The sequence below is a fragment of the Protomyctophum parallelum genome, assembly GCF_964188405.1.
Source record: "Protomyctophum parallelum genome assembly, chromosome: 8".
Classification (NCBI taxonomy): domain Eukaryota; kingdom Metazoa; phylum Chordata; class Actinopteri; order Myctophiformes; family Myctophidae; genus Protomyctophum; species Protomyctophum parallelum.
The window spans coordinates 23,925,708-23,997,796 of NC_139703.1; the positions used below are offsets into that span (position 1 = coordinate 23,925,708).

The following is a 72,089-nucleotide window of genomic DNA, read 5'->3' on the forward strand; positions in this document are numbered from 1 at the left end:
CCTCGGGCACACACACAAACACACACACACACACACACACACACACACACACACACACACACACACACACACACACACACACACACACACACACACACACACACACACACACACACACACACACACGTCACACATACAAAGTGTATATTCTTTTAACACATATATAGACATGCGGCACACACACAGGATATTACAGTATATCATTTAAGTATTCACTATTATATTACAGTATATGATAACAATGTTAAGATAGAATATAATGTAATGTAATATGACAAACCACAGTCCACTAGAGAGACCTGGTCCGCAATCACAACCTTCTGAAATAAGTTCCTGCATGGTAAAAAAAAAACATTTCAGTAGCCTATCAATTTCAGATTTCATTGCATGTGTTAATTTGGGCTGTAGATTATAATGAAACAAAGCCTCAATCAACTTTCAGTGAATACCTAAATTGTACATCTAATTCCATGCCTTAGCCACATTGCCGGCTGACAAACAACAGAGGGCGCCATTTATCTTGTTAACATGCCCAAAGTTAACATGTTGGCGAGTGGAGTGAGTTTAAAGGTTATATAACGTGGAAGGACACATGCTGACAACAAAAATGTGAATACTACTATTTAAAAATGTCTTAATTTTAATTTTTCAAAGTAAATGTTAAATAGCTCTATTATGGAGAGATGGGGGAGTCTCCTGTTACTGAACAAACATGTGTAGAGGTCTGTAGTAGTAGTAGTAGTAGTGCTGTACACTACCCATTCTGAACGGGAACCCATTTTGGTGTTAGCATAATGTTATGCTTTGGCTATTGAAAAATAGCAGATCTACAGATCTACAAGCTCGTAGCGCGCTACGAGCTTGTAGATCTGCAAAAAAATAATAATCGAAGAACGACTGACATTTTTAGAATCTGATCTCAGGTCAGAATGGGTTAATCAGACCAGTGTGTGTCCAGTGGAAACCTCGTATGAATCTGATCTCAGGTCAGAATGGGTTAATTCCAATACTTTTATTCTACGTTTCAGGACAGGATTTATTTATTTATTTATTTATTTTTTCAGGAAATGAAGAAAGCCTTAATATATATATATTTTAAACCAAGCACAATATTGCCTGATCAAAGTTGGTATTGTGACTTCATATATTGTCAATTGCCCAAGGGGGAGAGATGAGGAGTTAGGTGCCTTATAGCAGACCGTTTGAGGGTGCACTTTGTAATACTTTAGTTCAACAAAAATAAATTAACACACAGACATAAAGGGGTTCAATAGCATTGATTTATGATTCAAAGAGTTGCATTTAGTGCTTCCTGAACCGATTTATTTGAAACTGTGGCTGTATGTTCAAATATAGTATCGCTTTATATTCAATAACAGTTAGTGCTAGTATTTATTATTTAATTTGGTTTAACATTGAATGATTGATTGATTGATTGATTGGTTCACTGAATCAACAACCCAGTTCCCGATCAAGGAACACAAGTTAACACTGGAGGCGAGCTATTATAGTGTAAACTGGTAACGTAAACAAACACATGGATGTGAACAAACCTCTGTTCTTTAAATTTGCAAGCAAGTTAATGCATCTTGAGATTGAGGCAGAACCAGGCGCGTATATCCACTTCTCGCCCATGTGCGAGAAGTGCTATGGGCCCCCCTACTCATAATGTTTGACGGCCCAGTTAGAGTTACTGGGGGTGTTACAACCTCTGCATCCTACCCCCCCCCCCCCCACCCCCCCCCACCCCCGGAAATTCCGTGCATAGCATGCTTTGCACTTAATTTCCCATCTCTCCGTTTCATCAATAGGCCACAATGACCTTTTGCTGACAGTAGAAGATTCTATGTGGGACAAAGATTGCATTTTGACCACTCAACTTGAAGTCCATATGATCAAAGTGAAGGTTGAAAAATTGGACAGCATAATCTGTGTTTTCATAATATAATTTGCATGTGATCAATAGCAAAGACAGGGAGGCCCGGACCGAGACCCGCCCCCACCTGCACATGATTTATGTGCGTTTTCTTTAAATACAATGTTGCAATGTTGCAAAGTACTGTGGATGCTTACCAGGTTTGATAAACGACTGAGAAGTCAACAGTAGCACACAGCATGCAAGGCAGCGATGCATGCATGCAAACAACATGTTTCTCCAGCTGAGATTTAGTGTCTCCATCTCTCTCTGGAAGAGATTGCACATGACCTCTACAGCCACAATGAGGCGCTCCAACACAAACACATGAAGCTTCAGCTGACACAAATCAAGCTGTTTGTCCAAAACACACAATAAGTCCTCTCCCACCGACGTCATGTGTTCATTTATCTTCAGCCATATCCACACTTTTCCTGGGCTGTGTGTGCTCCAGTTCCTGTTGATTTCATTGGATATCATTGGTCATCTGACCAGTTTCATTGGATCAAATCGACAGGAACTGGAGCACACACAGCCCAGGAAAAGTGTGGATAGACTCCATTTGACACAAATCAACACCAATGCTAGCCTGTTTGTCCAAAACACACTATCTGCTATCCACGTTTCTGCAAAGTACTGTGGACGCTTACCAGGTTTGATAAACGACTGAGAAATCTGAGAAAAGCTTAATTGGCTCAAGATCTGTCCCTAAAGCTGTGAAGAAATCTGGCAAAACACTTTAATTTATCTTGGAAATTCACCAAAAGCCACTCAGACTGCACCATTGTACGTACATACATTTCTTTATTTTTTATGAATATAATATGTATATATATATATTAAGAAAACAAAAAAAACTAACAAAAAACAATGTACATTATTACAACACTCTCCTTGCATGTTATATACATGACAATAATAAAAAATAAATCACTGCACTATGCAGTGTATAACTTATGATACATGGAAACATTCGATAACATTAAGTCATTATTCTGACCATTCTTGTTACTAGTTGTACATAACAGCTGGTGTTTTGGTCAGCAACTACTGTAATTGTCATAAATAGTATAGCTTAAATAGTTGCATAATATAGTTTGAGGTATTTCTGGCACAATTACATGAATGTTAGTTCTCGCATATCTTTTTTTCTTTTCTATGTACAGAGCAGCAATAAAGGGAGTTACAGACCCTCAGGGCCAAGATGGCAACAGAGGTATCATGTTTCTGTTCATCCATAGGAGAGTTGAATATGGAACCTGGATAGGAGACAGAAAACAGACAGAATGAAGACACATTTTGGATATGGTGTTTTTGTAGTAGCTGGTCTTGGATTGGGATTGAAGCATTTCCAATGAGTGTCTCTCTCAGAGCACAATGAATCACCTAGTCAGTGTATGTAGTTTGTCGACCATCAAATGTCGAGGTCTTTGTACTCGAGTATTTCCAATTTCCAATACTTTTACTTCTACTCCACTATTCATTATTTTGTCAATTTGGATTATTGTTGTTACAAAACAAACACACTTCAGCCCTACATTTCGGCCTTTTGAAAATAGCAGATCTACAAGAGTAGATCGGCTATTGTCAAAATATTGTTAGGCCTATACATTTGAAAACTTGAAATAAGACATTCAGTAGTTTCTACTTTTGGTACTTTAATTACATTTTGATAGCAATACTTTTATACTTTTACTCATGTAAATTATTTTATTTCGGAATTTCTACGCTGCAGTATTGATAGCCTACTTTTACATAAATGGAAAATGTGAGTACTTTTTTCCACCTAAAGAAAAAGTTATACCAACTAATTAGCTGAATAAAAGCAGAATCAAGGGAACACACCTTACTCATCTCCTGATGAAGGCTACTGGCACTTCCCTTTTGGGAACCAATAGTCCAGAATGGATCACGTCAAGTGGTTTATTGTCTGTTGCCACAATCTCGTAGTCTCTGACCAGCTGTCACAGGAAGAGGTCAAAAGAGAAACCAATTAGGTAGATGATAAAAAATAAATGCCAATTGATGGGGAAATGCCAGCTGTTGGTTAGCTTTAATCTATTACAATGAATTGTATTATTATACAATTCTTACATAAATCATCCATTTGTCCTCCGTACAACTTATGTTATTCATTTTAACACATCCTCTCAGGTTCTGTAAAATCTCAACCAACCAACGTAAAAGATACTGCATCGTTTGATGTCGGCTGACAGATTTCTTTTTGCCTTTGAGAGGTTGCTCTCGAGACAGAAGGCCAAATTGTCACATGTACTCCTCACAACAGAACGATAGGAGTTCAGATAAATAAAATAAATCTGAAACTGCACTTAAACCTATTCTGAACGGGAAACCATTTTGGTGTTAGCATCATGTTATGCTTTAGCTATTGAAAAATAGCAGATCTACAACCTCATAGCGCACCACCGAGTGGCGCGCTACGAGCTTGTAGGTCTGCTATTTTTGAAAAATCGAAGAACGACTGACATTTTTAGAATCTGATCTCAGGTCAGAATGGGTTAATCAGACCAGTGTGTGTCCAGTGGAAACCTCGTATGAATCTGATCTCAGGTCAGAATGGGTTAAACTATATGCCTATGAAGTCTGGTCTTACCCAGCACATCGCCAACTGCAGCTGTAGCTCTGCCAGTCTTCGGCCAATGCACATCCTCTTTCCTATGCCAAAGGGCACAAAGGCAAATGGGTTGATGGTGCCGCTCTCACGTAGCCAGCGCTCTGGTTTGAACTTCTTTGTGTCGTCAAAATACTCCTCGTTGGACCCCATTGCGTGACAGTTGATCATTAGAACTGTCTGTAAACAGGAAAAGAAAATTATATTTGTTATTTTTGAATAATATTATATTTGTACGGATTTGATCAGTATTTTCATGCATCCCACAAAGACCCAACCCACAACATCATCATCATCATCATCATCATAATAGATTATAATCATATTCTATTAATAATATAATAATAATAATAATAATAATAATAATAATAATAATAATAATATAATATAATATAATATAATATAATATAATATAATATAATATAATATAATATAATATAATATAATATAATATAATATAATATAATATAATATAATATATAATAATATTATTAATATAATATTATTAATCATAATAGATTATAGTAGGCTGCAAATGACCAAAATAGATACAGAATTAGTTACTGTAAATATGATCCCTTCCAGCAATGAACGGCGTAGCCAGTGTTATAAGAGTTTCCCCATTACAGACTATAGTACAGTTTCAATAAGAGTTTTTGTTTTCAATCATGCTTCACTTCAGTCATCTGTCATTTTGATATGAGGAGGTATAATCTGCTCTTATCATACTGTATGTAGGGAGCGAGGACTAAGCCACTTACTCCTTTGGGAATGGCGTAATCTCCTAACACAGTGTCTTTGTCCAGGGTCCGACTCGTGAATGGTACTGACGGTGATAACCTGTAAGAAAACAGAGAGAGAGAGAGAGAGGAAAGAAATAAGTAGGCCTACTTGGATATAATAGGCTATATATGGTCTAAGAAGAGAAAGTAAGACATGCATTATAAACGGTGCATTTATATATAGCGCCTTTATCCAAGGCGCTTTACATCGACTGTGCATTTACATTCAGGATCGGGAGGCCCCGTTCATGACGTCATCATTTTAATAATGAATATTTTTTCAGTGTGTATTATTGGACTTCAAAGCATGAACAGCATACAACAGCCAAGTAGAAAATACACAAAAGCAGCTTGCTTGATTAAGCAATTTTTTTACTTTAAGGTATAACTGGAAGGCAGCATTGGCTATACAATGATGCAATCGCAATTGTCAGCGCTGCTAGTGCAGTGAGTGCACACACTGGGAAGTGGGAACAATTACAACCAAACAACACACTATACTACATACTACTGTGTCTTTTTTCCAGGAGGCCCCTGGAAACTCGAGGCCCGTTTCAATTGAAACGATTGAAACATACTGTATATAAGGCTGCCACTGATTACATTCACCCATTCACACGCACATTCATACAACCACGGCGGAGGCAAGGCACCAAACTGCACATCGGGAGCAATCATGGCTTCAGCGTCTTGCTCAAGGACACTTCGACACTGACTCTGGGTGGAGCCCGGGATCGAACTGGGAACCTCACAGTTGCCATCCGGCCACTCTACCCCCTGAGCCACTGCCGCTCTCTAAGCTAATGGAGTTTTTTTTATTTTTTTCAAAAGGCAGTCTGTATAGCTAGATGTAATCTCCTGTCAGTGGTTATAAACATTCCCTGATGAACATGAAAAAAAAAACCACCTTGTGATTACACAAGGAAAATGGGGACTGTGATGCATGGGTGGGTGGAAAAACGGTTTTGAACTGCACTGGCTTCTATCACATGCCGTGAGTTGGGTTTTGAGAGACGTTCATGCACGGGAGGTTTGCTTCTTAATCTCATGTGATACAGGTAAACAATAACAGCGATGGCGCAACACGTACCCACATTGTAACTAACTGTATTATCTGATTTGTGTCCTCTGACTAATTTCTCCGACATCATCAAATAAACCGTCTTTAGGTTTCTTTACTTAACCCATTTTGGGGCGGGAACCCGTTTTGGTGTTAGCATTACGTTATGCTTTTAGCTATTTAAAAATAGCAGATCAACAAGCTCAGCGCGCTACGAGCTTGTAGGTCTGCTATTTTTTTTAAACTGTCTGGATTTATGACATTTTTAGAATCTGATCTCAGGTCAAAATGCATTAAAGAACCACCATTCATCTGTGCGTTATAGAATCTGATCTCAGGTCAGAAAGTTTGCTAAACATTTCCCTCGCCACTGTTCTGCGTGTACATATGGTACCTAACTGTTTGACCGACTTCCTGCAGTGCTTTTATTATCCCCCCCCACCCCCCCCCCACCCCCCTATTTCCCAGTACAGCTCAACCATGTAGTCAAGGGGCCCCACATAGGCCTGTTTTTCACCCAAAGATTTACTGTATCTACCTCATGGACTCCTTGAGGCATGCCTTGAGGTAGGGCATGCTCTTGAGGTGCTCGCCACACGGGTCCTGATCAGCGGGCACCACTTCTCTGATCTCCTGGAGCAGCTTCCTCTGGGCACTGGGGTTACGGGACAGGTTGAAAATAGCCCACAGCATGCTGTTGGCAGTCTAGAAATCATCAAGCATAGCGAAGCAAGAGGGAGAAAGAAAGAAAGAAAGAAAGAAAGAAAGAAAGATGAAAGAGGCAGAGAGAGAGAGAGAGCGAGAGAGAGAGAGAGAGAGAGGGGGGGGGGGGGGGGGGGTAGGAGGGAAGGAGGTGTCATTTAGTGAGGCAGCTACTAAGTGCATTCCAGAGTGGGGTCCTCCTGCAGGGAGCTTAAGAACAGTGTGTTGTTCCTCAAAGGTTTCTCAGTGAAATACACTCCACTTCATCCTCTGTATCCCAAGCACATACTGTATAAGAACAGTTGTTTTCCTTCCTGGAGTGTAGAGAGAGAGAGAGAGCCCCTACTACACTCCTCCCGTGTACAGGCAAAAGTTAAAATTATTCACTTATGTGAACTGGTTTGGAGTATTGTTACTAAGAAATGAAAACCCTGATAGGCTCAAAGCAAATTGAAAACAACCTGTGCTGGTATTAATCGTTCAAACCAAATCCTTATGAACACGTTCTGTATAGGCTAAACAACGTCGGTTCCCCCCCAGGGCAATGGTTAGAATAGTAGGGCAGCCAGCCTGAAACTGTACATAGCTAGATGCAGTACAGAGTGACTGTGTGTTAGAGGTGAGTATTGCCTGCAACCTCACGATAGGTTTCACGATACAGAGGCCGCGATATGATATATACTGTATACGTCAATTCTCAAATAATGACCAATTTAGGGATGGGTATTTCCAACATCCTCATGATCGATACGTACCACGATACAGAGTCCGACCTAGACCACAGATTGCCGATGTTTTGACAAACATATTGTCCGAAATGTTAAAGTTTCCAAACCAATTTGAAAAACTTCACGGATAACATTTAAACAAAAAAAAGCAAGGGGAAAACAAAACAAAATAAAAACAAATAGTGTTTGATGGACGAATGCAAAACGATCTAATACATACACCTGTCAGACGGAAAACTGATTCTAATGTTTGTTTATTTAAAAGCTGCATCACTCACACGCAACATTTCCTGCCCTATCGATATGGTACGATACGATACGATTATCGGCAAAGAACACGATAATCAAGATATATCGATGAAAGTATATATTGTGTGCTCACCGTCTCGACGCCTCCTATCTGTAGCTCGGTGACGGCTGCGTACAGCTCCTTCTTAGACAGGCAACTGTTGTGCAGGATGTCGCCGATCAGGTCATCGGGAGCCCCAGTGGCGCTTCTGTTTAGCCTCTTGTCTATGTAGACTTTGGCTATATGAACAAAAGATCCAAACACAAATTGTTATAGGCCGTCATTGTGCTGTATATATACTCTGTAAATGCTCGACAGGGAAAGTGTAGTAGTATATGTTAGTATGTGCACATTATTGTGATATGTTGAGTTTTTTTTTGCGTCTTAATATTTTCAGTTTAATTGAAGTATCACTTGAGATTCAGGAGGACTAGCGACTGGGGATATCTCTTGCCCCCGTGTCGACATGTCCAGGCTATCATATCTGTTTCCGCTCTTCAATCCCGTGACCCAACATTATAGTTATAGTTAGGCACAATAAATAAGCCATGGCAGTCTTTAAAGTGAAGACGTAAAGTAAGCCTTGCCGAGTCCCGAGGCCGATAGGGTTAGGGTCTCCTGTTTCCGTATATCGTGAGGCAGCTTGATGTACAGTGCCATACACCCCCTGGACATGCTATAGTATGTCACAGGGACTTGAGATGTGTCTAATCAAAAGTAGCAAAGGTGAGCCCTTTGATGCTTGGGGGGCGCCATTCCGCGTGGGCTTATCGTGGCAGTTAACAGAGAGAGACATTTCCATGTTTTGGTGTCTTTTAAAAGTTTCCTGATAATAGAAATTATTTTATTTAATATGTATACATGCAAGCTTTTGTTGGAAGGTCCACACTTGCTGCAGCTACAAACGAACCAACTATACTTGTCAACGTGTGCTCCCAAGTACTCTTCAGCAAACAAACTATAAAATGACCTCACTCACATGCACCACCAAACAAACTCTAAAATGACCTCACTCACATGCACCACCGACTATTGGTACTTGTTAAAGCCCTCGACCACTTTTATCTCGTGAACTCGTCCACTAGAACAACATGTGCATTGTGCACCCGGTGTTTATATGGCGGTGGGGTGTTTGTGTGTGCGTGTGTGCTAGAGAAGGAGATAGATAAAGAGTGGGGTCATAAAAGTCAGTGCCAAGTAAATAGCACAACAAACGGTTGGTAGCAAAGCCCTCTCATCTCCTCTCCTCCCCCCCCCCCCCCCCCCCCCCCCCACCTGCTACAACAAACATTTGGCAGCGTTCTCCCCTGAAGGTCATTCAGTTTACTACAACTCAGGCTCTGCCTGGTCGCCAGGAGAATGAGTATAGCCGAGGCACTCGGTTCAAATCTCTCTCTCTCTCTCTCTATACCTCTCACCCTCACTTTGCTCTCAGTCTCTCGTTCCTGAGAGACTCAACAACAAAACACACTCTCAGTGTTCATTTAACACTGAGAGTGTGAAAATGAAATATATAAGGGTCTCCAGTTGTCTTTCTTCCCCTCGCTCTCTCTATATACTGGAAATGAGCTCAGGCTATGGTTTGAGAGTCGCGGGTCATTTGGAGGAGCACGGTGTCTATGAGCGGGAAGGGGTGTGCACGCGTGTCTTTATATGTGCGCACATGCGCATGTGTGTGTGTGTGTGTGTGTGTGTGTGTGTGTGTGTGTGTGTGTGTGTGTGTGTGTGTGTGTGCGTGCGTGCGCATGCGGCACGTGTGTGTGTACATGTATTTATTTAGACGAAACTAAAGAGTGTGGTCGGGTGCATGCCGACTGTTGGCGTGTTGAGAACGCGGCGGTTCTATACCTGTGGCGAAGAGGCAGTCCCATGCTTCCGTGTGGTTCTGCCACGTCTTGGTGTTCAGTCTCTTGTGGAACTCGAACGGCGTCACCATCAGCGTCCCAAATGTACTCATCATCTAGGGAGAAAGAGACATTGATTGATTGATTGATTGATTGATTGAAATGTGTATTAACAGTTTGCAGAATGACAGCACATTTCAAGCACAAACTCAATACAGAGCATGTTAACTGTGAGTGGACGACCCAATTAAGCATTGCACTTGTTTACAAGAGGGGCCACCATGTCACGACAGAGAATTGTGTGTGTGTGTGTGTGTGTGTGTGTGTGTGTGTGTGTGATGTGAGTGCGCAAGGAGCCCGGAGAAATCTCCGATCCGTTATTTTCTACTGCCTGCAACCCTTCTTGACCTTTGTAAACACACCGTATATATATATATACACTACATCCTATATCTCCCGGTACAGTAGAGAGGCTATATTGGTTTGACCCAGTAAATCCTGCTGCACTGTACTCAAAGAGTGTGGAGATAGTGTGGGATTGCTGCAGTGTATAGCTGACCCCGGTTGAGGTGAACCTGTTGAACTATTTCAAGGCATACAAAGAAAGGCTTACTGAGAGAGAGAGAGAGAGAGAGAGAGAGAGAGAGAGAGAGAGAGAGAGAGAGAGAGAGAGAGAGATAGAGAGAGAGAGATCCCCTTTACATTAGCATGTGTCCTCTGCATGTGACACTCTGTGGACATGTTTTGGGATAGAGAGAGTGAACATAAAGCATGGAAGCCAGGCAGACAGCGATCTGGATAAACATCAGGTGTGATGATGAATGACAAAGCCCTCTATGACTATATGTATACGCAGACACAAAGCATTGACATTCATTAAAACATTAAGGACAGGTGGGTGCTGAAGTTGACAAGCATAATATACTTACGGTTTTAACAGCAGTGATAAAGTTCATGGCTTCCTCGTTGACATTTTCCTGTAGGAGTCCAAACCTCTTGTCGTAGAGGACTAAGCAAATGGCTGTAATAATATTGTATCGGAGATTAGAAAGAAGTCATGCTGAAACTTAAGGTTTAGCCTATAGAGCCCATGGAGAATGCAGGCTTGTAATCAATTTCCAATTAAATTCATGTGAGCTACTGTTTAATATGCATGGCTACATATACACGGTAATAATTATAGCCTATGAGTATGAGGTAACATGAATCAAGATAAATGCTTTTCGTTTTTATAGTAAATTGTTAAATATAAAGCAGGTAACTTACTTTCCATCGACCATTTTTTCAATTCGAAGTACAAATCTCCAATATTTCCATTGACATTCGTTTTTCCAATTCTGGCAACAAAATCGGCCAACACCTAATTATGAAGACAAAAGAAATGACAGTTTTGAATAATTATGTAATAGACTATAGGCCTATATGAACAAAATCATTAGGGCAGCATCGGATAGGCCATATCTTTCACATAAATATAGGAGACTTACCTCGTTTATTTTGCCATCTTGTTTGATCACTTCTGTGGGCTTCATAAGTTTCTGCTGAAAAGCGCTCCTCGCCCTCTGCCAGTCTTTCCCTTCCCTGCATGGAAACCAACGTTGTTTAGCCTCTTCATTTAATTGTATGAAAAGGCTATAGTCGTAAGCTATACTACTACTCCAATGGTAACGCAGACAAATAGCAACGACAGATGCGAAAGTGTATCAGCTTAACTTACAGAATGAGAAGCCCGTACGCCTCTCCTCTGAGGTCTCGGTAATCTTTCCATGGTTTGATCTCCAGCCTCTGGGGGTGGTTCCCCTCCTTTCTGTACAGCGCTTCGAGCAAACAAGGAGCGCCAATGTTGACCGATTCAAATGGGCCCAGTTTCATCCGGAAAATCTTTCCGAATTTCTTATGATAGTCAACCTGGAAGAAGTGCATATATTTGGTACAACTTCAATATAAATGGCACGACATTTGCGTTTAAAGAACTTGAAGAATTCAGCATGCGTGCTGTGCGTATATGCACATGCCTCGAGATAGATTAAAAACTTATATAATAACACTTTTCAAATCGCAATAATAAATACTATTGCCGTATAAATTGATTGACAATATATACCGTACCAGTGCCACGTGCTGCTTCTTCAGACCTCCTTTGAAAAAGAGCTGTATCAGGCTTCCTAACAGGGGCAAGTTGGTGGGACCGGGGAGCGCGTCTAGGCTGCGCGCTCTGCTGTGCGCAGCGGCGTGGTGCGGGCACGACTGCGCTGCTTCCAGCGCCTCCACCGCAGCATCCTTCTCCCCTCTCTTCAGACCTCCTTTGAACCAGAGTTCTATCAGGCTTTTGACCAGGGGCCAGTTGGTGGGACCGGGGAGCGCGTCCAGGCTGCGCGCTCTGCTGTGCGCAGCAGCGTGGTGCGGGCACGACTGCGCTGCTTCCGCAGCATCCTTCTCCCCCAGCACGCACACCGAGGACGTGGGCTTCAAGTGCTGCAGCAGCCCAATGGACTTCTTGTTCTTCCTCAGCAACTCCAGTATCTGCGGCACCTTTTGGATCTGCGACCTCATTCTCGATCTCGAATCAGTATACGCAACAAAAAAAAGTGACTGACGCAAATTCTCTGCGGTGCAGTGCAAATTGTTTTTTTTGCGTTGCCAATTATCTTTTGGGTGGGTTTCGGGTTTCTTGGAACTGTGACCTTGCGCCACGACATTATATACCCCGAGAGTGTTTATTCCTGACGTGAACTGAACCAATCAGGGATCGACCTTGAATGGTGTGGCCGTCGAGCCCACCATTCGGATCCACGCTGAGAGGGGATCGCATGACCCCAGATAGACCGAGGAAGTGCCCTTGCCCCCACCCCACCCCACCGTATATAAATAAACACGCTATAGGCCTCAGTGAGGTGACGCGGTTCGCTTGAACCATTGCGTATGATGGCGACCCGCGATTGGGAGAGAAGAGAACCGAAACTTTGGCAAAGCAAATACTATACTGCCACACTTCTGCACCGTGGACAAATATTTGAGAGGTTACGAGCTGCGCGCTTTGTTTGTGATTGACTGTCTCTCTCTCTCTATCTCTCTCTCTCTCTCTGTGTGTGTGTGTGTGTGTGTGTGTGTGTGTGTGTGTGTGTGTGTGTGTGTGTGTGCGTCCGTGCTTGCGCGCGTGCGTATGTGCATGTGTAAGAGTGTATCGTGTGCATGCGTGCGTGCGTCCGTCACGGTCCGTGCGTGTGTGCGTGCATGTGCGTGTGTGTGTGTGTGTGTGTGTGTATGTGTGTGTGTGCGCGTGTGTGTGTGTGTGTGTGTGTGTGTGTGTGTGTGTGTGTGTGTGTGTGTGTGTGTGTGTGTGTGTGTGTGTGCACTCCCACACATGCATGGGTGCGGGGCAAATAGGCCAGGTATAATTATCGGAGGTGTTATAATAACCCATGTTTACCCCCAACCCAATCCCCTGGAAATCCTGCACATGCATGGCTTTGTATTTCCATTTAAGACAAGCCCATGCATGGCACCATTGGGTCATGGGCTGCACCTTTAACGTAGGCCATAATAAGCAATTATTATAATCATAATTATAATAATATTATAATCATAATAGAGTAAGACATAGTTATACGACAACTCCACAAGTTCACTTCATGGGGCCAGTCCAATGGTGACTCTTCTATACATAGAGCATAATAGCGAACAGTGACAATGTCCTGGACCAGAAGTTGGCAGAACAATGCACTGGACTCGGGCAACAGATCTTAACCCATTCTGACCTGAGATCAGATTCATACGAGGTTTCCACTGGACATACACTGGTCTGATTAACCCATTCTGACCTGAGATCAGATTCTAAAAATGTCAGTTGTTCTTCGATTTTTCAAAAATAGCAGACCTACAAGCTCGTAGCGCGCCACTCGGTGGCGCGCTACGAGCTTGTAGATCTGCTATTTTTCAATAGCTAAAGCATAACATGATGCTAACACCAAAATGGGTTCCCGTTCAGAATGGGTTGAATCCCTTTATTTTAGATTGATTTTTTGTAATAGTATACATATACAGCATCATTTGCATAAACAATACAGAGACTTTAGTTGTCACTGTATAACAATACTTTAAAACAGTTGTCATGTTGCACACATGCCTAAAATAGCTCTTATTTGTGCCGCCCTCGTTGAAAACAATGCATTTCAAACTCCAGCTTGTCACCGTGTCCTCCAGGCTGCATGAACAGCGCTCGCTCGTGCTCAGCGCTCAGAAAACAGAAAACTGTAACAGTAAGAGAAAACAGAAAACTGTAACAGTAAGAGATTAGCACACACACGGCCCCTCAATGTCGTAACCCTGTCTTACTTCATGGCTCTGGTCCCAAGGAGTCCCTAGTACCGGTGTGTGGGCTTAAGAATGCATTATGCTTATACTGTATAATGGCTATACTTGAGGGAGTTGAAGCCAGTCAACAATGAACTGTCAGCCAGTCCGTGGTCATAGAGGGTATGCGCATGCTTAAAGTGAATGGCACATCGAGTGGCAAAGCAACATGCAAAGTGAGTTTAACATTGTTTAATGCAATCAGATAGGACTTTTCTGTTTGGATGCATGGGTTGTCAAGGCCAGAAAGTAGTTTTTTGCCACTCCGTAGTCCGTAAGCATTCCTCATGCATAACTTCCGGGTTTGATGATGATGTCACACGCATACCCTCTATAGACCGATTCCGTACCGGTTTCATGGTCGCAGCCTACGTATTTCCTGTAGGCGGACTCGACGTAGCTGCGGGGGTAAAACCCTCACCAGACGCACATCTTCCACTACAGTGAACGGCAGAGTGACTGATGTTAGTTTGCCTCAAACTTTACTCCTTTACCTGCTTTTTTACTAACACTAACATTACAAAGATGCCCAGAACATCGAGATGAACCTGTGTAGTTTATGGCTGCTCCAACAGTAGTGGCAACATAACAAACTAGAAAAAGTGCCCTTCTGGGCACAGGTCTCCACCAGGTTATCCACAGATCCGTGCAGTTAGAGGTAAAAACACTTTTCGGCCAGTTATAGCGCCACCTTGAGGTTGAGTTGAAATTGTTCATGTGGCATTTTGTCCTCGGCCTAGTGGGAATGTGGGTGCACAATTTCACGGAAATCACGCGATGTGTTCATGATTTGCAGCATTTTGTTTGAAACTGAGCACTCCTGTGAACTTTGGAAGCCAATCTTAACCAATCAGGATGGAGTGTGAGAAATCTGAAAGACCGGTTTGGTTGAATGGCTCTAGAGAGACTGTGTACCAATTTGCGTGATGTGTGGACAAAATCTGTAGGTGTGCTGTGCAAAAACTTGTTTTGCACAAAGCGGCCTCCTGGTGGCGCTATAACAGGCCGTTCTGGAAGGTTTGGGGCAGAGGTTCATCGTTGGCATCCAGGGAGTGTGTGTGCAAAATGTGGCATCGACCGGGTTAACGGTGGCCGAGATTAGCTGCTAACGGACGGACACACACACGGACGGACACGCGGACGGACGGAGTGCAAAACATACTCTCTCCCCATGCCTTCGGCCTGGTGGAGACAATAAAATAAAACGGAATGTCTATATCCACCGCGATGGCTGAGACCAGAGCCATTGAGCAATGGTTGAGACAAAGCAGTGAAAGATACATAACGCCAGTCTTACCCAATACCAAATATTTCTGTTTTATTAACACAAGGCTGCTGTACTTTATACCTCATACTTTAAATGCTTAGTATGAGGTATAAAATACAGCAGCCTTGTGTTCATAAAACAGAAAGATTGGGTATTGGGTAAGACTGAAATTATGTATCTTGCAGGATTCTTCACTGCTTTGTCTCAACCATTACTCAATGGCTCTGGTCTCAGCCATCGCGGTGGATATTAGACATTCCGTTTTATTTTATTTGTTATGTTGCCACTACTGTTGGAGCAGCCATAAACTACACAGGTTCATCTCGATGTTCTGGGCATCTTTGTAATGTTAGTGTTAGTAAAAAAGCAGGTAAAGGAGTAAAGTTTGAGGCAAACTAACATCAGTCACTCTGCCGTTCACTGTAGTGGAAGATGTGCGCCTGGTGAGGGTTTTACCCCCGCAGCTACGTCGAGTCCGCCTACAGGAAATACGTAGGCTGCGACCATGAAACCGGTACGGAATCGGTCTATAGAAAGGTTGGGAACCCATACAGTATGTCTTAGGCTTACCATGAATAATCACTGCCACTGGCATCATTTTAAGAACATGATGGCTCTATGTCGAAAATGTGCTCTCTCACGAACCATGGGCTGTATGTGCACTCATCACATACAACCATACACGGAACCATGGGCTGTATGTGCACTCATCACATACAACCACACACGGAGCCTGAAACTCTCACACCTCATCTCCACTCACCTATACACGTGTGTGAACACGCAGGCACGCACGCCACGCCACGCCATGCCACGCACGCATGCACGCACACACACACACACACACACACACACACACACACACACACACACACACACACACACACACACACACACACACGTCACACACACACACACACACACTCTCTCTCTCCCCTATACATTCTCTCGCTCGCTCTCGCCCTATATCCCATGTTCTCTGACACACATTCTTAAGCAGATTTCAGGTATATTGACAAGCAATTAACATTATCTAGACTCAATCTCAAGTTGAACAGGACTGAGACAAGCTCCTCATGTTATCTTGAAAACCACTTTTGTCCAAAGATCACCACAACTGCCTCAGTGTCCTATTGGCTCCTAAAGGGGACAAAAACAAGACATGCAGGCTGTTGAGCAAGGCTTCACGCAAAGGACTTCAACCTTGGTCTGCTCTGCGTTGGCATAGGGCACACAAGTTGATGCTGGCAGTGCTGCTGATAGGGTCTGGCACCACGGGGCACCAGTCATAGAGAAAACATGTTTGTTTCATAATGTTCTTTTTAGGCAAACAGAGCTACGCAATACCTCTTTGGCCTCACCGACCAGACACTGATGAAAGCAGGGCTTTACCGATATATTATGGTCAAACCGCTTTTGATGAAAAGTTTTGTTAGATTGTTATTTATTTTTTCTCCAATTCTGTCTTGTTGCATTGAATGCATTCACAGTGCAACGTTCACCTGCCTATGTAGTTTATGGAGAAATGGAGAGAGAGATTCTGCTGGAATAAAAAATAAATCTGAAATGTATTTGTGTGCCTAAAAACACTTCTACAAATTAATAATTGACATAGGACTTCTTCCAATATAAAAACATTGCTTAAACAATATGCCAGTTCATAATGTATTCTGGGGAGTATATTTCATTCAACAGCCTTCAGTCAAATAAAACATGTGCTTCCTGAACTGACATGAAAACTTTACCATTCTAATTCTGACCTACCCTACTTGAACATGCAGATTTGCATCTCACATTTTAGATAACATCTTGATTGCTGTACAATTTCCTGTCCTCCTTCCTCCTGCCCTATTCTAGTCAACTGGGCACAAATACACACTTTAACATCAATAAAATCAGTTTGTATTCATTTCTATAATAGCTTTTTATTGGGGATAGATAAACAGCACATCGTGTCACCTTTTTCTTTTTTTAAAAAACATCACAAAGCCTCACAGACAAACACAAACATAAAAGCAACAACGTATACACTCCCCAAAGAAACAAACACACCAGAACAAATGAAATGAAACAAACAAAAGAAAAAAGAAAAGAAAAACAGTTCACGGGTCACATCATATATGGGTCACAGTCAGTCAGACTCATAGTCATTGTATACACCTGTGAGAGAGGCCTGGTCTGTTAATGTCCACCACATTTGATTCACACAGAGCAGTCTAATCCAGGGAGGTATGAATATTAAAGCATTCTATAAAAAGTCTCTGCATGCCTTCTCAGAGAAGCCTTCGGTGGTTCCTCTGAGAGAGAATTTAATTTTTTCTAAGCTTACATCGTTGAGACCAGATTGAGTGAGAGGGTGGTTTTTGGAGACTTACAATTACAAGATAGTAATATTCTTCTTCTAGCTAAGAGTGTTAGCAATAATCTCTAACTTCTGATTTGTGTACTGTAAGTGGTTTGATGGTGTGTCATATATAGCTATCAATGGACAGGGTTATAGCGCAATTTCTAGCACATCTGACAGTGTGTCAAACACCAGAGTGAGCAGAATTGCTGTAAGAGGGGACAAGACCAATACATATGTGTGAGATGTGCTTGTGTCTGGGCACAGCGGTCGCACTTCGAGTCTGCCTCAGGATACATTTCAGCTACCCTGGCTTTACTAACTGAAGATAAGCTCTATGTAGGCCTACTACTTTCAGTTGAATTAGGCTGAGGCGTGCACATGAGGTGGTTGAGTTGACTGTGTAGTGCGTCTGCTCACCACTCATCTGTCAATTCATTACTCAATTCTCTTTCCCATTTGTTTTTTAAACCTTGTGTATTGGTATCAGTAAGAGATTAGATAAATCAGTCTGAAACAAACCTATTTTCAGTTTCCCATTTCTGGTCATTAGGGTGATGTGGAAATGAGCTGAATACCATGTCTTACAAACTGATGGATCTGGAGAAATCTAAAGAAGTTGTCATGGGAGAAACTATGAAATGACCTTATACAAGTCCTTAAAGCACCTAATTCCCACATCGTACCATCTATTAAATGCTGAGTCTATAGAGCGTCGCAGTCCCGTCCCCTTTCATGACGACGCCAGGCCCAGGAAATGATTCCCAATGCATTTTTCCCATAGTCATTTCAAAAAGTATTTATTTAAAGACGGTTACGCCGCGGACAAAGTCAACTCGAGTTGTGACAAATCATGACAATAAACTCAAGAAGAAAAAAACAAAAGAAAAAAAAATCTTCACAGGTTTGTTGTTCGGCCCAAAGAATTGTGTTTGTTCTCGAGTTGGCTTTGTATGAGGCTTAAAAGGTCTTTAAATAAATACTTTTTGAAAAGTCTATGAGGAAAATGAACGGGGGATCATCCCTTTCATGACGACGCCAGGCCCAGGAAATAATTCCCAATGCATTTTTCAAAGCCAACTCGAGTTGTGACAAATCATGACAGTAAACACAATATTTTGGACGGGACTGCGACGCTCTATAGTAGATGGCGTGAATAGATGACATGTGGATGAATTCAACTGTAAACTAGAAAAAGTGCCCTTCTGGGCACAGGTCTCCACCAGGAGGATAGGAGTGTGTGTGTGATGTTTGGCAAAATGTTTAGGAGTTATATAAACATGTTTTTTCTTTTTTCTTTGCAACAATTGTCTTCATTTCGTTGAGGAAATGCAGATCCAGATTACTCATCTCTGAGGATAGAATTCTGGATGAGCAGGACAATTTTGTACAATATGGGCCACTCCTGAAAACTTAGGAGAAAAGTGAGAAATCCAACAGACTCGTCTTGATCACATGACTACAGAGATCATGTGTACCGATTTGTGTGAGATTTGGATGAAATCTGTGCATGTGTTTTCCAGAAATCGGCCTCATGGTGGCGCTATAACCAGCAGATGTGGAGGGATGCAGGGAAAATGTTTTCCCATGGCCTCTAGGGAGTGCGCATACATAAGTTGTATATACAGATCGATGCAGTTATAGGTAAAACAGGAATTACCCTGTTATAGCGCCACCGTGAGGCTGATTTGGGAAATAAATAGTGGTATGTCGTCCTTGGCTTAGTGGAAATGTGTGTGCATAATTTCCCGGAAATTTGTGATTTGTGGCATTTTGTTCGAAACGGACCAGTCATGTGAGCTTTGGAAGCCAATCTTAGCCAATCAGGATGGAAGATGGGAAATGGTGCAGATCCGTGTTGATCACATGACTATGGAGATAGTGTATACCGAATTGTGTGATGTATGGATAAAATGAGTACGAGTAATCTACATAAATGTGTTTTGCCTGATGGTGGTGTTATAACAGGTCGTTGAGGAATATTTAGGGCAGAGGTTCATCGTTGGCATCCAGGGAGTGTGTGTGCAAAGTTTGGCATGGATCGGGCCAACGGTGGCGGAGATTAGCTGGTAACGGATGGAAGGAAGGAAGGAAGGAAGGAAGGAAGGACACACACACACACGGAGGGAGTTCAAAACATACTCTCTCCCTGCATGCCTTCGGCCGGTTGGAGACAAAAATAAACCTTGATTCTTGTGTCTTGTATGTTATGATTTGAGTTTCATTTTGCTGCTGTGAACCACTTCAGAAGCCATTCAAATTGTTTCTAAATAATAAATATGACTCACTTATAGAGCAGTGTTTCTCTAAGTGGGGTACGGTCGGGGACCCCGAGGGGTTCCAGGGAGTCCACATCAAAATGTGTTGATACTGTACTATTTGAACCGCTTTATCCACTTATACATTGGCTATTCAAAAGTAGCGGATTAACAAGCTCACATCTATTTTGGATTCATTTTTTTAATTTAAAAAATGTTTGGAAGATTTTAAATAATCTTTGCATTTTGTAACACACATAACACTGACTTGTCTTATAGAGCATAGGATGTCGGACTGGGACATATCAGCAGATAAATAATGAACTGACCTCCTCATGTTATACTTATAGGCCAGAGGGGAACCAGCCGGTTCAGACCAGGCCAAACCAGGCTGGCCGTTTAAGGAAAAACTAACAAAAATAACTAAAAAATAATTAACAAGTTGACTGCCACCAAAGAGAACCAGCTCTCTTTTACAATGACGCCCTGATTACACAGTACATGACATATACAATTCAAACACAAATACATTACGAGTACAGCTATATGTCAAATTATTCCACGCAAGACTTTTAAATCGATAACTTTTAAGGGTTTCCGTCGGACATCCGTGACTATGTCACGTGTTTGGATCACATGAACATGACACTCAGTCCTAGGGCTTCTGGGAAATTGAGGCTCGGTGCATCGCCTACATCCATCTCGCTCTGTTCTGTGCTGTTGTTTCTTTTTTTTAAATATATTTTTTATCCCACGATTTTGTAACCCATTTTTCACCCCTGTGTCAATCATCTAATGTGATCCTGGGCTCTACACACCCTCCACCAACCTAGTCCCCATTATATGGGGGACAAGGGGAGAGCAACGGACTTTAACTCATGCTTCCTTCATGAGTATCCAAGTTGCTCCTTTACACCTGACAGGGGGGAGTTTCCCTGGTTGGACGTAGCGCGTGGGAGGAACACGTTATTCCAACCAGTTCCTTTTCCCTCCATCAGGCGCCCCGGCTGGCCAGGGGGAGGCAGTTTAGAGACCAGGATTACTGCATGTTTTTTGTGAGGGTACCTACCCTAGGGGACACGGGGAGAACGTGCAAACTCCACACAGAAAGGCCCCCGAATGGTGGATTTTTCAACTCAAACACACATGGGACTATATTTTCAGGCGGGATTTTCATGAAACGGCTTTATTCTTCAAAGCTATAAAGTGAAAACACCGGCAGGGACCGGGAGTTAGAGATTGATTTTTAGTTTTAGTTTAGTTTTTTGCCGAAGAGCCTCTTCAAACTCTGAAGGCATGAATTAGAGGCCCGGCACCTCCCACATGTCTGCATGTACACAGGGCAGGCAAACTTGATGACTCAAACTAACGCTGATGTTCAGATTGACTGACAGTTAGGTCAGTGAGTTCGTCCAACACGGCGGGTTTGGAGCACCCACGGCAACAATACACACACGTGTATACACGTGTGCCTGTGTTCACATCTCCGTGTGTGTCTGCAGTGTGTGTGTGTGCGTTGCATGCGCATGCACACACACACACACACACACGCACGCACACGCATGCACACAGAGGGACCACCGTGTTAGAGGAAGGCTATAGTGATGAGGTCACAGCTACACACAGTTAAATAAACCCTCGGGAGGGCCGTCCATGCAGCGTGGGGCTGAGTGAGAGTGAGGTCCACACACACACACACACACACACCATAGACGTGAAGAGACTCACAGTTACATAAAGCCCATAACAGCTCTGACCTGGAATGCAGGCATGAGGGTGTCCCTCCTAGCAAAGCCCACCCCTCCTTACTTATACACTAAGAGTGTAAGTGTACGAAAATATTTACAGCAGTGAGCAACCCCCGCCTATACCCCCCTCACACGCACACTCACACGTGTATGCAAGCACGCATGTACACCACATGTGTTGTGCGGTGAGCAGCGTATTAACCCATTTTGGGGCGGGAACCCCTTTTGGTGTTTTAAACGTTACGTTATAATTTAGCTATTGGAAAATAGCAGACCTATACAAGCTCGTAGCGCGCCACCGAGTGGCGCGCTATGAGCTTGTAGGTCTGCTATTTTTGAAAAATCGAAGAACGACTGACATATAGAAACAGCTTTTTCAGGAAACTGTCAGGATGTAGAAGACATTTTTTTTAATCTGATCTCAGGTCAGTCTGGGTTAAAAAAAAAGAAGGTATTTCATTCATGCTTTTGGGGGATGAAGTATAGCTGCAGTTGGAGTATACGCTGGTTGCGCCCCACCTCGCTGCCTCAATAACATTTGGCAATAACAAGGATGGCAAAAGGAAGACGATCCAAATGATCCACTATACAAACCTGTTGACCTCACGCTTAACACACATAGCAGAGGCCTCTGCACAGGCATGGCATATACAGCTCGATCTGAATCTGGGTCAGGATTCCCTTGATAGGGAGGGGTTAACCTGAATTCCTGTCCTGTCGCATTACGAGTTAAACATTTGGACAAGTGATATAGGCTATACGGGGTGCAGAGCGGTATAGCGTATGTGTCTTATCATTATTAGAAGGTCCAAATGCAAATTGTTGTAATCTTCTAAGTACTGCATGGATCCTCGTCTGGTTCTGACAGACCGGTCTTGTGTGTGTGTGTGTGTGTGTGTGTGTGTGTGTGTGTGTGTGTGTGTGTGTGTGTGTGTGTGTGTGTGTGTAGGCTGAGGTGGTGCGTGTGACGACCCGGTTGAAGTATTCCTTGGTCCGGCGGCGGACAGACGGACGGGCCCGGGAGAACACATAACATGACACCAGACAGTATCACGCTAAGACGTTCACAAAGTTTATTACATACATATATAGAACATATATATAGCTTTTGGATCGTCATGTCCTAATGACGTCACTAACTAGACATAACAATCCAGCTGCCTGCAGCACGCTGACCTTTGCTGTCTAAATGTCTCCACTCCAGGAGCTAACTATAAAGTACACAGCATGGGCAATCAAATCATATCATTAGATCATATCATAACACAAATGGCATCTGCATTATTCGTATCGTTAGCCTGGTGCAATGCGTGGCAGGGACAGGGCATTGTAATCGATGCATGTGCACATGTTGATGATCGATGATCGACTATTACACTATTATCATATATTACACTATTTACAGTTTGGACAAGGAGAATCACAGGGAAGCTGCAGTAGCCTACAATACAACCTTGGGCTGTATTTTGCGTGTCTTAAATACCAGGTCTTATTACATAACTTTAAGACCTGGAGGCGTGATCAATGCCATTTGGCCAAAGAGCATTGACCACGCCTCCATGTCTTAAGTTAAGTAATTAACCAAGGTCTGCTCAAAGGATGAATCTAAGAAAGCCTATTAGCTTTTTTAAATTAATCGGAAAACATTTATGACAGACAAATATTACATTATGCAAAAAGGAGACAAAAAGAATGTAAGAAGTGGTAGCTCAAAATAACCCCGAAGATGGATGGGCAATATTGGAGTTGAGGTGATTTGCGTTTGGGGCTAAAAAGTTCTCATCATCATCATTTTTCGACCGTCGAGATCGTGGATTTCACAATGCAACGCCAGACGTCCCGGTTCCTTCATTGCCACCCCCAGTTTCTGCTTACTGATGCATGTGTCCCTATAGCGATGACGTCAGGGAACGGCAGTCAAGGTCACAATCAAGATCAGGGTCACAATGACACGATTGGGCATAATTCATGGACAGATGTGGAGTAGAAAGGTCGGATGAGTTGAATTACTTGTGGAAGATTGCATCAACTGGTGATCCTTTGCAATCGGTGATATCATATCAAATGAAAACCATAACATACAAATGAGTCCGTCTTGTCTGTGAACAGAATTAGTGCACAGCAGATCATGGGAACAGATGTAACTCGAGGCTGCCCTGAAAAGAGGACGATCCTTCTCGTCAAAACCTGAAAGGACACAATCACGGTCAAGGTCAAAATGACATAATCAATTGTATCACAGGAACAGATAGTTGTAGAACACGTCTTGTTCTAGGTTATTTTCGGAAAGGGTTAGTCAGTTGAGGTTGAGATGAGTACTGCATGAGCAGGTCGTGAGCGAGGCACATTCAGAGACCATTGAGGGATACTGTGGCCACAAGCAACTTGAAGTTCATATTTATGTGGTTAACTGTTCATTGTATCTAACATAAAACACCGTAAATGCCAATGTACATATACTGTACTATATAGGATAGGAATACAAACAAAACATCTGGTGGGATGATTGGGTGGTAGGCATATAGGTCTGGAAGATGAAACACATGGATTTCTCAACAACTCACCATTCTCACGTCAAATGTGTTGTTTAATTTATTTTCTATTTGAATACATCACTGATTTTGTCACTTTATTTTGATAAGAAGTCTGGTGTGTGTGTGTGTGTGTGTGTGTGTGTGTGTGTGTGTGTGTGTGTGTGTGTGTGTGTGTGTGTGTGCGTGTGTGCGTGCGTGCGTGTACGTGTACGTGTATGTGTGCGTGCGTGTGCGTGTGCGTGTGCCTGTGCGTGTGTGTGTGCGTGTACAGTATGCTGTGAAGACAATACTATGGGGATTTAGGTCTTATGACTTTTAAAGTCGTAACTACATTATTTGTTCAGCTGGTTTAAAAATGCTGAGGCACCTTAAATGAACGAAGATTATTTGGACAAAGGTAGCATGCACATGTACCAGTCAGTGTGATCCAATATGAACCCAGAGTAATGATTGCTTAATGCAATTGAGTGTTTACCTAGTTTTTACATACCAACCAAAAGGTTAACAGGTTTGTCATGATTGTCTTTGCTGTTGGAGCCAACAAGGAGTCCAACAAACAAGCACAATAGTATTTGACTAGCGGTACTGTTGATGGTTATTGATGTTACCGTACGTATTGTGATATGTCTAGTGTGGACTGTGTTCTCTTTGGTGTGATGTCATTTGGGTGCATTGTGTGCTAATCAGAGTAAATATGCGACTCCATGATCTAAAATGAGATGATGCATCTCAAATCGGCTATATTATATGTTCTATAAATATTCTGAGAGATGGTATTTGTCTTCTTGTTGTTATGATAATATTTGCTCCTTGGCTTATGCTCCGCAGTTTCATCTATAGGGAAAAAAGACATAGAACTGGATGAGAGAACTGTGGTTGAATTGCTTTCCACAAGCTGATCCAATTCTGTCACGTCGCCCATTCTGACGTGAACGTCGCCACCCAAATCAGTCAGTTGATTACATCGTTATCCATTGATCGGATTGATCCCTACCCCTTGTGCTTGTGAGATAAACTCATCAAAGCTCTCAGATTCCAGATAGAGAGAGTGTACCCCGATGGCCCCGTCAACTCAATGCCCTGCTGTTATCTTATCATGATAAACAGTAGCTCAGTGGAATGTCACCATGCACCACTCGCTTGCTAAAGCCTGCCTGCTTTTGCCTCCTTTTAGGGCCTCACTTGGGAGAACCTGCCACTCTGTAAGTATAGAGTGGCATGGGTGACCGACCGTACATAAAACTGCATTTATTGTAGTGCTATTGTCTGATGGGTGTTGGGGTGAAAATGATTAGGAAAATACCGGTAAATGAGATAAACCCTCAGTATCTCATGATAATTGTCTCCGCCAGCCGAAGGCACGGGGAGCGTATGTTTTGCACTCCATACGTCCGTCTGTCCGTGTACGTGTGTGAACGGCCTGTATAGCGCCACCATGAGGCAGCTTTTCACATTTTTTACCTATAACTGCACCGATCTGCGTGAAACGTTGCATGCTCCCTATAGAGGCGAAGGACAAACCTTTGACCTTTGATCTGCCTTTCATACTGTATAGCACCATGAGGAGGCCGACTTTTGTAAAACACATTGTTTTATATTACTCCTCCAGATTCTGTCCAAAAATCCCGCAAATCCTTACAAAGTATTGGCTTTCAAAGTTTGCACAAAAAGCCTCTACGTGAAAACTTTCACACACTTTTCTACTAGGCTTATAGGAATATATCCCACCCTTTTCACATTGGCCTGTTATAGCGCCACCAGCAGGTGGATTTTTGCAAATCAAATTTTTGGAACAAAATGCCAGAGAAAAATAAAGGGAAGCTCCGCACACTCAGATCTGCGCACAATCAATGTATTTATTTATAGCAAGCTTTCGGTCTACTGACCTTCTTCAGGCATCACAAATGCCTCAAATCATCCAATTGCCATCAAAGGTGTAAGACGAAATGGCACCCTTTTTCACATTGGCCTACTATAGCTCTATAGCTACTATGGCGGCTAGTCTCTTGGTGGAGACCTGTGCGCCGAGGGGCACTTTTTCTCAGTGGCGTGCACAGATAGACACTAGGGGGTGCTAGAGCACCCCCTGCCCTTTTGGCAATGTGCTCTTAAAAAAAAAAAAAAAAAAAAAAAAAAAAAAGGTTTCTTTTTTAACCCTTGCCCTGCCAGTCCCAATTTTTTTGTTTGGGTAACAAATTGGCATATTTTTAATTCATCGTTTTAACATACAAGAAAGATCTGGTGGATTGAAGAGATGTTTTTTTTCCATTCATTCATTGCAAATGTATTCTCTCGATTCGCCACCAGATGGCGGGAAAGCATCATTATGCTGATTTTGGCTAAAATAGACGGATCTTCCTAAGTCACTTCCGGTTGAACGATCAACAACATCCTGTACTATTTTGACCCTAGTCAATAGCTTGGCTGGTCCGGATTGCTAAGCTAATGCTATATTTTTCATAACTAAGTCAAATTATCCTCAAATCAACCCCAAAAGATTGCAAAATATCACATTTTTTACAGCGACGCACATAGAGACGGCGCGCGTGCACGATAGCGCACGATCACGCGGATTTCGGCCGTTTTTTGGTAAATTACATCCAACATTAGTGATATTAGCGAAAAAATATTAATTTTTGCTCTTTTGACCCCGCGATAACTGATATTGATTGTCATTCCGTTTTTTCCGTTAACGGGAGGTTTAGATTTTTCGATTAATTCTGTTTTTTCCGTGAATTGTAGGCCAAGGGTTGTGTAGTGTGTGGACCATGCGGTGACATTGATCGAATCTTGATAAAAAACGCTTCTACTATATTATTTAGGCCCCCACAATCTAAAGCTATATGTTTCTATGTCAGTGGTTCTTCGATTAAAGAAAAATAGCAGACCTACAAGCTCGTAGGGCGCGCTATGAGCTTGTAGATCTGCTATTTTTCAATAGCTAAAGCACCAAAATGGTTTCCCGCCCCAAAATGCGCTGCACAAGGTGCCCTTTTTTTCACTTGAGCACCTGCCCCTCTAAATGTATGTGCACGCCACTGCTTTTTCTAGTTCATTTTCGTTTCCCCAACTTCAGTCATTGCTCGCATCACATTGTGATCTTGTAAATAGGCAATTTTTGACGAATGCCCCCGACGAGTGTGTGGGGGGGCGGCATTATAATAATAATCTTTATTTATAGAGCACCTTTCAGACACAAGTGTACAGTAGCTCAAAGTGCTTTACATACAAGTGAAAAGAAATTCACATGAATGCAAAGAAAAATTAACAAGGGTAAAAACAAAAGCAATAGCTTCAAATATGGTCAGTATAGAATCAGTTAAAAGCGAGGTCATAGTAATGGGTTTTTTAGCTGCCTCTTAAAGTCATCCACTGAGGTTGCCAGTCTGATATGGTAGAGGAAGAGAGTTCCACATACAGGTACGTAGCTGGCAAAGGCCGTGTCTTTTGCCATTAGTTAGGAATTCCGATCAGTCGTTATGGTCGATAAGTCGAGTGAACTTCATTTACTGTATAGGTCACACGCGGGGGAGCGATTGATGGACCTAGTGATTCATTTGCGAGGTCAGTGGGAAGCCGGGGGAACATAATGACAGGCGGAACGGCAAGAGGGCGCATAGTCCTTTGATGTGTTCACGTTCACGCTCGTCTCACACGCTGGGCAGAGTTGAATTGTGTCTACTTTTCTCGTCTCATGCAGGTCCCGACGGGTCATAAGTCGAAGGGCAGAATGTCCACATCACCTCGTTTAAAAAGAATCACACCCGTGTGAAGTGAGGGGCGCTCTTATCATCATACCGTTTTGCACGTCTACACGTGACGTAAAACGTTCCCTTCGTTGTCGATGGCATTTAATGTTTGTGTCGCCACACATTTCGTCATATTAGAGGCACATACAGTATGACCTAATTCCTCAATTCATTGTCAATGGTATAAATATGACGAAAAGCTGTATATAGGAGGGGCTATAGCGCCCCTCAAAAATAACACCCCTGTGAAGTGAGGGGGCTTTTATCATCGTACATCATCATGATGTAACATGTCAATTTGCTCGTCCACATATATGGCGTAAATTATCCATTCATTGTCAATGGGAATTCAATGTTTGTGTAAGACGAAGACCTATACAGCCCCTCAAAAATAAATAAATTGTCCCACGATTTTGCAACCCATTTTTCACCCCAGTGTCAATTATCTAATGCACAGGGTTTTCAACTGGTGGTCCGTGGACCACTGGTACTGCATGTGGTCCCTGACCATGCATTAAGTAAATGTAGGAAAGTATAAAATGTGTTATTTTATTTTATCAACCACAAGTTGAGAAACAAATGCCGTAAATGACCTGGTGACGCATGGTGACGTGTCAGTTACTTGGAAGTCATGTATATATCTCTAGTCTAGAACTTCCACAGAAAAGGGAGTTCGAATTTCAAAGGAATCTGTTCCGGATTGCCTGCAGGTTGAGTCACCATTATAAGGAAATGTGCCCATAATCAATCGCATGTGTCTGCTCGCTCAATACATACAGTTAATTTCCCGCCACAACACGCCCACATCCCCCCCCCTCCTCCCAACACAACAGTGGTCCCCAGGTTGATTCTCCCTGGTTCATAATAAGTTGAAAACCTCGGACCCTAACCCTGCAGGGCTCTACACTCCTATCTGCCAACCTGGGGAGAGCAACGGACTGACCTCATGCTTCCTTCTATTATGCATGAGGAGTCCAAGCCGCTTCTTTTCACCTGACAGGGGGGGTTGGGGGGGGGGGGGTTAACCTCATCTCGCCTCGCCATGCAGTGATGACACAGCCTCACGACCCCTCAGGATGACCTCTGACTCAAACTTTGACCCCAAAGTATTAAGGCTGTGTGTGTGTGTGTGTGTGTGTGTGTGTGTGCGCGTGCGTGCGTGCGTGCGTGCGTGCGTGCGTGCGTGCGTGCGTGCGTGCGTGCGTGCGTGCGCGCGCACATGCATGCATGTGGTGCGCGTGTGTGCGTGTGTGCTTTTTTCCTATTGTAATTCATATAGGCTATATGCACAGTAAGTGTGTGAGCATGCCAATCTCAGCTTCTTTCACAGTAAACATGCGCTTACAATTTACAACCTATAGGCCCCCTAAACAAGGTAAGCAAGGTAGACACGAGGTAAGGACGCTTATAGGACTTCCGCCCCAGCAGACAGATCTGAGACAGAGTCCCGTGGATAGAAGTGCCAGGATATCACCCTAAACTATACAGTCTCAGCTATACTGTATGTGTGTGTGTCACATGACCGCCGGGCGTGAGGCCCTGCTGCTCTTCCAAGTATTGTTATTGTCATCGTTAAGAAGTCAGCCATTCTGGGAAATCCATCTAGGCTATATACTCTGAAAGGCTCTGATGAGGAAGAAAGAAACCAGTAAAGACACTATAAGAACGAGAGAGAGAGAGAGAGAGAGAGAGAGGGAGGGAGGCATGGAATGGAAAGAAGCAAACAGTTCTTGTAAAGACTCTCCACCTGAGCTCCACATGCACAAGGGTGCATGTCCCGTGTCTAAGGAACTGATAATCAGTGGGTGCATGGCCCTTAAAGTCCCATCACATGCGACATACAGTATACGAATATCCACACACACCAGAGGCCTTTTCGTCAGTGTGGGGGACAAGCGGCTCTGCGCATAACTGCATAGCTATGCAGTTATGCATAACTATGCAGTTTTCAGAAGGTGGCAACGTGTATTTTGTTCCAGTTCATTTCCCACATTGGTTGGCAGTATAGGCACCGAGCCTGTTAGATGGATAGATAGAGTTTTTATTAAAGTGTCCTACATCATAAGATGCCCAGCCCGCATGCATGGGCTTACAAGACACTCACAAAATTGTACATATATAATAATACTATAGCTATTGTTCATTACACCTATATGACTGCACTTTTTAAAAAGCAAATGGTGCGCCAATGTTTGGGATAAAACACGATTTGACACTGTTGCTGAAGACATACATTATTATTATTATTAGTATTAGTATTATTATCAGGGCATACATTTGGTTAAGCTATGCGCTTAACCAAAGCGCATAGCTATTTCAGTCAGCCCTCCTTAAACTGTTGTTACAGTAGTGTATGAGAGGGTGGGTGGGTGCCCCACACTGGCCTATACTGTATGTAGCGAAGCATGTTTGTAGCCTGTATGAGAAGGTGGGCGGGTGCCCCACACTGGCCTATACTGTATGTGTGGAAGGGGATTATTGTTTACTAAGCCATGATGGATGGACCGGGCAGCTGCTGACGCTCCTACAACCGGAAATTGTGCGCGGTTCTGAGAAAAGTAGTGCCCCCCCCCCCTTTAACGTGACATGTGGTATGTGTTACTAGTCATTCATAAAGACATGGAGCATGGTAGTGGAGTGGCCCCAGTTGGGGGGCGGGGGGGGGGGGGGATTGGGGGTTCAGCAACGGACAAATACAACTGGACCAACTCTGCATCACTCAGCGGCTGCAAAACATTCCTGAGCGTACAGTAACCGTGCTCAGTTTCACTGTGGGAGAAGAATGACATGCCGTAGTAAACACAAGCAGAGGAACCATATATGGGATGAATACTATCAAAACAAACGTGCAGAGGCACTACAGTAACCAGAACCATGCCTCTCATCCAGAGAAATACCAAGAAATTGCCTGTGTGCATGCATGTTTATTGTGTGATTTTGTACGTGTGTGTGTGTGTGTGTGTGTGTGTGTGTGGAAGAACATAGTATTTCCTGTATTTGCCAACATGCTGACACCCAACTAAATACATATCACACTGTGTATACTGTACATCATTCTGATCAAGAGCACAGTCTATAGTTGTCAATTTAGAGAGTGTGTGTGTGAGAGAGAGAGAGAGAGAGAGAGAGAGAGAGAGAGAGAGAGAGGAAAAAGGGAAGACTTTTAAATTATCTATAATAGAATTAAGAATGTGATGTTGTGGAATTGAGAATTGGTACATTTGCACAATTCATGTTGCACATATAAATGGTAAATGGTGCATTTATATAGCGCCTTTATCCAAGGCGCTTTACAGAGATTGTGCATTACATTCACCCATTCACACACACATTCATACACCGATGGCAGCGGAAACCATGCAAGGCACCAACTAGCACATCGGGAGCAATTAGGGGTTCAGTGTCTTGCTCAAGGACACTTCGACAGTAACTCTGGGGGAGCCCGGGTTCGAACTGGCAACCTTACGGTTACCATCCAGGCACTCTACCCCTGAGCCACCACCGCCCCGCCCCGCCCCGCATATACCTGGAATGTGTCCTTTACTGTCCTCACCATTAGGAGCAGTGTGGGCAATAATACCATTAAATAATACCAGAGGACTCAGGGAGCCATTGGGGTTCAGTGTCTTGCTTCTATACCATCCGGTCACCAAATGGCCAATCTATCACAGCCGGATACCAAACGGCTATACTGAGTCTACTTCCTAAACCGCTGTGCAGGTGTGTAACAATACCTGTGTGTGTGTGTGTGTGTGTGTGTGTGTGTGTGTGTGTGTGTGTGTGTGTGCATGTAACTGTATGTAAGTTGGTCTGAGAACAATTTGAGCTAAAGGCTAATTCATGCAGCTCAATGGAAACAACAGCACGTGACACAGTCGTGAGACAGAGAAATAAAAAATTAGGCTTAATACACGAGAGCGAAAGAATGCGTGGAAGAGCCACATGTGTTTGAGGTTCTACCAAACCCCAGTGAGTCCCATTCCCCATGCAGTCCCCGCTCCTGTTTTTGCTCTGGCCCTGTTTTTCTACCATCCACCATGTGTGTTTACAGTTAACCTCTCATGTGGTTCCAACCGCGGCATCACTCAGGGCAGTTGTTGCAACATCTGTCTGAGTGTGCCTGGTGCCATGCAGGGAGCAGGCCGCGTGGCCCCAGGTACTGCAGTTTGATCACATCAAAAGAGGTGTTTTAAATGCCCTGTGCCCAATTTTCCCAACCGTCCAAAATCGCCCAACCTGTTTACATTCTGTGCAGATGTTGAAGCTACACGCTGCTTCGCTATAGCGTCGTTGTGTGCAGGCCATGTTTTCCACACAAAGGGTCAATGTTGTAGTTTCCATTCAACCAACGATCTCCTCTGAGTTGCAGACCCAATGGTCCGACAAATGTTCAGGTGAATAGTGTGAGGATAGGGTGAGGGGTTAGGCGTTGGTTTGAGGCCGAATGACCAGGCTGTCGGACTAATACCCTTGCACCGTTGCAGAGTTAGTGTAATTTCGGAGACTTGTGAACATATCCGACGACAGACAAGGGCGATTTATGCAGATATTGTGCACAGTTGTCGATCTGCAAGCCGACAATGTGTTCATCATGAGCTTGTGTAGATTTGCAATTTTCGGTGCCGGACACCATTGCCTAACTAATGCTACAGGCTACGTACTGTATAGCTTAACTAACTAATGCTACAGGCTACGTAATGTATAGCTTGCAGAGTTAGTTCAGTCAGATATACTACTATAGAGGTAATTCACTGCATTACTATGTGGGTGTCAGATATACTACTATAGAGGTAATTCACTGCATTACTATGTGGGTGTCAGAGCTGTAAGAGGAGAGAGTCGTGACCCGCTTTGATCTCACCACAAAGTGGGGTGCTATGTATGGGCTATAGTTCCAAACATTGGAACTATCCCATTGAGATAGAATGAGCACTTCCGCAATCCATTACTACAATGGGAGTCAACGCTATATAGTGACTAGTCACTCTCATACTAGATCACGTTGGTGGGTGTATACAGTGTTATGCAAGACCCACGTGTCATTCGCTGACATGGCAATCAAAGCTGACCAATCGGGCATGGTGTTTAAGCTCACCTATAAGAATGCATTCTTCCTGCGTTCCTTCTGCATGCCGCCGGTTGCGGTGGGCAAGTCTGGGCCAAATGTCAGGGTGACATTTTTGACCCAGTTCAGCCCTGCTCAGTCTGGGCCAAATGTCAGGGTCACATTTTTGACCCAGTTCAGCCCTGCTCAGGGCTCTCTATACTAAAGCATTTGGGGGCGGGCCCGTCTAGAGTTTAAATGGACAGGTATCAGTCAAAAGGGAGACATCGGAGAGGAAGTATATATGGATGGGGAAGGATCAACATTATGGAATGTCAGAACAGGTCAGCTCCATATATGGAGATCTTCGTATATGATGACGACCATATATGGAGCGTGTCACGAGGCGTGATGGACTGGCAACCATATATGGAGGCGGCCATATATGGAGCGTGTCACGAGGTGATGTCGCCAGGCGTGATGTCACCAGGCGTGATGTCACCAGGCGTGATGTCACCAGGCGTGATGTTCCGACAGCCATATATGGAGGCGTGACCTGACTGACTGACGGATGGACGGACTGGTTTTGCAGGTTTTCATAGTAATCTGCGACCTATACTGTCGCAATAACTGCTATTATTCACCCACTTTTCCAGAGCGGCAGTGTGTCGAAAGTGGCTCGAAACAAAGCTTGCGTCAACATCTGCCCAGAATGTAAACAAGGTCAGAAATGTGGACGGTCGCAAAATGGGGCAAAACATCAGCCCCGGTTGCACAAGTATAAAATATGGAGGGTTAATTTAACCCCGAGAGGGTGTAAAATGGACCCGCAAGCAAGGCCAGAGTTAAATGAACTCCATGATCTCACAGTGCGGTGGAATGCACGGCATGGTGGCTGATTATATTATGTGCTCCTTCCGTTTTGTGTGTGCGTGCGTGCGTGCGTGCGTGTGCGCACGCATGTGTTTCAAGGACAGCCCCTGGTCACAGCAAGTAACAAAACACAACACGCAAAACAACGAAAAACAACAAACATTTGAACCGCATCGCCGTCACAGATGCAAGTAAATAGAGCGTCACGACATGGAGCTGTGTCCGAGCGCGAACGACGTACTGTATTATTAAAGGCCCTTTTCCACTATAGGGTGGAACCAGAACCACCCTAGAAACCTGTGAAGCTCCAGAACCATGCAAGTTCTGCTTTCGTTTCCATATATAACCAGAAGCCCAGAACTTTCAAGAACCTGCATGTTCAAGTTCCTGAACCAAGTTTGTGTATGCATCTATTATAGCATGCCTGCACATGTGCACGCGTGTGTGTGTGTGTATGTATGTGTGTGTGTATGTATGTGTGTGTGTATGTATGTGTGTGTGTGTGTGTGTGTGTGTGTGTGTGTGTATGTATGTGTGTGTGTATGTATGTGTACATAGAGGGTAAGGAGGGCACGGGGACCCTGCTCTGTTATCAACTGTGTGTCAGTGAGGTGAGATATCCTCCCTGGATGGGAGCCAGCGTGGTGAGTTCAGAGGGGTCCTTGTGTACCCTGCTCTGAACTCTGGGAACCTGTGTGTGTGTGTGTGTGTGTGTGTGTGGGCGGGGGGTAGTTGTGATGAGTGGATGAGCTAAAAAACATGCACCGCTTGACCTTGACTATATGCCAACAGTGTGGAACGCGATGCCCCCGACCAACTCCCCAAAGAATATATACTCCCTCCCCCTTCGATGTCCCCCCCCCCCCCCCCCCCCGCCGGGCAACCAGCACTTCTTCTTGTTGATGTCACAGTGATAATATGCAGCCCCACTTACCCCCCCCCCCCCCACCTCGCACACACGCACGCACGCACGCACACACGCACGCACTCACGCACGCACTCACGCACGCACGCACGCACACACACACAACTCCAATGCATGCTATACCCATAGTGCACCTTTCCCGCCTCCGCTTGTACTGTACTGTATGTAGGTAAGAGCAACAGGGATCATTTCCAGTATGTCTGTGCGTGGGTGCGTGCGTGCGTGCATCCATGCGGGCGTGCATGCATGCGTGCATGCATGCGTGCGTGTGTGTGTGGTTTTGGCAAGGGGGCCCCCACTGACTTCCTGTGTACTTCTTTATGGGAGTCAGAGCCAAAAGCCACTTACTCTATCTGCAGCATACTGTCACACACATGCATGCATGAACATGTGAACACACACACACGCACGCACGCACACACGCACACACACACACACACACACACACACACACACACACACACACACACACACACACACACACACTGTAAGCACTTGAGTAGTATATACAGCATTGGGCCAACACCGTAACACAGTGACCATGTGCTCTATTCCCTGATGGGCTTTTTTAGCAATAGCTCAGGACATTGAAGGGCGGTTGAGCAACTCACGCTGGCACACATGTATAAACCATTTAAGAGAGTGAGCATGCTGATTTAACGATGAATGTACTTGCAGGCCTATACCCCTTAAGCCAGTCTTAAACTATTCCACACTGGGCCGCCAAAGTTATGTTAGAAAGGCAATGCAATTATGTATTTCAGGCTAATACCATTTCTCTCCGCCTATTTTATTATAGTAGTTATTGCATTATATTATTATACTATTTTGTTTTGTCACCTGACTCTAGTTATGACTAGAAATGCACTCTGTCGAGGTGCAAACTTGCGCCTTGCACACAGGTAGGCCATACATGGCCTACTTGTGGCCTAGCAGAGCGTGCAAGTACTGCTACTAACTAATGTATATATTACAAATGCTGTTATAAATCCTTTAGACCCGTTATTGACCTTATACCTACCTTGAAGCTAGCCTCGGTCCCAGGCTTACTTATCTGCGAAAAGAAAAGCCTGGTCACAACCTAAGGCAGAGAAGCTATCGGCGGTTGTATCCTCCGGAACAGCCGTCAAATGTATTTCCCCCGGATAGGATATTTTCCCGACCAATCACAACACTTGTTTCATTCGCGGAGAATGTAAACTGATTTGTAAAGCATCAACGATTTCACTTCCGCTAAAATCCCGCAACTTCCGCTGATAGTCTTTTCAGCTTAGGTCTTGCCCAGGGTGCCTTGAAGCATACTGTACCTTCGTTACGTCACCATCAACAGCCAATAAGGGACCACCATTCTTACCGACATACATACATATGTACATACGTACAGATTTTCATAGTAAATGTGGTCGTAATTATATAGTTTTCAACTCAGAACACAAGGTATCCGAAAATAACCTGTAACATTTATCTGCATAAGCATATTGATAACCATGACATGATGATTGTCCACTACTGTATCAGAGGGATGTGCATTTCCTGTCTTTGGCTATATAGAAGTGTATATTTGTACGTCTCTAAATGTTATGATGAATTGAAAACAGTGGACCCTCTTGTAAACAAGCGTAATGCTTCATGGTGTCGTCCACTCAAAGTTAACAGTTTTTGTATTGAGTGCTTGAAATGTACTGTAATTCTGCAAACTGTTAATAAATACTTCAATCAATCAATCAAAAGCCACTGTTCTTACTGTAATATTCTCTGTAAATATACTAGGGACGTCATACAGTAGATCCACTGTTCTTACTGTAATATTCTCTGTAAATCTACTAGGGACATCATAGATCCACTGTTCTTACTGTAATATTCTCTGTAAATCTACTAGGGACATCATAGATCCACTGTTCTTACTGTAATATTCTCTGTAAATCTACTAGGGACATCATAGATCCACTGTTCTTACTGTAATATTCTCTGTAAATCTACTAGGGACATCATAGATCCAATGTTCTTACTGTAATATTCTCTGTAAATCTACTAGGGACATCATAGATCCACTGTTCTTACTGTAATATTCTCTGTAAATCTACTAGGGACATCATAGATCCACTGTTCTTACTGTAATATTCTCTGTAAATCTACTAGGGACATCATAGATCCACTGTTCTTACTGTAATATTCTCTGTAAATATACTAGGGACGTCATAGATCCACTGTTCTTACTGTAATATTCTCTGTAAATCTACTAGGGACGTCATAGATCCACTGTTCTTACTGTAATATTCTCTGTAAATCTACTAGGGACGTCATAGATCCACTGTTCTTACTGTAATATTCTCTGTGTGTGTAATTGATGTGAAATAAATCAAATCATGACAATCAAGATGGGAAAGCTTGGTTTAATGGTTGAGCCGTGAAAAGCTGTACAATACATGATAATTCTAAGACCTATCAGCAAGTGAGCTGCTTTTCATTCTTCAGAGATTTATTTAACTGATCCCATTCAGACATCTTGACCAATCATAAAGTAGCTCGCTTGCTTACTTGCTTCCTTTAATGTCTGTAAACAAGATGTGACTTCACTGTTTATTAAGGTGGTTGACCTTTAGCCATTGGGGTGGCTGGACATATCATGTCTGTCTTCATGTTTCAATTTGTTTCAATATAGCCTCACTAACAAAGTGCGTGGTCACTGACCACGGGGCACACAACGTGTCTCTGACTTCATATGAAATGTTTACAGTATTACCCTAAACTCATAATGTATGATTACGGATAATTCTTATCATCATAATGAACTTCAGAATGTATGTGTCATGCATCGCTGTGTGTTGGCATTATGTTCTCCACGCCTATGACCCGATGGATTCCTCACCCACCAACCCTCAAGGTTTAGATGGAGACTTCTAGAGGCCTGATAGATGGATCCCTCACCCACCACCCTATGGTTTAGAAGATGGAGGCTTCTAGAGGCCTGATAGATGGATCCCTCACCCACCACCCTATGGTTTAGAAGATGGAGGCTTCTAGAGGCCTGATAGATGGATCCTCCATCGTCTAAACCTAAGGTTTAGAAGATGGAGGCTTCTAGAGGCCTGATAGATGGATCCTCCATCGTCTAAACCTAAGGTTTAGACGATGGAGGCTTCTAGAGGCCTGATAGATGGATCCTCCATCGTCTAAACCTAAGGTTTAGAAGATGGAGGCTTCTAGAGGCCTGATAGATGGATCCCTCACCCACCACCCTATGGTTTAGAAGATGGAGGCTTCTAGAGGCCTGATAGATGGATCCTCCATCGTCTAAACCTAAGGTTTAGAAGATGGAGGCTTCTAGAGGCCTGATAGATGGATCCTCCATCGTCTAAACCTAAGGTTTAGAAGATGGAGGCTTCTAGAGGCCTGATAGATGGATCCTCCATCGTCTAAACCTAAGGTTTAGAAGATGGAGGCTTCTAGAGGCCTGATAGATGGTCGCCCAAAAGATCACGACGGTCATGATGAATGACGATGTGATTGGTGTTTATTCATGCACTATACTTGACAAAGATCACGGAGTACATGGTAATCCCACTGGCAAAGACTGCTGTTTCCAGCAGTGTCAGTTGGGCTTGGAAGTAGGTATGTGTGTGTGTGTGTGTGTGTGCGTGCGTGCGTGTGTGTGTACAGTATATGTACAGTATATGTGATGTTTGCGTATGCGGAGGGACATGCATACAGTGGCCTTTCTGTGCCCATGCATGTCGACATGGGTTCTCTTCAGGGGCCAGCGGGGCCACAGAGTGACTGACCTCAGATGTTTTTTACACAGCGATGGGGCCATCATCTGATCGTTAACCCTGCTGCAAACCACACCACACCACACCACACCGCCGCGTGCCCGCGTGCATGTGCAGCGCGCGCTCGTGATGTGCGTCATGCACCAATCTATACGAGCCCCTATTTTTCTCTGTCTTGGCTCCATGCCCCCCCCACCCCCCCTACCCAATCTGGTGTTCTTGTTGTATGTACTGTATTTCTTTCGACATCATTGATTTTTCTCTGAACTGCCTCCTCAAGGTCTTCCAGCATTGGACTCTTTACACACAGAGGGGGGGGGGGACGGGGGACGGGGGACGCTCTAAACTTGTTATGCACTTTTTGACCGTGGACAACAACCAGTTGCAAAAAACAGGCAGCGAGTTCCAACATCTTGGTGTAGTTTTTCGGTCACTGGTTCTCAATGTGGCGTCCGGGCACCCTCAAAGGGTCTTGATATTTAACCCATTCTGACCTGAGATCAGATTCATACGAGGTTTCCACTGGACACACACTGGTCTGATTATAACCCATTCTGACCTGAGATCAGATTCTAAAAAATGTCAGTCGTTCTTCGATTTTACAAAAATAGCAGACCTACAAGCTCTTAGCGCGCCACTCGGTGGCGCGCTATGAGCTTGTAGATCTGCTATTTTTCAATAGCTAAATTACAACATAATGCTAACACCAAAAGGGGTTCCCGACCCAAAATGGGTTAAACATGGGGGGGTCTGTGGCCCGATGCATATCAAACTCTGGGTCCTTGACACTAAAATGATTGAGAGAACCAGTGCTGTTCTACAGTATAGGTTATGGTCGATTCCACACTGGTCATTGTCACAGAGCCTTTCTCAGATATTCATTATGCTGCATTGTCACCGCAGAAACGCCTCTTTAAATTAGCGCAGCAAGGGACAAAATTTTGCTTACATAATACAAATATACAAATATCTATGCATTATACTATGAATATTTGTAATGAAATGATCCAATGTCTCTTCTCATTCCATGGCTATAGAGCGTCGCAGTCCCGCCCCCCTATACCAGGGCCCAGGAAATGATTCCCTGTCCATTTTCAAAAAGTATTTATTTAAAGACCTTTTAAGCGTCGTACAAAGCCAACTCGAGTTGTGACAAATCATGACAACACAACATAATTAGAAAGAAGAAGAAAACGGCAGGTTACAACACTGTTTTTGTTGTTTTTCTTCTTTGCAATTATTTGTTTGGTCCAAAATATTGTGTTTGTTGTCATGAGTTGTCACGACTCGAGTTGGCTTTGTCCGCGGCGTATAACCGTCTTTAAATAAATACTTTTTGAAATGTCTATGGGACGTCGTTCGTCATGAAAGGGGGTGGGACTAGAGAGGACAGGGAGCTGAGGGTAGAGAGAGGGGGAAAGACATGTACTCCACTACTCCGCTCAGAATTGAACCAACGAGACCGAGGCTTGCGGCCCAGCAATCCAGGCACCTATAGGCTGGTATAATCCAGCCTGACAGCGTGCCGCGAGTTCGAGTCCCGAGCCTGTCGGCCTTCGCCGCATGTCTTCCCCCCATCTCTCTCCCCCTTTCCTGTCCAAAAGAATACCCTATCAATAAAGGCAAAAGCCAAAAACAATATCTTAAAGGACCACTTCACCACTTTTCAACCTATCTTCATATAGTAGGTCCTCACTAATAATCATGATTTTTTTTAGAAAAATGTTTAGATTTTCATTTTCACATTGCAACTTTTCAGGACTAGAAAGCCTGCAGTTTTTATTAGCTTGTATTCCCATGTCGATGATGTCACTGGAAGACAGCCCTCCTATGAGATACAGACCGAGTAGAAAAACATTGCGCCATTTCTTCATGTTTATTAGTGAGGACCTATTATATGAAGATAGGTTGAAAAGTGGTGAAGTGGTCCTATAAGAAACAAATAATTCAACCAGCGACATTACAATTATGTGGCCAGCCAGCATCTATAACTATACCAGCACGCTACAAACATGATGGAACATTAACCTATACAGTACAAAAAAAGAAAAAAAAGGTCTGACTTAACTGCTGCTGAAGAGTCTGGCACACTGTAAAAAACGTCTTGTAAAACCTGTTGAGTGAAATGACTCTAACTTGTCGTATGTAATGACGATAATTTAGTAGGTGGTAAAAATTCATTATGCCGCAACGGAAATTAATTTCTCCTAAAGAGCCTTGTAAAAACGTAATTTTCTCTCTTCCGCATGCACTTCCTTGGTGGGGCGGGAATAAAAGGCATGCTTTGTATTCAGCTGCGGTAGATATGTATATATTTAGTGTGTGCTAATACTGCGCCCTATACAGAGCCCAAGTGCAGCAACTCCGTATTTTGGACACACCGACTTATTTGTGTATCTCTATCTCTAAGGTCAAATTATCCTTAGCGATTTTGGGGGTAAACAATTACCTCAAGAACAGATTATTTGCTCACTTACGGGTATATATGCCAATATCTCATTCGGCTGACCAGTTCAAACACTTTTTCAAATGACCGATTAGGAATCGAAAAGAATGGTACGGGTATAGAAATGAGTTAAGATAAAACAAATTAAGAAGAAATAAACTGTAATATGAACACATTTATTGTCCATGAAAGGATATGTGCTGACAGCTGGTAGTGGATGTGGCTCATACTGTATACAGTATCAGCCATGTGTACACAATGGATCATGCACTGTAGTCAATCAATAATGACTCTGCAATACATAATCTAACGGCAGTGAAAGATTTACAGCAGTTAGCCTAATAAATATTCCAGTAAAACTTTTAAACTTAAAAAAAAAAATGTATACTCCGTTATCGTAGTTGCTGATCTTTTGTCAATTGTCAATATTGTTCCTAGCGATGTCCCCCACATCAAAGGTTAACCCATTCTGGGCGGGAACCCTTTTTGGTGTTTTAAACATTATGTTATAATTTAACTATTGAAAAATAGCAGATCTACAAGCTCATAGCACGCCACCGAGTGGAGCGCTACGAGCTTGTAGGTCTGCTATTTTATTTAAATCGTGAAATTTGCGGCACAAATCTTTGAATATATATTATTTCAGAGCGAATGTTTTTAACTCGCTTCTGACGGGTTCCTGGAATAATGTATTTTCAGATGGTGGTCGGCGGCCAATTACATAAATTTTTTGGGGTCCTTGAGATGAAATAGTTTGAGAAACACTGACACAGAAACAAGGTATTTCATTTTATTATTTAAATTTTGAGGTCAGGTCTAAATGGGTTAATCAGGATTAGCAAAATCATGGCAGAGCGTTTCATCACAACACGAACATTATGTCCAACATTGTGTTATTGGTTTGACATGTGTTGTGTTCCTGAACGAGGGAGACCGTGCACGCAGGAAGCCACGCATGTGGTTATAGGTCCCAGGGGCCATGGAGGAGATAGGGCCCTTCTGTACAAATGTTTATCATTAAAAGGCTCAATCTGTCAACATGACCTGATCAAACAGCTCTTACACGCTTTGGCTGCGGTGTGACTGAGTGCGTGTCTGCACAGGGCATTAGACACACACACATCCTGCACGTGGGTGCATGTGCATGCGCGTGCATGTGTTCTGTCTTGGTGCCATTGGCTGATTCTTGGCAGGGCATTGTGTTTAAGTAGCTTGTTGTGAAACCAATGCTGTTGTTCCACTTGTTGGACGCGCGTGGGTGCGCGAGAGCATGAGGCTGTCATGCCTGTGCTTGTGCGTCGTATTATGCTACTCTAAGTGTGGATATGCTTGCTTTGTGTATTCATGCATTACTTGCTGTGATTTACTCGATAAAACTAACATTACCGCAAGACGCTGACCTACAGTATCAGAGACATGTCACACGGTCAGCCCGGCCGCCTCCAGCGGCTTTCAACCGGTGTCATCCTCCCAGCTGTAGTCCCTCAGACATTATGCCTTTTCAAGGAAGTCAGCATTTGCTGCCTCATTCTGGTCAGGATAAATTTAAGCAACAAGCCACGAGAGGTCTCTGGTTACCGGGTATTTTACAATGGCTGGGGGCGTAGGCATACCCGACCCGCCTGGAGCCACACATTCACAGTCGTATGAGCCGGGCGGTGCTTACATGCCCGCACGGCATGTGTGTGTAAAGCAATCAAGCGCTCCCCTTCCCCAGTACAGCTACAGAGATGTGGAATCACCTGCGAATGATATAAAGTGATTGAAGGAGTGGGTTATCGGTGAAATTTACACCGGTCACTGACACACAGCATCAAGGGTTGGATTGGGGGTAGGTTGCGTCATGTCCAGGGGGTGTACTTGTACATCAAGCTGCCTCACGCTACAGAAACAGGAGATAGGCTCCTGCCCTATGGGCCTCATGGCTCGGCAAGGCTACTTACTACTACATATTGCGGCGATATATATATATATATTGCAATATTGATATATCGTCCCAGCCCTACTAGGATGCTCCTGGGCACTCTCTCTTCTCACTGAGGTGGTGAGACAAAGCCTTCAGCTGAAGGGTGCTGCTAGAATGAAATCCTCAACAGATTTCAGCCAGTGATGCCAACAATGAAATATTTAACTTTGATTCCCGCTTGGGACGCTGTGGGCGCTGGCAGCGTGTTCTCTCCTCCACGTCATCAGTGCCCATACCCGAGGCGGGGTTGGCAAATGGGCCTTTCTGTGTGGAGTTTGCATGTTCTCCCCGTGTCCCCCGAGGGTAGGTACCCTCACAAAAAACATGCAGTAATCCTGGTCTCTAAACTGCCTCCCCCTGGCCTGATGGAGGGGAAAGGAACTGGTTGGAATAGCGTGTTCCGTCCACGCGCTACGTCCAACCAGGGAAACTCCCCCCTGTCGTATGTAAAGGACTTGGACACTCATGCATGAAGGAAGTATGAGTTCAAGTCCGTTGCTCTCCCCAGGTTGACACAGGGGTGAAAAATGGGTTACAAAATCGTGGAATAAAAATTATATAAAAAAAGATCACACCAGTGTGAACTGAGTGGTGCAATTCCCCCCTCCCCCCCCCCTCTCTCTCTCTCTCATTAGATATATAGATATCAAATATATGCGCGTATTCAGCTGCAGGCAGGATGGAATGTGTATGAGTATGTTGAGAACACTTTGCGGGTCATGACACTTTGTACTTGTGAATGTTTTTGAACAATGACGTCGTGTACGCATTGAACAGGATTGCGATACGGTATTTACTAGTACAGCAGGAAAACACCTGCTTAATGTTTACCTTCACATAGAGCCTTTTACGGTATAGGACCTCCGATATGTTTGTCCCCCTCAACCTCTTCAGCGCTGACACAGATTAAAGAGAGAGAGAGAGAGAGAGAGAGAGAGAGAGAGAGAGAGAGAGAGAGAGAGAGAGAGCGCACACACACACAAACATTGCCAAGTGTTATAACACAGGCTGGAGTAACATTAGCCCTTGGTTTCCCAACCGTGCGCTCTTTGCTTTGGCACACTGCCAAGTGTCATTCACCTGAAATGTGTGTGGAGACGAACTCAAAACAAGTGTCATGTGTTGGTGTGTGTGTGTGTGTGTGTGTGTGGGTATGCCGTTGTCAGAAGTGGGGCTATAGAGAGAGATCAGAGGGAGAGGGAAGTGTTGGAGGGAATGTTGATATGAGGAATATCACACGACAGAATCACTTATTACACCTCTGAGGGCCCCTGGGCACTGTTAAAGCCCTTCACGCGCGCGCAACATTTTTGCTGTTTTGGAGACGTTTTGGGGCAGTTTTATGCCGTTATATTAGCCTATTTCCGGTCGCCACTCATTTATTTCATTCGGATTAGCAGGGAAGGGTTTTTTTTAGGGGCACGTGCCCAAAGTGCCCATAATGGTAGATCCGGCCCTGCTTATTGGGAAATGGAGGTTGACTTCAAAGACTCGTTTCCGTCATGTGTGTTCCTGACAGCTCTTTATTGAATTAAAGGAAGTCACGTGGAGATGAAGACTGAGAGAGCCCTTCATGTGGGCTCGAATGAAATGTATACAGTAATATTGTGGACCCTCTCGAAAACGAGATATTGTATCTCAAGAGGTATTCCAAATAAAGAATTTCAATCAATATACACCTGGGAAATAAAAACCAAGAATATAGGCCTTCATAACAAATCTTCAAGGAAGAATGTGTCATGATGCAAAGGATAAGAGTGTAAAAAGGAGTTAAGGCACAAAACAATACACGACCAGATCCCTTTGTAGACTCTGTATACAAATAAGTGTATTTAAGTGGTAACCCAAATAATTGCATCATACAATTCTTGGATGATACTGCTCCCTTTCCGGATAAGGATAGGGATTTAGCTGACTATTTTTTAGAGGTACAGAGGTTTGCAAAATGGTGTGATGAACGACCTTGGGAAGACACAGGAGATGATGTTCGACCCCAAGAGCATTGGTGACCACAAGCCTGTACTGTGGTCATTCATGACCACCATTTCACAGGTTTCCTCATATAAATACTTGGGCATTTGTAGTGACAATTCACTAACTTGGAATATACACATTTGGACAGTCTCTGTAGTAAACTACAGCAAAGACTGCACTTCCTCCGCCGTCTCAGGGTTCATGGGGTTGACCAAACATTTATGTTAGTGTTCTATCGAGCGGCCATAGAAAAGCCTGGTCGGATTTGGCTCAAATTGTTCAGATTGGTGCAGAATGCACTCTCTGCAGTCTATTTACTGTATGAGCAGGCTACACTAAGACAGACTCAAAACATTGTCAGTGATGTTGCCCATGTTTTAAATGAAGAGTTTGTACTTCTGCCGTCTGGTAGAAGGTACAAAGAACCAAAGTGGAAGTACGTCAGCTTTAAAAAATCGTTTGTACCAGCGTCAACTAAAATTATGTTGAACAAGGCTCCGAAACAGCATTGACTGAAGTTATAGTACGAGGTTATATTTTTACGATTTGTTGTCACTGATGTTTTTGTGTGTAGCTGAAAGCCAATGACAAATTTCCCTTGTGGACAATAAAGTAGGCTATACCTTGACCATGACCTTGACAAATAGCCAAATACCTTTTCAGGTGGGTTGTCACTGTCAGTTTCTTTCATCCAATCATTAGAGAGTATGCATTTACCAGATTATATTTTAGTGTCCCAGTTTGTCTGATAAATTATTTGTGTCATCATCATTTGCTTATTCTATGTCCTGAATATTATCTTTCATTATTAATTAGGGGTTAAGCCTACAGGGCGGATTCTGCAATTTTTTGCAGTTTTGCCAGTTCTGTGCTGTCGTTTTCCACGACTGCAATATGGCCATTTTAGGTGGTCACTGTGTGGTTGTTGTGGCTCAGTTTCCGGGTCGAAGTACCATTTTGTTAGGTTATAAAGTTCAACTGGAGCCACAAACCACCAGGAAACAGGATTTTGTATTATCCAGTTTTATTTGCAGGATAATAAAGGTTGAAATTCACATGATTGCCTTGATGGTTATTGATACAAGATCAAAAGACGCATTGGCAAACATCTGCATGCACAGAGCGAACACAAAGGTGGCTGTGCATGTGTTTGAAGACAAAGGACAAGTGAGCATCATCCAGGCCTGCTTTATTGGGAGGAAGTGAGAGGGAGGAAGTGAGGGAGGCAGTGAGGCACTGCCACAAGTCCTTCCTGAACCATTGTGGAGTCTCCTTGTGGAGTGGAGGGGAAATTGCCCTTTACAGTTTGTGTTCGCTCTGTGCATGCAGATGTTTGCCAATGCGTCTTTTGATCTTGTAAGAATGTGCAGGGTGTCAGCTGGGACGAAGGGGTGATCAAACTCTCAAGAGCAAAGTTGAGATCTTTTTTTGATGAAAGCCTGAGTGGCATCACTAAAAGTCTCAAAGAGATCTTTAAAAAGGATTTCAGCATCGACTACCTTCTGTTAGTGGGAGGTTTTGCCTTAAGTGAGATTCTACGCACACACATTACCGAGCAGTTTGGTGCTCAGTGCAAAGTACTGTGCCCTGCGTTGGCCCAGCAGGCCGTTATGCAGGGAGCTGTCATGTTTGGAAGAAGCCCTGACGCAGTGGCATCACGAAAAAGTGCTTTTACTTATGGCATCGCTGTCTCTGGACCGTTTGATGCGTCAAAGCATAAGCCTGAGAAGAAGTTCACAAGTGAGAGGGGTGACCGCTGTCGTGATCTTTTCAAAACACTGGTGACAATAGATGAAGATGTGCGTTGGAACGAAACCAGAGAGCACATCTTAATACCACCGTGTAGAGACACGACATCAGTGCTTATCAGTTTTTTCCGCACAGAAAGGAAAAATCCACTATATGTTGATGAGTCATGGGGAATAGAAAAACTTAACTCAATTGAACTTCCGATGCCAGATACTACACGTGGGCTGGATCGTGAAATCAAGTTTCAAGTCAAATTTGGCTTCACAGAAATAACAGCCACTGCCACTGATGTGGATTCCAAGTCAACAAAGTCAGTCAAAATTGACTTTTTGAGCAAATAATTACTGTAGATAAATAAGGGTAAGACTATTGCAGATAGTCTTAAGCAGAGCAACTTGCAATGTAATTGGCATAAAACCTATTCAGAAATGACAGGATCAATGTAGAGTGCAAAGAAAAAGTATTTAATACCAATTTATTTATTCTGTCTTCAGTATAATTTATGAGATTAATATGCTGTACGTGTAATAGGCTGTCCACAAGTATTAGCTATATATGGTATACTGAGGAAATGGTGATTTTGGTTTACCTTTAAATATATTTTATTTGTGTGATAGGATACTTTATACTGCATTTGGTTGTTAGGTTGAGTTGTATATGAATACCTAATTCTGACATCATGTGATGTAACTTTGTATTTGATGTTAAAGAGCCATCATACTAATTGTGTAGACAATGTGCTAAATCAAGTTATTTTGCTAAAATTGTATTATTACAATATATCAATGACCAAATTATGTATAATTTCATCCAAAAAATGATGTAGAAATTGTCTTGCGTCTTGTTTTTGGAATACCTTTGTTTTATCTTTGTTTTATTTGACTTGTAGCCTTCTGTAACTGACTCGTGAATACATGTGGTTGGCTTTGAAAATGTTGCTGTTTATAATGATTGAATTTCATGTAACTCTAAATGGTAACATCTAGGAATTGAATATGAAGGACCCCAATGGAAACCAGCCATGGATATCGTGGGTTATAAATCCTCTTAGCAGACTTTGTCTTGAACTGTACTTTCCTTTGCTTTTTTTCTGCAAACTGCTAATAAAGTATTCAATCAATCAATCAACCAACCAATCAATAAATCAATCAATCAATCAATCAAACAAACAAATATTACAACCACAATGTGAATTGTTAGTACAATACTTTGGGCCATTACCTATTTGTAATACAAACTTTGTGTTGGCATGGCACTTTGTCATCTTTCATAAGTGTTAATTTACAACTCTAGCAAGTGGAAAAATCCATATTCTAAAACGGGTAGTCCCAATACTACCTACAATTCTGATTGGCTGGTTACCGTCACGTGACCGGTAAATTCCACCGATAACCCACTCTTTCAATCACTTTATATAATTTACAGCTGATTCCACATATCTGTAGCTGTACTGGGGAAGGGGAGCGCGATTGCTTTACAAACATATGCCGTGCGGGTGTGTAAGCACCGCCCGGCTCATACGACTGTGAATGTGTGGCTCCAGGCAGCCCCGTAAAGACATCAAGCGCTATTCTCCCGTCACATAGGCTACTTGCCGAGCAAAACAAGGAAGTGATGTGGCTCACTCTAGTGGAGCAAACAAAGCGTAGCTACTTTTGTGAATTTAATAGTTTTATTAGGTTAATATTGCTATATGTTTGTAACCGTTTTAGAAAAGCAATAAGCCACTCGAGGCCCCAGCTTACCGGGTATTTTACAATGGCTGGGGGGTAGAAGACCCTCCGCGCGGCCCCAGCCATTGTAAAATACCCGGTAACCTGAGACCTCTCGTGGCTTATTGCTTAAATAATCATATAAAAATGACGAGTGTGATTATGTTTTTACCACAATATCAACAGTACACATACTGTAGCATGTGACATGTCAAACTAGGAGGTTTTCATGACTCTGAATCCATTCCAAGCATTAGCTTTGCACAGAAAACACTCCTTGGGCTAAAAACGGCCATAGCCACTTGCCCAAATGTGCACAAAATGTGCTGACCTCATCACATTTCAGCTATGGTGGTTTTTGTGCAAAACGAATGCAAAACGAATGCTATATTACTTTAGCACAAAATATAGGCTTTTCTAAACCAAGCCCTCATTCAAAAGTTATGTACCGTAAGTAAGTAAGTAAGTAAGTAAATGTTATTTATAGAGCACCTTTCGAAACAAAGTTAGAAAGTGCTGAACAATTTGCACAGTATAAACAATAGAAGAAAATTAAAAACAAAGAACATATAACAGTTGTGACAATATAGCAGAACAAAAACAAACAAGGCGGAACAGAAACATAGGGCTATACAAATGAATGTAGGCTGTCTGTCATTGTATTTTCTGTGAATTAACTCACAGTTTAATCCAGTGATCCTCAGCCATTTTAATTTCAAGGACCCCCAAATTAAATGTATATGAATTGGCCTATACTGTAGGTGACTGTGTCCCAGGCCATTTCATTATGATTTTCATCTCTGCACTGGGACCCCATGTTACAGACATGTTTACAACATTTTACAACAGTAGCTACTTTTTGTTATTTAAAGCTGTGATTATTTATTTAAGAAGCACTGTTCTGAACCAATGTTCGCCTTTAAATAAATAAAAATGTAATCATCCTTAACCTTTAAGCTAAAATAATGATGACCGGGGACTTAAAATCATTGTTTTAATTGATGGCCTGGCATGCCCTGGCACTGGCAGATGACCACAAGTGGCCTTGCCCCTAAAACGATGAAATTCCAGGCCTGCTCTGAAATATATATTCAAAGATTTGCACCACATTTTCACGACTTTTCAGTGGTGCGCTATGAACTTGTAGATCTGCTTTTTTTCAATAGCTAAAGTATAATGAAACACTTAAAACACCAAAAGGGGTTCCCGCCCAAATGGGTTAAATGTATCAATTAATTAAATACAAAGGACCTTAATGAACAAGTGGAAACTAGTCCTGAGGGCTGCTTATTCGGGTTGTCCTTTTAGCATTCTTTTTGAATAAATCTGTTCCATTGTGCTTTTTTTGCAATCTGTTAATTCACTCAATCAATTAAAAAAAAGTCACACCAGGGGCCACATGAGGGGCCACATTGGTTGGAGCAACGGTGTGCCACAGACACAATAGTTGTTCTAAAGGTTGGATCACAAGTTCTAGCACTGTTCTAAGACAATGGTAACTGTCTCATCAGCTTCTCATCTGACTTAATCAACAGGCACTCATGTGACGTGTGAATTCCTCAGATACTTTGTTTGTTTGTTTGTAATGTTTATTTTGAATATGCCAATAAAACAGAAACAATTCCTTGCATTTCGCATCACAAAGAAAAACTATTAAAATAAATAGTTAAAATATAGCAAGAAGAAATAAAAGCATGAATAAAAAAGAAAGAAAGAAATCTAAGCATATCTGAAATAGAGTGAAAAGAAGTAAAAATGTATAAACTCCCACGCCTCAGACCCCTTCAGAGTTGTATGTATGTATGTATAGTATGTATGTATGTATGTATGTATGTATTTGGTTAGAATGGGTAGGGTTTAAAAAAAGGCAAGAGTTTGCTCTGGTGCACTGGCCTAAAAGTGGGTCCTTAAAAACTGCTAAAACTTCTGAAATGTATTTATGTAGGTATGTATGTGTGTATGTATTTTAAAAGGGGGGGCTTTTTGGTAAAAATCCCTGCCCGCAATACCTTCATATATTTAAAATGAGGCCAAAATAGGGTTACCAGTGAAGGGCCAACTGCCTATTCACTGGGGACTATGCAAGGCAGAGGCGTCCACCCCCCTGAGTCCAAGTTTATGTATGTATGTATGTATGTATGTATGTATGTATGTATGTATGTATGTATGTATGTATGTATGTATGTATGTATGTATGTATGTATGTATGTATATGACTATGTATGTATGTTTATGCCTATAATGTATTGCAATATGAATGCCACTAATACTAGTGGTCTGTTACCACTGAAACAACATAGGCTCGAACAAGGGCCGATTCATACTCCTATTTTACCCCTGTTTCGGCGCTGTAGTGCCGAAATGATTTAGGCTCGTCAGAAGTTTTCAGTAGCACCGAAGAGCCGACTTTAGGACGGTACCGGCCCCCCCGAACCTCAAATGACATCACATTGTAGGCTCTACAGCGCCAAACCGACTTTTATTCGGCTCTAAAAGAGGAGTTTGAATCGGCCCTATAGTGGTCTCTTTTCTGTTCTTGCACTGCTTGCCTTTACATCTGTCTTAAAGGATAATTCCATACTAGAAGGCTTTCTTACCTTTATTTGTAGTTGTTGCGTCCCCACCAAAGAGGTGCAGGTGTTATTTTGTGCAAAAGTGCATTATTGGCTATTTCCCCTACCATAAGCCCTCAATGGGAGTTTGTGCTAATTCACTAATCAAAATAAGTAGTAAAGTGTGCTGCTTGGGATACTATTTACATTATGAAGAGAGGAAATATACAAAAAATAAATTAATGGTATGGTATAGGGGAAATAGCATGTAGCATGTGTATATTCACATTATATATACTTATGGATGTTATAGTTAAGGTGCTAGAATAAAAAAATACTAAAACAAACAAATAGGGAAAAGTCAGTGCATTGTATGTGGGATTAACTTGCAAAACACTTACATAAATTAGACTGACACTGTACAGTGTTGATTTCGTCGACTAAAACTAAACGAAAAATGTCCGTCGACTACCTTTTTTCCCTGACACAAAATAGAAACTAAATGAAAACTAAGCTATGGTTACTAACACTAAGACTAAATACATCGAGAATTTCGTCAATAAATAAAAACTAGACTAAAATATTAGGAATGGACTAGTGGACAAGAGATCCAGTATTATTATGATCCATGTTATTTTACACATGGTTGCATGCTGAAAATAGCAGATCTACAAGCTCACAACGCGTCACGCTGCGACGCGTTGTGAGCTTGTAGATCGGCTTTTCAGCAAGCGTAAAATCAGCCATTACGACGTCATCGAGGCCCGCCGAAACACATCTCTCTTGTTTTACTAACCACCGTTTTGGTGCTCACCTTCTCACCTAAAACTGGAGCATGAATAGGCATTTGGTAACTACACATACTAGGATACATTTCCATGTTTTTCTCCACATTGGGAGCATCATACTGGGTGTGCAGATTGTATTATATTTTCTACGTGTAGCACTGTCTGTTTGATACGGTGGGTTCCTCCACAGAAGGACCCACACTACTGAAGTTTAGATTTTTGATCCAGCACCCAACCCAGCAGGAAATGGCATGGGAGTGTATTGTAGACTATATGGGCTTCATTTCCGTCACCGCTAAACCCCTTATCCCTAAACTTCTTTGCCTTTTTTACATTTTTCAATAGTTCAACTAGCCAATCTACATTGACACGTTGTGAGCTTGTAGACTGGCCATTTTAACTATTCAAAAATGTTCAGCAAAATAGCAACAAAAGGCAAAGAAGTTTAGGGATAAGGGGGTTAGCGGTGATGGAGCCCTGGGTCTTATTGATTCATTGAGTACCTGGACCAAAATGAAAACAACCCCCCACCCCCCCACACCCACTGCTTATTGTGGTATCCTGATGGTATAACATTTGACTGTACTACATGTAGGCCTATACTCTTAACAATCTTGCTAATAAAGTATTCAATTGACGAGAGCGGTCAATATTGCGTATAGGCAACAGGGGTAGCCACACTGAATCGTGGGGGGACATTTAATGACAATATTTAAAGTAATCAAATCTGTGACTCAAGTCCAATTTGAGTCTAAAGAACAAGTCTAGTGATAAAATCAGTTAAATATTACCACATTTCTAATTATTTCACATAGGCTATTCTTCTTTATGACAAAACATCCCTTTCAAAGATTTGTATCAGGAAGCCTACACCTCCATCGCCTGGCTGCACCAATGAACTGTTCCGGTTGTACCAAAGGGTGGGGCTTAGTGACATACTGAAGGATGCTCATGCTATAAAAACTGGGACAGTATATGGTGTGTTAATTTCAGTCGTGTTGTCTTGGGCTAGCTTTACTCAGATTTCTAATATGGGTGATGCAAATATAGTAGCAATAGACTTTGGTACTGCTTACAGTGGGTACGCCATTTCTATCGGCGGGAAACCAGAAGTCATAGTTCCACGATGGGGAACCCAAGGGGGACTGACCACCCCAAAGACGCGTACATGTGCTCTATTTGATGAAAATGAGAATTTCATCGAGTTTGGTTATGATGCTGAAAAGGAATACAATCAAAAGGGGAATGAAAAGGCAAAGAAAACATTTCTCTTTGAAAACTTTAAGATGGAACTCTACAGAAAAGTAAGTCTATGATATTGTTGATTTGCAAGTAGGATAGAAATGTGCTCAAACATTACAGTGTGTGTATGCATCTGTATACATGTATTTATCAACAACATGCATTTAACATTTTCAACAGGAACTCAGCGAGGAGTTAATGATTACAGCCGTGAATGGCAAAAGCATGAGAGCCCTGAAGGTCTTCACAGAAAGTCTACGCTACCTGAAGGACCATGCACTGAAAACCATTCAGGAACAAACCATGGGAGAAGTCATTGTGTCTGACTTCACCTGGGTTCTGACTGTTCCTGCTATTTGGGATGCTTCCGCGAAACAGTTCATGAGAAAAGCAGCAACTGAGGTAATTCCATGTTGTTATTACATGTTGATCAAAATTATTATTAGCTGAAAAATCTCTGCAGATTTATTTTAACTTCATTCATGAACTCCCCAGAAACGTTATGAAATGAAACTTGTTCACTTTGTTCATTAAATGTAACTTGTGGTACTTGTATGCTTATATGATGTGGGAATATCCTACAGTTAATCCTTTTGGACACAGGTTAACAATATTATGTATTAGGTTTTACAAACGCATATCGCCTGTTGTCCAAAATTGATGCTTCTTAATGACAAATATTCAGTAACTTTAAGTCTACATATGTAAAAAATATGTTGGCGCTTAGATAGCAACCTCCACATGATCTCCCTTTTAACTAGAGATGTCCCGATAGGCCGATACTGTATCGGTATCGGAACTTATTTGTCATATTATTTGTCAGACCCTTAGATCATCAAAGCCTGTACACTCAAGACACGCTCCATATATGGCCAGTGCACGCAACCTCGCCCTTTGGCGTCTTACTGGTTATATTGTGATGATTGTGGTAGTATTGTCATAGTATCATATTGTATCCTTTTGCTGGTTGGTGTGGCCTGGGTTCAGGGTTTGGGGCTCCCTCTCTCTTGTGGAGAAGCCTTAAGGAGTTGGATGTAGAGATCTATTCGTTTTGTAATTAATATGCAATTAATTAACTTAAACTGTAGACATGTAAATGTTCTTTAGTTATTTCATTCTTTCTTTCTTTCCAGGCTGGCATTTTGGACAACAAACTGGTCTTCGCATTGGAGCCAGAAGCAGCCTCCATCTGGTGTAAGCAGCTGCCTTCAAGTGCTTTTCTTGATGAGAACCCAACAAGTGCCAAGTATACCATACAACAAAAACCTGGAACACAATACATTGTTGCTGATTGTGGAGGTATGTTGTGCTGTGATATTGTGTGTGTGTGTGTGTGTGTGTGTGTGTGTGTGTGTGTGTGTGTGTGTGTGTGTGTGTGTGTGTGTGTGTGTGTGTGTGTGTGTGTGTGTGTGTGTGTGTGTCTGTGTGTCTGTGTGTCTGTGTGTGTGTGTGTGTGTGTGTGTGTGTGTGTGTGTGTGTGTGTGTGTGTGTGTGTGTGTGTGTGTGTGTGCGCACATGCATGCGTGCGCGCGTGCAAGACAAATTAATACTCATCTGTACATACACTAGTTTAATTTACAGTTCAAATATACTGCAAAAATCCTTATCTTTAAATGTATGCAACTACACTACATTCTTCCTCTGTTCTCCACTTTTTATCCATGTAAAAAACGTTCATATTTTAAAGCCTAACGTTGTTGTCTTGCAGGCGGTACCATTGACATCACGGTGCATGAAGTATTGGATGGAGGCGTCCTGAAAGAGCTGCACAAGGCCTCTGGGAATGACATGGGAGGGGAGCACGTTGACAAAAACTTTAAAAGTTGCTTGAAAGAAATATTCTCTGACACTCTCTGGAATGACTATGAAAGAGAAAAACCCAGTGAGGTTCAAAAGCTGATGTATGGCTTCAGTTACCTTAAGGGTACAGATCATGATTTAGAAATATCCTGCCCTTTTAGCCTAGTAACGCTGGCTCAGAAAGAGAAACCGATAGAGGATTACTTTGAGAATGTGCAGGGTGTCATCTGGGACGAAGGGGTGATCAAACTCTCAAGAGCAAAGTTGAGATCTTTTTTTGATGAAAGCCTGAGTGGCATCACTAAAAGTCTCAAAGAGATCTTTAAAAAGGATTTCAGCATCGACTACCTTCTGTTAGTGGGAGGTTTTGCCTTAAGTAAGATTCTACGCACACACATTACCGAGCAGTTTGGTGCTCAGTGCAAAGTACTGTGCCCTGCGTTGGCCCAGCAGGCCGTTATGCAGGGAGCTGTCATGTTTGGAAGAAGCCCTGACGCAGTGGCATCACGAAAAAGTGCTTTTACTTATGGCATCGCTGTCACTAGACCGTTTGATGCGTCAAAGCATAAGCCTGAGAAGAAGTTCACAAGTGAGAGGGGTGACCGCTGTCATGATCTTTTCAAAACACTGGTGACAATAGATGAAGATGTGGGTTGGAACGAAACCAGAGAGCACATCTTAATACCACCGTGTAGAGACACGACATCAGTGAGTATCAGGTTTTTCCGCACAGAAAAGAGAAATCCACTATATGTTGATGAGTCATGGGGAATAGAAAAACTTAACTCAATTGAACTTCCGATGCCAGATACTACACGTGGGCTGGATCGTGAAATCAAGTTTCAAGTCAAATTTGGCTTCACAGAAATAACAGCCACTGCCACTGATGTGGATTCCAAGTCAACAAAGTCAGTCAAAATTGACTTTTTGAGCAAATAATTACTGTAGATAAATAAGGGTAAGACTATTGCAGATAGTCTTAAGCAGAGCAACTTGCAATGTAATTGGCATAAAACCTATTCAGAAATGACAGGATCAATGTAGAGTGCAAAGAAAAAGTATTTAATACCAATTTATTTATTCTGTCTTCAGTATAATTTATGAGATTAATATGCTGTACGTGTAATAGGCTGTCCACAAGTATTAGCTATATATGGTATACTGAGAAAATGGTGATTTTGGTTTACCTTTACATATATTTTATTTGTGTGATACGATACTTTATACTGCATTTGGTTTGTTAGGTTGAGTTGTATATGAATACCTAATTCTGACATCATGTGATGTAACTTTGTATTTGATGTTAAAGAGCCATCATACTAATTGTGTAGACAATGTGCTAAATCAAGTTATTTTGCTAAAATTGTATTATTACAATATATCAATGACCAAATTATGTATAATTTCATCCAAAAAATGATGTAGAAATTGTCTTGCGTCTTGTTTTTGGAATACCTTTGTTTTATCTTTGTTTTATTTGACTTGTAGCCTTCTGTAACTGACTCGTGAATACATGTGGTTGGCTTTGAAAATGTTGCTGTTTATAATGATTGAATTTCATGTAACTCTAAATGGTAACATCTAGGAATTGAATATGAAGGACCCCAATGGAAACCAGCCATGGATATCGTGGGTTATAAATCCTCTTAGCAGACTTTGTCTTGAACTGTACTTTCCTTTGCTTTTTTTCTGCAAACTGCTAATAAAGTATTCAATCAATCAACCAACCAATCAATAAATCAATCAATCAATCAAACAAACAAATATTACAACCACAATGTGAATTGTTAGTACAAGACTTTGGGCCATTACCTATTTGTAATACAAACTTTGTGTTGGCATGGCACTTTGTCATCTTTCATAAGTGTTAATTTACAACTCTAGCAAGTGGAAAAATCCATATTCTAAAACGGGTAGTCCCAATACTACCTACAATTCTGATTGGCTGGTTACCGTCACGTGACCGGTAAATTCCACCGATAACCCACTCTTTCAATCACTTTATATCATTTACAGCTGATTCCACATATCTGTAGCTGTACTGGGGAAGGGGAGCGCGATTGCTTTACAAACATATGCCGTGCGGGTGTGTAAGCACCGCCCGGCTCATACGACTGTGAATGTGTGGCTCCAGGCAGCCCCGTAAAGACATCAAGCGCTATTCTCCCGTCACATAGGCTACTTGCCGAGCAAAACAAGGAAGTGATGTGGCTCACTCTAGTGGAGCAAACAAAGCGTAGCTACTTTTGTGAATTTAATAGTTTTATTAGGTTAATATTGCTATATGTTTGTAACCGTTTTAGAAAAGCAATAAGCCACTCGAGGCCCCTATTACCGGGTATTTTACAATGGCTGGGGGGTAGAAGACCCTCCGCGCGGCCCCAGCCATTGTAAAATACCCGGTAACCTGAGACCTCTCGTGGCTTATTGCTTAAATAATCATATAAAAATAACGAGTGTGATTATGTTTTTACCACAATATCAACAGTACACATACTGTAGCATGTGACATGTCAAACTAGGAGGTTTTCATGACTCTGAATCCATTCCAAGCATTAGCTTTGCACAGAAAACACTCCTTGGGCTAAAAACGGCCATAGCCACTTGCCCAATTGTGCACAAAATGTGCTGACCTCATCACATTTCAGCTATGGTGGTTTTTGTGCAAAACGAATGCAAAACGAATGCTATATTACTTTAGCACAAAATATAGGCTTTTCTAAACCAAGCCCTCATTCAAAAGTTATGTACCGTAAGTAAGTAAGTAAGTAAGTAAGTAAGTAAATGTTATTTATAGAGCACCTTTCGAAACAAAGTTAGAAAGTGCTGAACAATTTGCACAGTATAAACAATAGAAGAAAATTAAAAACAAAGAACATATCACAGTTGTGACAATATAGCAGAACAAAAACAAACAAGGCGGAACAGAAACATAGGGCTATACAAATGAATGTAGGCTGTCTGTCATTGTATTTTCTGTGAATTAACTCACAGTTTAATCCAGTGATCCTCAGCCATTTTAATTTCAAGGACCCCCAAATTAAATGTATATGAATTGGCCTATACTGTAGGTGACTGTGTCCCAGGCCATTTCATTATGATTTTCATCTCTGCACTGGGACCCCATGTTACAGACATGTTTACAACATTTTACAACAGTAGCTACTTTTTGTTATTTAAAGCTGTGATTATTTATTTAAGAAGCACTGTTCTGAACCAATGTTCGCCTTTAAATAAATAAAAATTTAATCATCATTAACCTTTAAGCTAAAATAATGATGACCGGGGACTTAAAATCATTGTTTTAATTGATGGCCTGGCATGCCCTGGCACTGGCAGTTGACCACAAGTGGCCTTGCCCCTAAAATGATGAAATTCCAGGCCTGCTCTGAAATATATATTCAAAGATTTGCACCACATTTTCACGACTTTTCAGTGGTGCGCTATGAACTTGTAGATCTGCTATTTTTCAATAGCTAAAGTATAACGAAACACTTAAAACACCAAAAGGGGTTCCCGCCCAAATGGGTTAAATGTATCAATTAATTAAATACAAAGGACCTTAATGAACAAGTGGAAACTAGCCCTGAGGGCTGCTTATTCGGGTTGTCCTTTTAGCATTCTTTTTGAATAAATCTGTTCCATTGTGCTTTTTTTGCAATCTGTCAATTCACTCAATCAATTAAAAAAGTCACACCAGGGGCCACATGAGGGGCTGCAATTGGTTGGAGCAACGGTGTGCCACAGACACAATAGTTGTTCTAAAGGTTGGATCACAAGTTCTAGCACTGTTCTAAGACAATGGTAACTGTCTCATCAGCTTCTCATCTGACTTAATCAACAGGCACTCATGTGACGTGTGAATTCCTCAGATACTTTGTTTGTTTGTTTGTAATGTTTATTTTGAATATGCCAATAAAACAGAAACAATTCCTTGCATTTCGCATCACAAAGAAAAACTATTAAAATAAATAGTTAAAATATAGCAAGAAGAAATAAAAGCATGAATAAAAAAGAAAGAAAGAAATCTAAGCATATCTGAAATAGAGTGAAAAGAAGTAAAAATGTATAAACTCCCACGCCTCAGACCCCTTCAGAGTTGTATGTATGTATGTATGTATGTATGTATGTATGTATGTATGTATGTATGTATTTGGTTAAAATGGGTAGGGTTTAAAAAAAAGGCAAGAGTTTGCTCTGGTGCACTGGCCTAAAAGTGGGTCCTTAAGGCTTAAAGCCTATTTAATCTGATAATAGCTCTGCATGGTTGCTGCTTCTGATTACTTACTAGACCAATTTAAAATAGTATTAGATGTTTTTCGTTAATAATAACCTATAATTATTACTGAACCATTTTAGATGTTTATATTTCACCAACAGGCATTATATGAATTTATAGGCATAATAGGCCAGTGGCTGCCGGCCGACTCCATTTTGCGCAGTACAGCGCAATCACAGTTCAGTCCATTCACTTATCTATAATCAAATCATCTACTTCTATACTCATTAATACTACAGCTTCATCAACAGAGAAACAAAACAAGGTCAACAACTGCCTGCTGACTTCATCCAGTCAGCAGTCACCATACTCCTACTGAGCATGGCTTTACGCATGATCATCAATTACATCAAATAGCCTATAAATAAGGCAACCATTTATTGAATAGTTACTATTTCACACGCAGACAAAGAGGCAAGAGCAATTGGCAATTGGCACAGCAGCAGCCAAAAACAAACACTGCACACACCACAATTGCACTGCACATATAACAGCTGCTACATAATGATGTGTTAATTGACAAGAAAAAGAAAGCACAATATAGGCCTAATAGAAATTATATAGTATAGAATAGAATAGAATAGAATAGAATAGCATAGAATAGAATAGAATAGAATAGAATAGAATAGAATAGTAAACTATTTGCTTATGTCCTACCTTAATCATGAATAAGCATCCGACGCATCAGTGCACTTTTCTCCGCCACCAGGTCGATGATTGTGTCCTTAGCCAAAGAGTATAGAGTCTCCTTTTCAATTGCCATCAGCATAAAGGCCTCGAGGTGTTCCTGTGATGCTGTGCTCCTTAGTCGGTTTTTGATGAACTTCAGGGTGGAGAAGCTTCGCTCACAAGCAACTTGCGTTACCGACAGTGTCAACAGAAACTTGTAGCCGAGTCCAATTAGGTTGTATTAATTGGTGAGAAGGTTGTATCGTTGAAGAAAGAAATAGCAGCAGGCGGCACACTTCCTACATGATTTGCAGGGTTTGTTCACAATATCCCATTCTTCCTCTGTGTCCTCATCATCCTCGGTAGACATCTGGACCATATACTCTGTACGGACAGACTGGCTCAACTCGCCCCAGTGTGTAGCCAGGCTGAGCAATTCAATTTGCAAGGCCTCTGGTGTGGCATTTAAGTTGTGCCGTAACAGGTTTGCGCTCAGCGCGTTCAGTGCGCCGGCAGGGACACCTTCACGTATCAAATCATTGAATCGCCGTGGGTGAAGCAGGGAAAAATCTGTGTACAGTTCTCTGTTTTTAGCAAAACGTCGGGAAAGACTTTCATTGATTGTAGGCTATCCAGAATTACATTGTGTACTGTAATCTCGTACTTCTGATACGCATCTGACATTCTGACATGGTTACATCACCGGCACACAATTCGCCTGGCATCATTCTTTTCTTTTTTGGTCTCAGTTCTGGCAAAGCAACTTCCACCTCCGTGTCCAGACTGTGACAAACCGTTGGGCAGTTATCAAATCCATTCCACTCGTTTGCAAGTAGTTGGATAGTGGAGTTGTTGTTTGAAAGATGCGGAGAAATGTCTGGGCAGTGAGGACAGTTTGGGGCGTAGGATCACATTACTGTCCGTTCGTGAGTGTAGGATGACGTTACTCCAGTGTATTTTAGCAGGTTATCTGCATAACCATTGGCCTTCACGCGCATCGTCGGCGTATTATTTGCAAGGTTACTCAGGGCCCTGAGTGTCACTATGAGGTCGTAAAGACATCCAGCTGGATTCCCAAACCTCCCAAAAACCTTTGTAAGGGCATCTTTAGCCCACCATCGCGTTTCACCTATTGGTGACAACCGCCTGTGTCGTGTGTCATTGCTCACGTCTTCCCATACATTCATTCGTTGGTACGAGTCTCGCAAGAACACAGCAATGTCATTTAACAAGGAAAATAGGGTTGCACCCTATGTAGAACGGCACTAGTTGTGTCCATTAGCACTAAATTCAGTACATGGCTATAACACCATACGTGTACCTGCGGAGCCTCAGATGACAATAGTGCAGAAAAGCCCTTGTATTGCCCCTGCATGTTAGCTGCGCCATCTGTGGCATTGCCAACACAGTTAGCCAGATTAATGTCCATGTTCTCAATGACACGTTTCACCAAATCAACAAAGCCCTGGCCTAGCCCCTCTCGGAACCCTACATAAAGCTTTTCTGAAATTTTGATGAGTTTTATGTAGGGTCCCTGTTCATGACTATATTTTCGTATGGGAATTCTGGAACACGGATGATAAACATGCTCTCTAAGATCGAATCTGCAGTGTTTGACGGCCTTTTTTTGTTTGCGTTATTCTGAATTCGGGAACTTTAAGTACCTATACATTCCGCTGCGAATATCTCCTGTGGCGCGGAAGCCGTTAAGTATTTTTAATCTTTGTTTGACCGATTTGGTCGCTTTATTTCTTCTTGTTTGTTTACCGTTTATTGTACCGCCTCCCGGTGTGCGGTTGGCTTGTGCCGGCTACGTCCCTGCCTCTGATCTGCTCTGTCATAGCTATAGCGCCACTAGCTAGCCAGATAGGCGGTACAATGAGGTGTCAATAAACAAGGAAGGAAGAGAAGAATCAAAGCGACCAAATCGGTCAAACAAAGATTAAAAATACTTAACGGCTTCCGCGCCACAGGAGATATTCGCAGCGGCATGTATGGGTACTTATACTTCACATTTTCAGAAACCCTCACACGAAAAAATGTCGTCAAAGAGCGCAGACAGGCCATAAACACGTTGTTTATGTTTTATGTATGGCTGCGTATATAGGTGGCAGGATACTGCTGGAACAGGACCCAATGGTCTGTGTCGTCAAAAAGTCAGAAACTTCAGTACCATTGGGTTCTGCTTGGAGGGCTAGCCCTGGCCAGTGGTCAACTCGGTATTGACCAGTGCTATCATTCGCTCATGTATCTTTGTGTCAGTCACATAACGCATTATCACTGAACACTGGTCTTTAGCTGTAATGTCTTGTGTGGTATCGATTTGAATGGAATACATCCCAGCCTCTTTAACCTCAGCAGCAATACTCTCTTTAATGAGATGTCCAATAGCTTCTATGACAGTATTTACAGTTGTCTTGGAGAGGAGAGTTACCAGTGAACCTCTGCCCTTCGCACCGGAGTCGGCAGCCGTTTGCTTTTCTCTATACACATGAATTGACATGTGTCTGCATGGTTACGTCATATTTGCTCAACAAGAGAACGAGCTCTAAAAAAGTTCCATGGTCAGCAGCTTCGTCTTCCAAACTGTATGCAGCCTCTAATTTGTCTCCCCTGTAACTGAGCCCACGTTTTCCAAATACTTTAACAATGTCAATAACACGCTCTAAAATATGTCGTCTTTGACGCACTTGATCTCTGGCTAATGCCATCTGATTGCCATCGAGTAGCTCAGGTATATTGCCTCTGTTGGCTCTTAAAAGGTAGGCGTATGCAGCATCTCTATATGAGCCCCAACATTCTCATGCTCTTTTATCCGTTGACCGATATGTCTCCAGTCCTCCATTCCCACAGTGAAGGGGTTGTCAATTTTTGAGAAAGCACACAGAGCAGTATAATGTATGTGATTTCTCACAGTATGTTAACCACGATCGCCATGTCCCATTCTTGCTGCAATTAAAGTTAGTCTTAACTGTGCTGTTGCTGGTTGACTGAAATGGATGAGACTTAAAAAAGAAATCCAAATCCACCGATTTTGGCCGTGTAAAGTAATTAAATGCAGGCTCCTTCACCACCAGTGCCACCACAGGCTCATTCCCAGCCGGGCCAGCCCCCTCAGCGGCGACAACTTCACCAAGCCTACCTGCTTCTTTTTCAAACACCTGAGCAGCCGTCACATTGTTATTCTCGTCCGACTCCTGACTCAGAGTCAGACTCTCCTCCTCCGGCTCCAAGTCCTCGGGGCCGGGGTCCGTCTCCTCGGGGATAACAACAATGCACGGTGGTTGTACTGGTGGTGGTGGAACTGGAGCAGCAGCAGCGCCGGTGCTGCTGCTAGCCGGCTCCTGGGCAGTTTCGTCGCCGACAACAACACTCTTTTCAGCGGCCTGCTGTTTTGGCCGGGCTGAAAACATCTTGGTTAATTTTAAACATTTTCCTGCATCCGTTTCCATGTAGGAAACAATTACTTCTGGAAAGGCATCATTTTCAAGATTGTGTCCACAATAGCTGCAAAATGCCTATAAACCTGGGTTTTAATGTCTTAAAAAATCATATAAATTATGCACTTGGTGACAAATTTTAGATATTTGTCAATTGGCATGATGTTAGGCGTGACGGCCCTGCCCCCTCTGCCTCTGCTCAGTAGGCTATCTGGCAGCCTGGGTGATTAGGGCAGAGTGGAGCAGGCCGTCAGGCCAACTGTGTACACCTGAGTGGGGTGTGGTCTGGGAGAGTATATAAGGGCCTCTCCTTCCATGCTCTCAAGCCAGCTATCTTACCTTCCTTTCAAGCAGTTGCACACCGTTTACAACACTCACACACAGCACACTCCATACATCCATACACTGCATACATGACTGATTACTGACATTGTCACATCTCATACCAGTTTATTTGATTATTGCTTAACTTATTTTAACTTGGAATAATAAATATAATATAAAAGGTTTGCCTTGTGTGTGGACTTGTCATGCATTGCCCTAGAGTGCATGACAAATGGGGGCTCGTCCTTAAGGTCAGTTTGATTGTAAAACAAAATTAGTTTTTTGATTGAAATTGGTTTGTACCTTGTTTTGTTGGGAGTTGCACACACAAGTTTGGTTTTGGTTTTGAATTCCTTTTAGGAGCTGGAATTAGAACAGCATTTGGCCCCAGAGTTAAGTGTTGGGACTTGCGGGTTACAGGGGTAGGTTGGGGTATGTTTTTTTTGTGAACAAACCCCAAGAGACTGGTGCCGATAGGGTATCAGTTTTTTTGTTTTGTTCTTTATTTTACCCGTAGTGTGGTTTTTGTGTAGCGGCGGATTCTGAGGGTCACAATGGGTGGCTGGAGGGGAGAAATCCTCATGCTCAGTGGCCGACCGTAGGATGAAGTTATGTAGGTAGTATATAGGATCATTAGGTAGATTAGGGTGGGGTTTGTTCCACTTTTTTGCTTAAATTGCCTTACTGCCCCACACTTGCCTTGTACCTTATAGCCCCAATACTATCTTTTTGGTAATCTGCATAATACAAATTACTGCCATTGTACAAAGTTTAAGTCACCGTCTATTGAATTGTTGAACAAGATTGTATTCAGTACCCAAGCATTTGTAAGAGAATGAAGAGTAGACCTATCATACAGGCTAACATGGAGGATTCTGGGAGTGCTGGTGAATGGGGGAATAAGAGTGGTGCAAGTTTTATGACTGGGTTGTGTATTTTGAACATGGCTATGCAATTTAAGTGTCTGACAAACGTCTTCCATAAGTTTAAAACTGGACTGGTGAGCATTTGGGGAATTCAGTGATTTATTGGGAACGTATGAATAAAATGTTCAATGACAAAATGGCCCAAACAATGCTTTTCAGTTTGCATGTGTTGTGGGTGACTCAGGCGGTGCTTTTCAGGTTGCATGCGCTGGGGGTTGGATTCAGTTTGTCATTTGGCTGTGGTGTGTTGCCTTTGATTGTCAAAAAGCACACTTTGTTGGTGTGTGCCTCCTTTGATGTCCTGTTGAGGGCAAGGAGGACACTTTGGTCCACGGACTAAGCCTGGCATATAGGCTTAAGTCCAAATTCATTTGGATGGCCCTGCATAAATTATTTGGGTCCTAGATCCTGAATTCCAGATACATGGTAGCTTGCCAGCCTTGCCTGGTGGATTTAAATTGCTTCAGTCACTGAAAATGTCAAACCCAGTTGGCTGTATGTATTTCAGTCATGGAAACCACTTGCACTGACTCTTGCACTCATTTTTCAGTAGTATACTGACATGTTTTGTGATACCTAATCAGATGCCGATGTAATGGGGGTTTTTTTGTAGCTACAATTGGGATGTTCAACATATTAAAGGTTACCCTAGAATAATGTGTAACCTGTTTTGCTTACATATCTTGTTTCTTGTTTTCCTCAATAGACTATCCTGTCTCCGGCTCTCTTAAATTGCTCCTGTGCACTAGGTTGCTGAGGCTGGGGGCAGGATGGTGTGGCAAAGTGGGGAGGCAGGCATTTATGGTTATAGCATACAGGTGTACATTTGTTTGGTAAGCCTTGTTGCATTGTTATAAAGTTAAAGATGACGAGGTGGCTAATTGATTTTATTAGGACAAGTGTTTGTTATATTATTGTTTGCTAATTTGTGGTTTGTTTTCTGTAGATAATGTGGTGGAACCACATTCTTATGGAGGGGGGTGTGACGGCCCTGCCCCCTCTGCCTCTGCTCAGTAGGCTATCTGGCAGCCTGGGTGATTAGGGCAGAGTGGAGCAGGCCGTCAAGCCAACTGTGTACACCTGAGTGGGGTGTGGTCTGGGAGAGTATATAAGGGCCTCTCCTTCCATGCTCTCAAGCCAGCTATCTTACCTTCCTTTCAAGCAGTTGCACACCTTTTACAACACTCACACACAGCACACTCCATACATCCATACACTGCATACATGACTGATTACTGACATTGTCACATCTCATACCAGTTTATTTGATTATTGCTTACTTATTTTAACTGAATAATAAATATAATATAAAAGGTTTGCCTTGTGTGTGGACTCCCTTTTTGTCATGCATTGCCCTAGAGTGCATCATGTTTTCAAAAACCATCGCAAGCAAGTTGGGCTCGCCCCCTAGTGGTCTGTTTGCAATGAATTCAATGCTGGCCTATTTAACATTGGATTCATTGCAAACGGACCACTAGGGGGCGAGCCCAACTTGTTTGCGATGGTTATGCCCATACAACACCATGCCAAAAACCAAGTGCATAATTGTTATGATTTTGTATGTATTAAATCCCAGTTTATAGGCATTTTAAGCTCACTGAGGCCACCGTGGACTCCATCTTGAAAATGATGCCTTTCCAGAAGTTATTTTCACCCACATTTTTAATATGTCATTTAGCATACCCAATACTAATAGAATCCATTTGAAAATCTCTTATCAATTATTTTGGTTTTTAACCATATACTTTCATATTTGATTCACTGCAAACAGACCACTAGGGGGCGAGCCCAACTCGTTTGCGATGGTTTTTGAAAACCTTATAACCATACCTAACACCATACCAAAAATCTAAAACTTGTCACCAAGTGCACAATCTTGTTGATTCTGGACGAATTGGGACCCAGCTATTGGTTTATAAGCTGAATGTTATCGCCTTTAGAGAGTTGCTTTATAAACTGTTGGGTCATGACCAAACTTCGGGTCAGAGTGCTCTTGGGCTGATCATGTAATACTAGACTGCATGGTGCACCTGACAGTAGAGCACAGAGTCGTTAACGATGGAAGTTGGAGATCCATGTCCCGTTGGACACCGCTTGGAAGTCGGAAATGCATGCCCCACCCAGATATTATCTCTGTGTCTCTTTTATGCCCATATATGGAGTTCTTTGTCAGGCATTACCAAATATGTAGACGTCAGAATGATGTCAGAACAGGTAAGCTCCATATATGGACGCTGGGCAGAGGCCCTGTCCAGAGCCCGGGCTGAGGCCTTTTGGGACGGTTCTGGACAACCGTGGGTCCGACCGACACGACACCAGGAACTGCCCCCCCCCCCTGTGGGGGTGTGGAACGCATGTGTTGAATTTGAAGTCGTTGGGGCGAACGGTTCTCGAGTTACGTGCATTACAGACGTACACACAGACACAGACAGACAGACAGAGATATGGTGCATTTATAGGTAGACATACTGTAGATGTCCAACGCCAGTAGGGGGAGTGGTGTCATTCCCCTGACCTCACCAGACCTTATATGGAGCGTGTTGCATTTCTCCTTGTATGGTCGCGTTGTGTCTGTGACATCAGCTGTGGTGATGTGGAGTCTCTTTGCGACCATCCTTGTATGGTCGCGTTGTGTCTGTGACATCAGCTGTGGTGATGTGGAGTCTCTCTGCGACCATCCTTCTGCGTGTACTTTCTATGACCTGGAAAGTGAAAACACTCGACGAAATTTTACAAGAGAAAAAACGCAGAAGGGAACTCGAAGAGAAGATAGAGAGCCCAAGCGCCAGAAAAAAATGGCTTCGTGTCCTGTTCCACAGGCGGATGGTCGGGAAGCCAAGCGGGACACACTGGAGGAAAGAGAACTACAGGACCAGAAGATGGAACTAACGATCCGTAATTCCCCGGGCCTATACACACGGGAAGACTCCACACAGGACAGAGGAGAAGAGGATGACTCACTAGCAATCAGGCCTCCCCAACAAGTGGCGAGGAAAGACAAATCTCACCACAGAAAGGAGGAGAAGAGAAAAGAGAAAAGACGGCATCGCAGTCACTCGGCAGAAGGAGCAGGAAAACACGTGCGGCCCAAAGACAAAGAGCGGGAGAGCGAGCGCCGGAAGCGCCAGTGGGAGGAGGACAAAGCCAGGCGAGACTGGGAGAGACAGAAGCGCAGGGAACAGGCCAGAGCGCACTCCCTCAGAGAGAGACAGAGACAAGAGGGGTCTCTTTCAGAGCAGAGCCTAGGTCTCTTGACAGGATTGCCGTCTTCTCCGCGCTACAGGGAACGCCTGGAGCAGCTGGAGCGGCATCGCGAGCGCGACCGCAAAGTCCGCGAGCAGCAGCATCAGCAGCAGAAGGAGCAGAGAGACCTGAAGGAGCGGGAGAGGAGGGGGGAGGAGCGGCGCAAAGAGCGCGAACTGCTCAGAGACGTGCCATTGCACCACCGGGGGGCGCTGCCTGAGGAATACGGAGACATGGCCAAACAGAGCCACCGCAGCCGCAGTCCCAACCGAGCCCCTCGGGACAGATCGGAGCACAGCGAACCACGGAGAAGTGGAAGCGAGGTCTCCAAGGAGGACAGGCCCGAGGACAAAGATCCACTGGCAAACCTGAAGGACATCAGTGACATTGAACGCAAGACGAGTACCGCGTCTTCTATAGGATCAGCGTCCGGCTCAGAGGATGGGCAGGACGACGACGACTCTCCGCCCATGTCGCCCGTGGAGCTGAAGAAGAAGCTGCCCAAATATCTCCCCGCTCTACAGGGCTGCCGCGGTGTTGAGGAGTTCCAGCGTCTGAACCGTATAGAGGAGGGGACCTACGGTGTGGTGTACAGAGCCAAGGACAAAAAAACAGACGAGATCGTAGCCTTGAAGAGGCTGAAGATGGAGAAGGAGAAGGAAGGCTTCCCCATCACCTCGCTCCGTGAAATCAACACTATCCTGAAAGCACAGCACCCCAACATTGTCACAGTCAGGGAAATCGTGTTTGGAAGCAATATGGACAAGATCTACATTGTTATGAACTATGTGGAGCATGACCTCAAGAGTCTGATGGAGACCATGAAGCAGCCCTTCTTACCAGGTGAAGTGAAGACCCTCATGATTCAGCTGCTGAGAGGTGTCCGCCATCTCCACGACAACTGGATCCTCCACCGCGACCTGAAGACCTCAAACCTGCTGCTGAGTCACAAAGGCATACTCAAGATCGGAGACTTCGGTTTGGCCCGGGAATACGGATCTCCGCTGAAGCCCTACACGCCTGTGGTGGTGACGCTGTGGTACCGTTCTCCAGAACTGCTGCTGGGAGCCAAGGAGTACTCCACAGCTGTAGACATGTGGTCAGTGGGCTGCATATTTGGCGAGCTGCTCACCCAGAAACCTCTTTTTCCTGGAAAATCAGAAATCGACCAAATTAACAAGATCTTTAAGGATTTGGGGTCGCCCAGTGAGAAGATTTGGCCGGGCTACGACGAGCTCCCCGCTGTGAAGAAGATGACTTTCACAGAGTACCCCTACAACAACCTGCGAAAGCGCTTTGGTGCGCTGCTCTCCGACCAAGGCTTTGACCTCATGAACAAGTTCCTCACCTATTGTCCCAGTAAGAGGATTCTGTCGGACGAGGCACTGAAGCACGAGTACTTCCGCGAGACCCCGCTGCCCATCGACCCCTCCCTGTTCCCCACCTGGCCGGCCAAGAGTGAGCAGCAGATGGTGAAGAGAGGCCGCCCGCCCAAGGGAGGCCTGGGCTACAGTCAGCTGGGCGACGATGACCTCAAAGACAGAGGCTTCCATCTGACCAGCAGCAACCAGGGAGCTTCGGCCGTGGGCCCGGGCTTCAGTCTCAAATTCTGAGGGGACCGCTCTGGCTGGATCGCTCAGTGGTCTGCGTGGCTGTAGTATGGCGCCTTCATCCAAAAAGCGCTTTTCAATATGCGAACCAGCCTAGATGGACAGTTAAGGAATCATGAGAGGTGAACTTCTCATTCAGTTCTGTTGAACATTTTCCTCATTCAGTTCTGTTGAACATTTTCCTCATTCAGTTCTGTTGAACATTTTCCTCATTCAGTTCTGTTGGAAGGTGAACTCGGTTCCTGTTAGAAGGAGGTTGGACTCATTCAGTTCTGTTTGGAACTTGGACTCATTTTTTTGGAACGGCACCATGATGTGAATGATGATGACAAATCTTAACTAAAATGGTCAAGACTGTTTGCCACACAACAACAGGGTCGGGTTGGCTAAGACCTTGTTAGAATTTCCAGAAATCTTCTTTGTTTTCCTCACCCCCCGTCCCCCTCGATGGCTGATATTCTTTTCAACTGCAACGGTGTCTTTTGAAAGCCATTTCACAAAATGTGACAATGTCTAGCTCTTCTGGAGGTGCAGCAAGCATGTGTCCTTGTGTCTGTCTGTACTTTAGCTCTTTTGATTTCTTCTTGACTGGCCCCCGTAAAATCTGAATCGTGGGTCGTCCACTCACAGTTAGAGTTAACAGTCTTTGTATTGAGTTTGTGCTTGAAATGTACTGTAATTCTGCAAACTGTTAATACATATTTCAATCAATCAATCAATGACGCCAGTCTGGGGTGAGCGGCCTGCTCAGTGGAGCCAGGCCTGATCTTGGTATGAGGATCTATCTGGTGGTCTTTGTATGAGGATCAGGTGGTCTTTGTATGAGGATCTATCTGGTGGTCTTTGTATGAGGATCAGGTGGTCTTTGTATGAGGATCTGGTGGTCTTTGTATGAGGATCTGGTGGTCTTTGTATGAGGCTCAGGTGGTCTTTGTATGAGGATCAGGTGGTCTTTGTATGAGGATCTATCTGGTGGTCTTTGTATGAGGATCTGGTGGTCTTTGTATGAGGATCTATCTGGTGGTCTTTGTATGAGGATCTGGTGGTCTTTGTATGAGGATCTGGTGGTCTTTGTATGAGGATCTATCTGGTGGTCTTTGTATGAGGATCTGGTGGTCTTTGTATGAGGATCTATCTGGTGGTCTTTGTATGAGGATCTGGTGGTCTTTGTATGAGGATCTGGTGGTCTTTGTATGAGGATCTGGAGGTCTTTGTATGAGGATCTGGTGGTATTTGTATGAGGATCAGGTAGTCTTTGTATGAGGATCTATCTGGTGGTCTTTGTATGAGGATCAGGTGGTCTTTGTATGAGGATCAGGTGGTCTTTGTATGAGGATCTGGTGGTCTTTGTATGAGGAACTGGAGGTCTTTGTATGAGGATCTGGTGGTCTTTGTATGAGGATCAGGTGGTCTTTGTATGAGGATCTATCTGGTGGTCTTTGTATGAGGATCTGGTGGTCTTTGTATGAGGATCAGGTAGTCTTTGTATGAGGATCTATCTGGTGGTCTTTGTATGAGGATCTGGTGGTCTTTGTATGAGGATCTGGTGGTCTTTGTATGAGGATCAGGTGGTCTTTGTATGAGGATCTGGTGGTCTTTGAATGAGGATCTGGTGGTCTTTGTATGAGGATCTGGTGGTCTTTGTATGAGGAACTCGTTCAGCCCATTGTCATTCATTCATGTCTATGACATTATGATGTAATGTATTTACTCTTTCTGTCGAAGCTGTGCCAGCGCCTGCGTCCACTTTAAGAGGCTGCTGCCTGCATACTGTTATTGTAAGGGTCGGCCATATCATTGGCATTAGTGCACACCGTTTACCTTTTGCCAGAAACGTGTAGGGAGCGATGCGAGACAAAGTCTCTTGTGGTGACGGGAGGTATTGCATAGCAACCGGACCAATGTTATTGCTGATGTGGGGCTCAACTAGCCTGGATCCAGCCCAAAGACCCCGCCCACTCTCTGAGTGGACTGCATCTCTTGGTCTGGTGTTGCACTGTGAACCTATATTATTTTCGGTACAAAAATGTATTATCCAATTAGAATCGGTGGTGGGGCGTGGGTCTAACGAACAACCAATCAGCGCCGAGTCCCGTTTTCAGCGTCATCATCACGCAGCGCAACACACATGAGGAAGAAGGGAAAAATCAACAACAATGGCTACTGGTGGTTGAGGGAAATTATAATCCCTTCCCCATTAAAATCGCTCAGACAGGATACAATGTCACACTGAAGCTTCAAGAAAGCTACAGTCTGATAATCAGGCTAGGGCTCAACCACTTCATATTTCATATATGGAGTATATGGGGGGGGGGGGGTAATATATACATTCTTAGCAGAGAAAGAAAGATAAATAAAAAACTGTTTCATTTGTTTTAGTGCAGGTCTCACTGTTTTTGTTTAGTTTGTTTGTTTAGACTAGAGGACTATGTTTATTTTCTCAATTGCTGTTGCTAGTCATTGTAACATTGCCCAGCTGTGGCAGGGGTTTAAACCTGAACCCTACCTGACTGCCTCAGATTCAATGAAGGACAGAACAAGGTAGCATGGAG

General features: G+C 43.1%; 3 protein-coding genes across 3 annotated transcripts; 2 read left to right on the forward strand and 1 right to left on the reverse strand.

Moving 5' to 3' along the window:
* Window positions 1–2,902: 2,902 nt before the first annotated feature.
* Window positions 2,903–12,505, reverse strand: cyp24a1 (cytochrome P450, family 24, subfamily A, polypeptide 1; the record flags this gene model as incomplete). Its single annotated transcript, XM_083770488.1, has 12 exons — window positions 2,903–3,174; window positions 3,757–3,876; window positions 4,530–4,727; window positions 5,309–5,387; window positions 6,928–7,094; window positions 8,202–8,347; window positions 9,957–10,068; window positions 10,882–10,973; window positions 11,219–11,312; window positions 11,440–11,533; window positions 11,670–11,860; window positions 12,224–12,505. 11 exons carry the CDS (start codon window positions 12,503–12,505, stop codon window positions 3,766–3,768), a joined length of 1,566 nt encoding a protein of 521 aa, XP_083626614.1. The 3' UTR covers window positions 2,903–3,174; window positions 3,757–3,765.
* A 40,966-nt stretch (window positions 12,506–53,471) lies between these two features.
* On the forward strand, window positions 53,472–59,644 carry LOC310862957 (heat shock 70 kDa protein 12A-like; the record flags this gene model as incomplete). Its single annotated transcript, XM_083771079.1, has 4 exons — window positions 53,472–53,582; window positions 54,380–54,545; window positions 54,955–55,635; window positions 59,565–59,644. 4 exons carry the CDS (start codon window positions 53,472–53,474, stop codon window positions 59,642–59,644), a joined length of 1,038 nt encoding a protein of 345 aa, XP_083627205.1.
* A 7,737-nt stretch (window positions 59,645–67,381) lies between these two features.
* On the forward strand, window positions 67,382–69,540 carry LOC310862959 (cyclin-dependent kinase 11B-like; the record flags this gene model as incomplete). Its single annotated transcript, XM_083771081.1, is given in 2 exon segments — window positions 67,382–67,462; window positions 67,465–69,540. Coding segments are annotated over 2 exon segments (2,157 nt in total).
* Window positions 69,541–72,089: the final 2,549 nt, after the last annotated feature.